Source organism: Tasmannia lanceolata, unplaced genomic scaffold, assembly GCF_043159265.1.
Source record: "Tasmannia lanceolata isolate RefF3 unplaced genomic scaffold, GAP_Taslan_0.1 ptg000013l, whole genome shotgun sequence".
Lineage (NCBI taxonomy): Eukaryota > Viridiplantae > Streptophyta > Magnoliopsida > Canellales > Winteraceae > Tasmannia > Tasmannia lanceolata.
Window position 1 is genome coordinate 25873131 of NW_027518690.1, and position 67725 is coordinate 25940855.

The 67725-nt window shown below is 46.5% G+C and overlaps 2 protein-coding genes, 1 long non-coding RNA gene and 1 pseudogene across 10 annotated transcripts; 3 read left to right on the plus strand and 1 right to left on the minus strand.

Moving 5' to 3' along the window:
- Positions 1–1674: 1674 nt before the first annotated feature.
- On the plus strand, positions 1675–2588 carry LOC143891377 (uncharacterized). Its single transcript, XM_077395955.1, has 2 exons — positions 1675–1836; positions 1934–2588. The coding sequence occupies exon 2, from the start codon at positions 1955–1957 to the stop codon at positions 2414–2416; it is 462 nt and encodes a 153-aa protein (XP_077252070.1). The 5' UTR covers positions 1675–1836; positions 1934–1954; the 3' UTR covers positions 2417–2588.
- Positions 2589–11919: 9331 nt separating this feature from the next.
- Positions 11920–14077, plus strand: LOC143891378 (uncharacterized). The gene is made up of 3 exons (XR_013255300.1): positions 11920–12774; positions 12899–13245; positions 13339–14077. It is a non-coding gene; the product is annotated as an uncharacterized LOC143891378 (long non-coding RNA).
- Positions 14078–22372: 8295 nt separating this feature from the next.
- On the plus strand, positions 22373–33882 carry LOC143889977 (uncharacterized). Of its 7 annotated transcripts, XM_077394419.1 has the most exons (11): positions 22373–22633; positions 25473–25620; positions 25936–26007; positions 27516–27587; positions 29086–29157; positions 29253–29396; positions 29542–29622; positions 30866–30937; positions 31065–31136; positions 33416–33487; positions 33571–33882. In XM_077394419.1, the coding sequence occupies exons 1-11, from the start codon at positions 22549–22551 to the stop codon at positions 33659–33661; spliced, it is 981 nt and encodes a 326-aa protein (XP_077250534.1). In that variant the 5' UTR covers positions 22373–22548; the 3' UTR covers positions 33662–33882. The 7 variants fall into 7 exon arrangements, with proteins under 7 accessions (XP_077250534.1, XP_077250532.1, XP_077250530.1 ...); XM_077394417.1 differs by lacking the exon at positions 33416–33487 and having other exon boundaries at positions 30866–30941; XM_077394415.1 differs by lacking the exon at positions 33416–33487.
- A 2258-nt stretch (positions 33883–36140) lies between these two features.
- On the minus strand, positions 36141–39868 carry LOC143891379 (pentatricopeptide repeat-containing protein ELI1, chloroplastic pseudogene; annotated as a pseudogene). The gene is made up of 3 exons (XR_013255301.1): positions 39113–39868; positions 38895–39031; positions 36141–36881 (listed from the first exon to the last, which is right to left on the minus strand). The product of XR_013255301.1 is annotated as a pentatricopeptide repeat-containing protein ELI1, chloroplastic pseudogene (transcript).
- Positions 39869–67725: the final 27857 nt, after the last annotated feature.

Consider the following 67725-nt stretch of genomic DNA (forward strand, 5'->3'; position numbering starts at 1 on the left):
GCGCCATGTGTGCGTGTTCCATCGGATTAGAAAGGAAGGGAGATCAATCGACGCGTGTCGAAACCCTAGCCCTTTTTAGAGCCTTTTTGGGGATTTCTTTCTATATCTTATTTCTTCGTCTTCCTCGGGTGAAATGGGTTTTCTTCCGCGGCGATTTTCGCGTGTATTGCTCTTCACCAACCTTCTTCCTGTGAGTTCTGCGTCTTTTATTTCATTTGACATTTGATAGTTTTACGATGTCTGTCGCGACTGTTCCTCAGAGTCCCTCTTCTGAGTCGGTGGAAGTGGTGGAGAGGGCTCCGCCAAGGAAAAGGAGGCGGTTGTTTGTGGAGGGAGGGGGTGGCGACTTTGGAGATGTGCAGCAGCCTACGGAGTTGAAGGATAGCTCCGGGGCTTCTGGGTCATCGGTGGAGGCCGCTCCTTTGGAATCTCTCGCTCGTGAGGCGGAGATTGGGGAGATCCGGTCTGGTGTCATTATTCGTCCCGGTCGGGTGACATGTTTCAGGAACACCTTGGGAGAAGGGACGGTGGAGAAGGTTAAGAGGGAGTTCCACATTCCTGATGAATACGGGATTAGGGTTCCTTCTTTTAGGGAAGGGGTGTGCGAGGGTGCCACAGAGGAGGAGGTAGCTTTCTACGTGGAGGCTTTTCGGGCGGGGGTTAGGTTCCCGCTTTTGGGCATTATAGTAGAGGCCCTTGAGTTTTACCTGGTGGCCCCCTCCCAGCTGGCGCCTAATAGTTGGTGCACTCTCTTGGCTTTTGTGGCCAAGGCGGGTCTTTGCAAGGTTCAGCCTACCCTCCCGCTGCTCCGGGCCTGCGTTGCCCTTAGCCCGTTGGTGAAGGGGGAGGACAGCTGGTTATATTTGACCCATCGTCCTCAGGTGAAAATCGCGGCGAACTTGCCTTCTTCCATCAAAAAGTGGAAGGAGGAGTATGTGTTCATCATTCCTCCACCGGACGTTGGCTGGGACTTTCCTCGTTCTTGGAGATGCTCCGTTGAGTGGTGAAGGAAGTCGCTCCCCGACAAGTCTGATTACAGCAAGTTTGACTTGGGGAAGCTCGCCTCTGGGGAGGCTATTGACGTTTCTGAGTTTAGATGGGAGAGGGGCCTGAGGAGGCTTGGTTTGCTGAGAGCTGTGGAGAGGAGGGCCCGCTGTATGGGCGAGGGAACGGGGGAGAGTTCTGCCAGCTATCGCGGTGAGCCCCCCTCCCCTTTGTTGTTGTTTTTTTTGTTGCTGTTCCCCTTTGTTCTGAGCGGTTGTTGTTCTCCCGTCTTTGGCAGGAGGCATGTCTTCTTCTGGTGATGCTGGTAAGGGAAAGGAGGTTGCGGCAGCGACGAAGAGTCTGGTGAGCCGCAAGAAGATCCCTTCTGACTTTATGGCCGCGGCCAGGCTGGGACGGTCGCAAGCGAGGCTTCCGACATCTGTGCCTTCTAGCCCCTTTGGTCGAGTGGTCGGAGAAAAGAGGGCGGCTAGGTCTTCTCCTCCGGAGTCGGAGCCTTCTGCTAAGAGGGCTGTCCCTCGTGGCGCTCGACAGGGGGAAGGTGGTCGGACGGCGCATCCTCCTGCCTTTTTGGAGGACGCGCCAAGCCGGATGGAAGGTGTGGTTATGACCAAGCTTCTTTTGGAGCGGGTGGAGCTTCCGCCGTAGGGCTTCCAGGTGCGAGGGGAGCTGTTTAAGCCTGACTGGAAGATTGGCGTTGATGATAGCGTTCTCGCGAATCCCCGGGTTGGGGTGGAGCTAGGAGTGACCACCGCTCTTCCTGGCGACGAGGCTGAGTTGGAGGGCTTTGATCGTAGGGCCCTGGGGGCCCAGTATTTTCAGTCAACATCTTGCGTAAGTACCGGGTGGCCGATTTTTTTTATTGTACTTTTCTCTCTTTGTTGTTTTTGAGATTGCGCGTCGAAAATTTTCTGATGGCTTGCTTTTGTAGTCCCAAAGCTATGCCAGGAGAATGGTGCAGTGCCTGCTCGAGGATGAGGCTGAGATAGGTGCTTTTGAGGAGCGAGTCCGGCAGCTGAACGAGGACTTGGACAAAGCCCGGGCAGAGAAAGCGACCTTTGATGATACTGTCGCTCGACTTCGGGAAGACCTCCGGAAAACCATGGAAGGGAGGAGCCGTGCGGCGGACAAATTGGCGGTGGCTCGACGAACGCATGTCAGGGAACTGGCGAAGGCGCGGGAGGAATGGCACGATTCTGAGGAGTTTTTCAAGGCCGCGGCCGCATTCAGTGTGGACGTTGAGATAGATGCGTTTGCTGAACGTCGGCGGCCTGTCCGCGAGGTCGATCCTTCCTTCCCCCTTGACAAGCTGATGCATGAGACTGAGGGAGGTGCTCCGGAGGGTCTTTTGACGGTACTGGCGGAAGTGCCGGGGTCGCTGAGGAGAAGGCGGCTGCCTTGGCAGATCCCGTAGTTGCCGAGACTTCTGAGGGGGCTCAGTAATGTTCGGATGCCTCGGGAAGTTTGCTCTCTTTTTTTGGCGTTATTGACGTGTTTGGTCTGTAATAACATTTGAACTATTTTTCTTTCCTTTATACATGTTGTGCCGCGAGCTCTTTGAGCTTTCGGTATTGCTCTTCGGGCTATTTGAGTTGTGATCTTTGCTGGTGAGGGTACTCCTAGTGCACCCCGTAGGGCGTCTTTTTTATGGAAGGACTATCTTCCCCTCGAGTGATTAGTTCGGGGTTAATGGGTCCTGCCTGCCCTTAAAGGGAAGGTCTTTTTTTTCATGGGGAGCGTTTTAGGGTATTCTCAGGGGGATCGGCCCCGATGCTACCTCTGTCTCACTCCCTGTTTTTCATGGGGAGCGTTTTAGGGTATCTTTGGGGGGGGGGGGGGGGCTGGTGATACCTCTGTCTCACTCCCTGTCTTCTCTCGGGTCCCTTATTTACTACGGGCCGGAAAGTGGAGATGTGTATGGCTCAGGTAGAAACGTTATTCCACTGATTTGTTAAGGAGGAAAATACATCTTTGCTTCTAGAAACACAAAAAGGAGACAAACAAAACACTCGTCATACTTTTAAAGGAAAACATGGGACTTACCCTACCTTCTTACTGGTAAAACTCTCGGAGGTTGTCCATGCTCCAACTGCGAGGGACTGGAGTCTCGTCGAGGCGTTCTAGCTGGTAGGCCCCGGGGCGGAGTGCTCGAACGACCCTGTATGGTCCTTCCCATTTGGGTGCGAGCTTCCCGGCATTGCGGGGGTCGGATACCTCCGCCCGTCGTAGTACCAGGTCTCCGGGTTTTACCGAGCGCTTTTTTACTTGGGCGTTGTAGTACCACCCTCTGCTGGTAGGAGGCAGTTCGGAGGAGGGCCTGTTCTCTTTTTTCGAGTACGAGGTCGAGGGTATTCCGTAAGAGCTCAGAGTTTCCCTTTTCGTCATAATTCTCCGTGCGGAAGCTGGAGAGGCCGATTTCTAGCGGAATGACAGCTTCAGTTCCAAAGGTCAAGCTAAAAGGGGATTCTCCAGTCGCGGTCCGCGGCGTCGTTCGATAGGCCCAGAGGACGTTAGGGAACGCCTCTACCCAGTTTTTCCCGGCTTCTCCCAATCGCTTCTTGAGGCTCTGAAGCAAGATTCTGTTAGTTACCTCTACCTGGCCGTTGGCCTGCGGGTGTGCTACGGAGGCGAAACGGTGCTCGATGCTTAGGCTATTGCAGAATCTGCCGAATTCAGCACTTGCGAACTGGGGACCGTTGTCTGTTACGAGTGTCTTTGAGATGCCGAAATGGTAGACTACGTCGTGATAAAAGAAGTTCTCCGTCGCTTTTGAATTGGGCTTTGCTACGGCTTTAACGTCGACCCATTTGGTGAAGTAATCGATGGCGACGTACAGCATTCTATGCCCCCCGGAGGCTTTTGGGAAAGGCCCGAGTAGATCCATGCCCCACATGGCGAAAGGTAGGGGCCCTGCCATCGCGGTGTATGGTGTGGCCGGTTGACGGGGGGTGGTCGCGTACCTTTGGCAAGGGCTGCATTTTTTGACGAACTCCTTGGCGTCCCTGAGGATCGTAGGCCAGAAGTAACCCTGCCTCACGATTTTCTGCGCCAGAGTCCTGCCGCCTCCGTGATCTCCGCAGATCCCTTCATGTACTTCTCGTAGCGCGTACTCCGATTCGGAGGGTACCAGGCATCGGAGGTACGGCCATGTGTATGACCATTTGTAGAGCCTGGGCCCATGGACCACGTAGTGGGCAGCTCTTGCAGTTAGGCGCCGGGCTTCTAGCTTATCCGCGCGCAGTACCCCGTCTTTCAGGTATCGCATGATGGGGTCCATCCAGTTTAGTCCAGGTGGAATCTCCAAGACTTGCACCTCGTCGATGCTGGGGTGGGGCAGTATTTCTGTGAGCATGGTGCCGAAGTCATGGGTCTCTTCGGCGGCCATCTTTGACAATGCATCCGCTCGATTGTTCATGTCTCGCGGTACCTGGAGGATTTCTACCTCTCCCATTCCTTGCAGTTTTTTTTTTACCTTCTGGAGTATCTCTTCATTCTGAAGCCCTTGGCTTCGTATGTTCCGTTCACCTGGTTGACGACGAGCTGGGAGTCGCTGTGGACTTTTAGCTTTTCCGCACCAAGCTCTGCGGCTAGGCTTAGTCCTGCTAGCAAGGCTTTGTATTCAGCCTCGTTGTTGGAGGCTTTGAAATCTAGCCTGAGGGCGTATTCCAGTGTGAATCCTTCGGGGCCGCGGAGGACCACTCCCGCCCCGTGCCCTGTTTTGGCTGCTGAGCCGTCAACGTGCAGGGTCCAGTGGGTCTCGTCGCTTGGTTCTGCTGATCTTGGTGAAACGTCTTTGTGAGCCGTCTGCTTGGTGGAGCCCTCGCCATTTTCCAGTGTTGCTGGCTCCGCGGCCAGGGCTGTGGATTCCACTATGAAGTCAGCGAGGGCTTGGGATTTGATAGCTGGCCTCGGGCGGACTTGTATGTCGAATTCTCCCAACTCGACGGCCCAACTTACCATCCTGCCTGAGGTCTTTGGCTTTTGGAGAATTTTCCTCAGGGGTTGGTCGGTTAGCAGTACAATGGGGTGGGCCTGGAAGTAGGGGCGGAGCTTCCGGGCTGCGCAGACGACTGCGAGGGCGAACTTCTCTATGTTTAGGTACCGGACCTCTGCACCATAGAGAGTCTTGCTCACGTAGTACACCGGATGTTCCCTCTTGTCGCTTTGCTTGGCTAATACCGTACTCACCGCCGTGGGGCTGATGGCCAGGTACAGAAATAGTTCCTTCCCCGGCTCAGGCTTGGCGAGTACGGGTGGTGTCTGAAGGTATTGCTTCAGGGCATCGAATGCTTCTTGGCAGGCCGGGGTCCATTCGAATTCTTGCATATTTTTCAGTTGTTTGAAGAAGGGTTGGCATTTCTCTGCTGACTTTGGCATGAATCGGCCGAGGGCCGTGATTCGACCCGCGAGCCTTTGTACTTCTACCGCTGTTGTTGGGGGCTCCATGTCTAGGATGGCCTGGAACTTTTCAGGGTTGGCCTCGATCCCTCTCTGGCTAACCATGAACCCCAAGAACTTCCAGAAGTTACCCCGAAGGCGCATTTCCAGAGTATCGAAAGTTTCCTGAAGGTCGGAGATGTGCTTGGAGGCTTCCAGGCTTTTTACCAGCATGTCGTCTACATATACTTCTACGTTCCTTCCGATTTGCGCCCGGGATAGCTTATTTACGAGCAGCTGGTAGGTGGCGCTCGCGTTTTTGAGCACGAATGGCATAACGGTGTAACAGTAGACCCCCTGATCGGTAATGAACGCTGTTTTTGGGATGTCTGGCTCATGCATTCTCACCTGATTATAGCCCGAGAATGCATCCAAGAAGGTGAGGAGTTCGTGTCCGGATGTGGCGTCGATGAGTTAGTCTATGCGCGGGAGGGGGTAGGGGTCCTTTGGGCAGGCCCAGTTTAGGTCTGTGATGTCTATGCAGGCCCGCCAGCCTCCACTAGCTTTTTTGACCATGACGACGTTAGACAACCACTCAGGGTACCGGATTTCTCTGATGAACCCGACTTGCAGCAGCTTCTCTACTTCGGCCTTTATATGAGTTTGACGTTCTATCGCGAAGTTCCTCTTTTTTTGCCGGACGGGTTTAAGGGCTGGGTTCACGTTTAACTTGTGAACGGCCAATTCCTTGGGGATTCCGGGCATGTCCTTTGCGGACCATGCGAACATGTCTTTGTTTGCTCTGAGGAAGGCGATCATCTGGTCTCGCAGGGGGCCTTTCAGTAGGGAACTTATCCGGACTTGTCTCTCCGGTTGATCTTTGGCTATTGGGATGGAGTCTAGCTCCTCGGCGGGTTCTCCTCTGATTGTACGGGCCCGCTGCCAGGGGTCTTCACTGCCGATTGTGAAGTTTTCGGTCGGAGCATTGGTTCCTCTTAGGCTCGTTGCGTAGCACTGGCGGGCTATCATCTGCTGTCCCCGGACCTCCCCCACTCCGGTTGGAGTAGGGAATTTCATCTTGAGGTGGGGGGTGGAGACCACTGCCCCCAAATCTCTTAGAGCGGGGCACCCAATGATGGCGCTGTAAGTGAATGGTATATCTACAACCATGAAGGTGGTCAGAATGGTTTTTTGGAGGGGGTACGTCCCAAAAGTTACGCGTAAGTCGATCTTGCCGTCGACCCGTACGGACGCACCGGAGAACCCGTCGATGGAGTACTCTGCGGGTCCCAGCCTCTCTTTACCTAGTTTCATCTCTTCAAAAGTTCCGAGGTGCAATACTTTGACGGAGCTTCCTGTGTCGACCAGAATTTTTCCTATGTCGAAGTTGGCGACGACTAGTCTGACGACCAGTGCGTCGTCGTGCGGGACCTGTAGCCCGTCGAGGTCTTCGTTGGAAAAAGTAATGATTTGGTCTTGTAGGGGCGGATCCGTTCGGGCCTTTTTGGAGGGCATATCCATGGAGAATACCCGCTCTGCATAGGCCCATCGACCGGCTGTTGTCGGTCCTCCCGCTGCCGGTCCTCCCGCGATGATATTGATTTTTCCTATGATGGTAGGCGGTTGTTCGTGGGCCTGTGGTTGTTCGGGGGGCTCGTCTTTCCGGGGGCGCTGATGGCGGTGTGTGCCGTTCCTGCTGCGGGATCAACGTCTGCTTCTGGAGCGATGCCTGCTCTGGGATCGGTGCCTGCTAGTGGATCGGCGGCGGCCGCTGGACCGGCGCCTATCGGGTGACCGACGCCTGCTTCCGGGCTCGTCGGTGGATGCTAGACCTCGCGCGAACTTTCGCCAGGGCTCCTGAGATGTTGGTTTAGGTGGCCCTCCTCAGCCAGCTTTTCCAGTTGGAGGCGGAGGTGGAAGCAATGGTCAGTTTCGTGGCCGTGATCCCCGTGGAATTCGCATAACTTTTTGGCGGACCGCTTCTTTGGGTCCGTGGCCATTCGCTTGGGGAGGGTCAGGAGACCCTGATGGCTAGCAGGACATGGGAGAGGGGAACCTTTAGCGGGGCGCTTCCCAGTCTTTCGAAGACGGGGATGGGGTTCCGGCTCGCCTGTTTCTCATCGGCCCTCGACCTCAGGATCCTCGACCGTCGTTGTTTTTTCTTTCATCGGGGCCGGTCTGGTTCCGCTCTCGGGCGCAGGCTTCCTCTGCCCGCACGAACTTGTCAGCCTTGGATTCAAGTTCCTGTAGGTCTCGGGGCGGCTTGAGGGTGAGATGTAGCTTGAGATTTGGATCGGTGGTGGCATGTTTTAGTGTGGCGACCGCTATTTGGACGTCCATGTTAGAAAGTTGGGCCAATTCGGCGTTGAATTTTAACATGAAGTCTCTTAGGGTCTCGTTTCTTCCCTGCCGGAGGGCTAAGAGGGCCTCCGCTGGATCATGGCGGAGGCAGTTGTTGGCGAATCTTGCGCTGAACTTCCTCCCGAACTCGTGGAAGGATGCGATGGAGTCGGGCTCCAATCTCATGTACCAGTCGTTAGCGGTCTTTCTTAACAGAGAGGCGAAGGCTCTGCACATGAATCCGTCCGACGCGCCTCGGAGCGTCATTACCCTTTTGAAGGTTTGGAGGAACTCGAGGGGGTCAGTGCTTCCGTCGTACAGACCAAAACGGGAGAGGTCTATGCCTACTTCTGCAGGGGGTCTTTAAGACTTCCGCGGTGAATGGGGATGCCGTTTCCCTTTCCCATTCGTCGAGGATTCCATGGGCGTAGGGTTTCTTCATTTCTAGTTTTACCTCTCGAATCTGCCTCTGCAGGTCGGCTATTGGATCCACGCTGGGCGGTTGCGCTAAGGTTGCCACTTCTTTCACCCGAGCCAGGGGCGGTTCCTGGAGACAGGCAGCTTGGATAGGGGGAGCGCGGCTTAGCGTAGCCTGCTTCTCGCTATCTTGCTGGCGTCCCCTAGCTGCGGGGGGCAAAGGGCTATTCACTGACGGGGATGGTGTTCGACGAGTCGGTGCTCGCTTTCACCGGGAATGACGCTCCCCTAGCTGTTCCTCGTTGCCTTCGTCATAGGCTTCTGTCTGGTTCTGCGTTGTCGGAGGCCTCTTCGGGGCCGGATGAGGCAAGCGTTGGAGTAGTTCCCGGCAGAGTTCGTTGAACATCTCCATGGTGGGGACCATCTGTGGTGAGCTAGAGGAGGGCTCGTATCGGCCCGAGAGTGGTGAGTTGGGCTCTCGGGAGCTTGAGCTTGTTGGTTTGCGCGCGCTGAGCCTGACTCCTGGTGATTACCCCTGTTTCCTGCTGTTTGGTGTGTTTTCTCATCACCATGAGGCGTTCAGTACTCGACGAGTCCCACGGATGGCACCAATATGATGGCGTCTGAATTCGGGTCTGCGATCGCGCGGTCGGTAGAGGGCCTCCGCGGGTCTGCAATCACAAACAAAGGGGGTCAGGGGGTCCGGGGTGGGTTCCGGACGACCACTTTGACACCCAAGTCAGATCCTTCGACCAATCAATATAAAGAACAGCGAGAGGGGGAAGGGGTTTCGATCAGGGTTACCAGGGCCAGCGCGCGGATTCTTTTCTAGGTGTGTGAATGAGTGGGTCGGAGGGGACTAGCAGGGAGAATAGGATTGAGTTCCTAGCCTCCTCTGTTGTTGCCTCGCCTCTTTTTCCGGTTGTCCTGGCGGAGCTGAGAATGGGGGAAGTCCTTTTTTTAGAGAAAAATGGGATCCTTCTCTTCTTCCTTTCCCTTCTTTTTAAAGGGACGCGCGCAGCCCCTTTCATCATTATGGAGAGAAAGCCTTCCTTTGCAGGATTGGGCAACCCCCTGCCTTGCTGGCTCGCGTGGCTTCGCCGACCGTCTCCTTCCATAGTTTGTGATGATGAGGCCTGGATGGCGACGCGTGTCATGTTTGCATGGTCTTTATCATTTTCCAACGTCTTTCTTCATGATGGCTGGGTTCTCCTCGTGCATGGGCGACACGTGGCGATATCTGAGAACGACGCTGTATTTGTGCCCTATCAATCCCCAAATTAGGAGGCTTGATCTGCTATTTACAGAGGAAATGTGACTAATTTTTGGGCCCCATGAATTTATGTTACAACCCCCTTATGTATATTTTAAACTTGGTTTTGTTGAAATAAAGGTGGTCCACAAGAAAATTGTTTAACAAAAATTAAGAAAAATTCGTACCCCTTTAAGTTACCCAGGGACAACCCTCTGTCACAATACACACTAACTAAACTACCCCTAAACTGGATAAACCACCCCCCTTCTGCTATACTATATACACTATCTCACGAACTACGCTCATTTATTGGGCAAACTTTGAAGGATTTCGACGAAATTTTAAAGGGACCTACTTGAGGTCCTAACCTACCTTGAGACAAAATTTGGAACACTAAATCACTAGCTTACTAGGGTTCCACTTAAACCAGGTTATTTCAGGTTCGATCAAAATTGAGTGTCTACAGATGTCCATCTTTGGCAGAGCGTGCTTGTCGTGCAAATACTAAAGGCAAACAGACAACACATTTTGATCGACCCGACATCAAAGTAAAGCAAAATTTTGGTTTTTCAGTTCTAAAAATGGTATTCACGTGGGTGAAAAGACAAAGTGACTCTGCAACAAGACTTTAAATCTGCAAGCAATAGGGAGATAGTCTCTCTCCGACTCTTAACATGACAGTTATGATATCTCAAAGAGATAGCATCTCTCTAACGCTCATGACCCTACTATCTAAACTAGTCCACAAGGACTTACAAGCAATCAAAACACAAGACACATTCTTTTATTTCTGAATCAAGTTTTTATAAAAGCAAACACAAGACTAACACTCAAAGAGTACAAACTAATTCACTCACACAAGTACAAATCAATCACATAAACAGGTACCAACTAATCACTCAAAGAGTCCCAAATTAACCACTCAAAGGATCTCTAATCAATCACTCAATGAATCTTTTTTTTATTGATGTATTGAAATTTGTCTAAGACAAACACCAACCAAAACACTCAAAGAGTTTTCTCCTTATCGTTATATGAAAAATGTCACCAAAACAAGTGCAAAACCAAATACTCATAGAGTTTTTTTTAATCGTTGTATAAAAAACTTCACCAAAACAAGTACAAAACCAAACACTCAAAGAGTTTTTTTTATCATTACATTGAAAATTCACCAAAAGAGGTACAAAACCAAACACTTAAAGAGTTTTTTTTTAAACTGATGTATTAAAACTTCACCAAAATAAATACAAAACCAAACACTCAAAGAGCTTTTTTTTTTATCCTTGCACTAAAACCAGACACTGAAAGATTATTTTTTTATCCTTGTACGAAAACCAGACACTCAAAGATTTTTTTTATGAGACGTTAAAATTTTTTTCAAAACAAATATGGTGTCGCATAAACCAGCTCCATGTAAATTCAGATTCGTATGGTTTCGCATAAACCAGTGCAATATGAACCCTTCACAGATATACCAAAACAAGCATAAAACTAAACACGCAAAGAGTTTTTTTTATGAGATATCAAAATTTTTATCAAAACAAATATGGTACTGCATAAACTGGCTACATGTAAATCCAGATTCGTATGGTTCCGCATAAACCAGCGCTATATGAACCCTTAACAGATATACCAAAACAAGCATAAAACCAAACACTCAAAAGAGTTTTTTTATGAGATATCAAATTTTTTTCCAAAACAAATGTAGTGCTGCATAAACCAGCTCCATGTAAATTCAGATTCGTATGGTTCTGCATAAACTAGCTCCATATGAACCCTTCGCAGATATATCAAAACAAACACAAAACCAAACACTCAAAGTGCTTGTTTTTTATATGAGATATCAAAACTTTTTCCAAAACAAATATGGTGGCGCATAAACCAGCTCCATGTAAATCCACCATGTTTGTATGGTTCCGCATAAACCAGCTCCATATGAACCCTTCATAGATATATCAAAACAAGCACAAAACCGAACACCCAAAGTTTTTTTTTCTTTTTTTATCAACCCAGAATTTACTTGGCCAATTATTAGCGTACTTGAATATTTGAGCTAAACTCAAATATCTAATACCAGGGCGATAGCTATACAGACCATTGCTGAAAATCCATCTGGTTAGCTATCAGCGTAACTCTGACTCCTCTCTTTCAAGGTAGCGAATCACCCAAGATTTATATGGTGCCGCATAAACCAACTCCATGTAAATCCAGATTCGTATGGTTCCGCATAAACCAACTCCATATGAAGCACAGAGCTGTAGAAAGGGATCAGCTCATAACGTAGTTCAAACTTTTTTTTCTTCTAAAAAATTACCCCTTGTTTGGGTTTATCAATGAAAAAGTTTTTGTTATGTCCAAAGGGTGTGCTAACGGTTTAAAACATTTGGGATGTTGGCTCAAAGCTCAAATCGTTTAAGGATGGTCTCCTGGTGTATCTAAGCGTAGTACTTCTTGAGTTGATCTAGGCTTGTTGGTTCATTTAGTTTTTCTCAATTTTCATCGAGGAATCTTACGACTTTTCCAGGTAAGACTTCATCAACAATGTAAGGACCAGACCAGTTTGGCCTGAACTTCCCTCTCGGATCAAATACCGGTGACCTAAAGGACTTCAAAGCAAGATTTCCCGGCTTCAAGTCTCGGATTCGAACTTTCTTATTAAAGGCCCTTTCTATCCGCCTCTGATATCCCTGGATGTGGTACAAGGCTCTTAGCCTCTTTTCATCTATCATCTGCAGCTCATCATACCTGGCTTTCGCCCATTCAGACTCTAGTAAATCGGCTTTCATCATTAACCTCAAAGACGGGATTCTCAACTCAACAGGAAGAACAGCTTCCATTCTGTACACTAAAGAATACAGAGTTACACCTGTTGAAGACCTGATCGATGTCCGATAAGCCCATAAGGCATAAGGGAGTTTGTTCGACCAATTCTTATAAGTCTTAGTCATCTTGCTGATAATGATTTTGATGTTCTTATTTGCTGCCTCTATAGCACCATTTGTCTGCGGTCTGTAAGGAGATGACTTGTGATGTTTTATCTTAAACTCTTCACACAGGTGTACTACATCTTTCTTGAAATGAGATCCATTATCAGAAATCAACTCATGAGGTACTCCGTATCTACAAATGATATTTGTACGAATAAACTTCTCAACTGTGTTTGAAGTTATGGAAGCATACGAAGCAGCTTCAATCCACTTCATAAAATAGTCAATAGCTACCAAAATATACTCATGCCCACTCGAGGATCTTGGATAAATCTTTCCAATGATGTCTATTCCCTATACTGAAATGGCCAAGGCGACGTCAAATAATGCAATTCTGAAGAAGGAATATGAATGAGATTCGTATAAACTTGACACTTGTGGCATTTCTTCACAAAGGTAAAGCAGTCTGCTTCTATTGTGGGCAAATAGAATCCAAGTCGCAAAATCTTTCTTGCTAATATTTTTCTATTCATATGAGGCCCACAAATTCCTTTATGGGTATGCTCAATAAACTTTGCAGCTTTGTCCTCATCAACACATAAGAGTTGTATTCCATCAAACGATCGCTTGTACAGCTCTTCACCACAAATGATGAAGTTAGTTGCTAACCTCTGAAGAGTCTTCCCCTCTTTATTTGAAGCTTCAAGAGGATGCCCCTTGCGAGAAATAAGGTTCTTAGTATCTGTATACTACGGCTTTTCATCTGGACACCTAGCTGATATCTCAATTGCATTCACATGAGCTAGAGCCCACTATAATCTCGCAGCTAAGGGTTGGACCTCCATAGTTGCAGAGATGTCTAACATTGAAGCAAGAGTGGCCAGAGCATCGGCAAACTGATTCCTGGTCCTTGAAAAATGAGTAAAAGTAATACTCAACCTTTTGACCTGAGATTCCAAATACGTATTATATGGGAATAACTTGGTTTCTCTTATTTTCCATCGCCCATTTATTTGGCAGATGATCAAGATTGAGTCACCAAACACATCTATGTCTTGTACCCGCAAAGCTAAGGCTGCTTCTAGTCCAGCAATGCAAGCTTCATATTCTGCCACGTTGTTTGTGCACTCAAACTGCAACTTGATGGATATAGGAATGTACTCTTTCTTCGGGGATACAAGTACTGCTCCTACTCCTTGGCCTTGGTTATTGACAGCTTCATCAAAGCACATAAGCCACTTAGTACTGGGAATTTCTTCTTCTATATCCATAATTTCTTCATCAGAAAATTTTTCCTTCAGAAAAACATTCTCTTCAACAGGAGCATCAGCCAACTGCTCAGCTATGACCCGCCCCTTAACTGATTTCTGAGTGACATAAGTGATGTCAAACTCAGACAATAACAATAACCACCTTGCAGTTCTTCTTGTAAAGGTGGGTTTCGCAAACAAGTACTTTAACGAATCCATTCGTGAAAGCAAAAGTACCTTGTTTGAAAGCAAATAATGTCTAAGCCTTTGGGTTGGCAAACTAATGCTAGACATGTCTTTTCCAACATAGTATACTTGATCTCATACTCTAGTATCTTCTTAGTGATGTAGTAGATGGGCTTTTTCCGCTTAGACTCTGGATCTTTCTGAGCAAGTATACAACCCATTGCCATGTCTGTGATTGACAAGTATAACAACAATGGCTGCCTGGAATGACAGGCGATAGACAAGAGTTAAAGATAAACATTGTTTAACCTTTTCAAAGGCTTCTTGACACTCCTCATTCCATTTCTTTGAGAAATTATTCTTTAAAAGCTTGAAAATGAGTTCACATGTCATAGTTAAATGAGATAATGAACCTTTTCAAATACTGAACTTTTCCAAGGAAACCTCTTATCTACTTTTCTGTCTTCGGTGGCTCCATTTCCTGAATAGCCTTGATCTTTTGAGGATCAACCTCAATTCCTCTTTCACTGACCATGAATCCTAGGAGTTTCCCTGATGTAACTCCGAATACACACTTGTTTGGATTAAGCGAACCTTATACTTTTGAATTCTTTCAAAGAATTTTTTCAAAGACACTGTATGCTATGGTTGAGTCTTCGCCTTTACAATCATATCATCTACAAAACAACATCACTCTGTAGCAGTAAGTACCCCACTGACTAATGAATGCTGTCTTAATCATGTCAGGTGCTATCTTAATCTGGTTGTAGCCTTGGAACCCATCCATAAAAGATAAAAGAGCATGTCCAGCTGTGTTATCCACCAGGAGATCAATATTTGGCAAATGGAAGTCATCTTTTGGACTTGCCTTATTCAAGTCTCGAAAATCCACACACATCCGAAATTTTCTGTTCTTCTTGGGCATCGGTATTATGTTAGCCAGCCACTCGGGATATTCAACCACTTGTATGAATTTTACTTCCAGAAGTTTCTTAACTTTCTCATCGACTTTCAACTCCCATTCTGTTTTGAGTTTTTGAAGTTTTTGCTTCTTCGGCTTGGCGCCAGGGATTAATGGTAAATGATGTTGGACAATGTCTTCACTTAATTCCGGCATGTCATCATAAGACCAAGCAAAAACTACCTTGAACTCTTTTAGTAACGTGATTAATTCCTCGCGCTCCTCAGGAGATAATGTTTTACCAATCCTTATTTCCAGAATCAAGGTTTCGTCACCAATGTTCACGGTTTCAATTTCCTCTTCAAGTGGTTTAGCTCGACGACTCTCCTTCTGTTGAATCATGTGTGATTTCATCACAGCCCTATGTGAAATTCCATTTTTAACTTTAAAATCCAGGGGCTTGGGGCCATGGTTTTTGAGCTTAAGTCCTAGGTTTTCAAACACATTTTTGGGTGTGTGTATGGTTTTCAAAGATATAAAAACTTAAGTATGAAAATCATTTGAAGACCTTTTGAAAGTGCTTTTAACATAAAATCAAGAGGACTCCAAATACATTCTAATAGTGTATACCATTGAATCTTCTTGGAATGCCTTTGCTCCTTTGCACTTCCTTGGACTTCTTCAGCTTGAGTGAACATCTTGAACTTTGTCTTGGCTCTTGTGACTTGTCCTCCAATCTTCAATGCATGTTGAGCTACATGAGGTGTCACCATGGCATGTTCAACTTCAAGCTCCTTCTTGACACATGTTGGGAAGTTGTGAAATCTTCATGATGAGCTTCTTTTGAACATCTTCAAATGAGGATGTCTTCACTGAAGGTGCAAGCTCTTGGAACCTTTGCTCTTTGGTCCACAAGCCAGTTGACGACTAAACACTTCGAGCATTTCCAATCCCCAGTCTGCCTTCCTTCTCCTTGCTACCCTTAATAATCTCTCCTCACGCCTACTCCTTTGCACCTTCCAAATCTCCTGGTTTCGCTTACTTCCAAGGACACCGTGATCTCTTAAACCCACCTATCTTCAATGGTTGCTGGTTTCCAAGCCTGATTTGCGTGAGAGTTCATGTTACTTTCTCTTGCCAAACCACTCGAACACATGCTCTTCTCAAACTCCTCCATTCTTCTTCTAGATCCACTGATCCTCACACCTTACCATCAATAATACCAACTCTAGATACTAAGGATCAACTTACATGGTGACAGAGCGTTCAAACGACAAGCAAGTTATCCTCATTCATAAAAAGAAAAAAAAGCAGAAACAGAACAAATCTATACCAAAGCTGAGTGAAATCATCTAATCAAACAAGAAAGACTTATCCAAGAGACTAAAAAGACTAATTCCATCATATGCTATGATACAAGAGCACATCAAACAATATATGCCCGATACAAGCAAACTACAGAAAAGAAAGCCAATTAATTCAATAAAAAGGTAAAAAGAAAACAAACGAATAGACCATATAACTTACATTGGATCATATAATCAACGAAACCCACATACCCCAATATTTCCAAAAGCAGAAAAAGAAAATATTAATAAACCAACTCCAAGTCATGATAAAAGATCTACAAATTACATAAACAGAATAAGAAAAATGAATTCCAGAACAGTAACAAAAGCAAAACAAATGCCAATTCAAAAAACAATAATAAGATATCATCCATCTTACCCTGTAATAATACCTCTCCCCCTTCTTCAAATTCTTCATCACCCCATCATGAACGAACCCCGGATCCCTCCACCCAACACTCTCCCTGGCTGGCGAATCACACATATCCGACCTCTCATACCTGTTAATGAAACAACCCATTACTTCAAATGCTTTTTAATATTAAGGAGTTGTTGGGTTTTGAACCAGCAATAGCTCCGATACCATGTGAAACAACTAATTACTCTAAAAGCTTAAGCTATTAGACCCGTAGTTTTAAATTTCCGCCAAAATATTTCGGTTTCGGTTTAGACCGAAACTGAAAGTACATTGACTCAGATTTTTACAGGATTTCCATGAAGCCGAAATTCTGAAAATTCGACTGAAATTTTATATATTTAGGTGGATTTTTTTTTTAAATGAAATTTTTGTGAAAATTTTACATGATTTCGGCACACATTTAAAACCTTGATTAGAGTTGGTGTTATTTAATCATTTATACTTTAACAATACCTTTTAACCTCAGTCCTCACAATCTGATCAAGCTGCCTTCCTCAACCCCATATTTCACAAAGCTCTTGTTATGCCTAAAACTGGTAACGGATACGACAGTGACGTAAGAGCCGAGCTGGAGGATCCGAGGAGCCGAAGTGGATGAGTTGAATCTTGGGGAACAAAAGTGAAGGAGCTGAGTCCTGCACAAGGAGCGAACGAGGTCAGCAGACCAACCCGGAGTGTTTCTCCGGACAGGCTCTTTGACACTCATGTCAGTATGAGCAGGAGTGCAGAGCTAGTTTAAGAGTGGTGGGTGAGAAGTTATTACCCTTTTTATGAGCTTTGGAAGCCCTTTTATAGAGGGAAACCTGGGGTAGTTGGGGAGTTATTATCCCAGGACAGGTGTCGGCCAGCTATAGGTTCGAGTTCACCTACTCTGCGGTAATTACCAAACTACCCCTGCTGACGCGGAATCTGCAGTGGGCTATCCTCGGGCCACGCGTCGACAGCTAATAGGCTGCTGTTTTTATACCCCATCAGCTCTCAAACCCATCTCTCATAATAAAAATCACTCTCATCTCATCATTTTTCGAAGTAAACGACAAGTGAATTTGCTCCGGACCCATCACCAAAAACCCTAATTCAGCCAATTTTGCTAAGAAATGCTTTGTCCCGGGTAATGGGTTGTGGTCATGATCGACCTGTTTAGGGTCTATCTCATTTTCGGACCATCGAAAGATCCGAAATTCGTAATTGGACTGGAGATTTATGAGGGGGAGAGAGAGGGACCCAGATCCGGATTTCCAATTAGGGCTAGAGGAGAGGAATTTGTAGCTGATGAAATCGGAATCGGAGGAATTGGGGGGAGAGTAGATTCCGAGCCAGTCGAGATTGGAAGGGGAATCGATTCCAGCCCATTGCATTTGAACGGAATCGAGGGATTTGTTTAGGGCTTTGGGGGTGATGTTGAGGGAAACAGGGGAGGAGAATGCTGTGAGGAGGAGTGTGGAGAAGACGGTTAGGAGGGTGAGAAGGGAAAAGGCGGGGTGAGAGAAATCATGGTAGGAAGAGTTTTAGAGAGAGAGAGAGAATTTGATTGGGGTTTTGGTGGGGGTTTTCGAGAGGGGGGTTTTTCATGGGTCTGAATGTAGATATGGACAATGCCATATGATATGAGAATATGGGATATTATTTTTTCTAAGGTTAGATGCTCAAAATGATATTCAAAGTCAAGCAATCTCCGGTTTTGTTGATCGAGAATTTGCCCGACCGTCAAAATAGCAAGGGCTAGGTGGCAAACCAGTTAGGTGGCAAACCACCTAGCTCTTGATTTTTGATCTTGTCAAAACACTCAAAAAGGTTCTTCTGACCGGATAAAAAATCAAGGGCTAGGTGGTTTGCCACCTAGCCGTTGTTACTTTGACGGTCGGGCATCATATAAAAACTCGACGGGAGAATTTATATGATACCCGACAGTCAAAATAGCAAAGGTTAGGTGGCAAACCTAGGCCTTGTTGCTTTGACGATCGGGCATCATATAAACACTCAAAAAAGGTCTTTTGACCAGATCAAAAATCAAGGGCTAGGTGGTACTTTGATGGTCGGGCATCATATAAAAAGTCGATGGAGATGGGTCACTGCCAAATGATAATAAACTTTATTAGCTAATTAGAGAAAGGGAATTGATAACACCACAGCTATATTTTGATATTTACACTAACTGATCTTGCTTTTTAATATTTAAACAGCTAACAAAAGGTTACAAAAAGCTCACAAGCTGAATAAAAATGAGAAGACAAGCTAGGTTTGTGCAAGTATTAAAACATGGTTGTGCTTAGGGGTCTTCGTTCAGTTATAACCGAATAGACCGAAATTTGATAACCGAAATAATTTCGGTTAATCAAATTTTAAAAACTGAAGCCGAACCGATTAAAAATTCGGTTATAACCGGATAACCGAATAGTGGGATAAAAAGAAGCAAAATCTATGTTTGGATCGGAGGGCTAGGATCATCCTATCGAAATGATTTTTTGAGCACAACCTATTTAAGTCGTGATCAATCAAATAGACGGTTTTGATCATCCTATAGAGTGCCAATATAGCATTTTTTTTTTGGAAAAATAATGATTTTTATCCATAATTTCGATTATTCGGTTAACCAGATTTTTTTTTTGAGATAACCGAACCCGAATAATCGAATTTTCAGAAAAAAAAAACCGAAATTGAACCAAAAAGGAAAAAAACTGAACCAAACCGATCAAACCAATTCGGTTCGGTTCATTTGTTCGATTATAACCAAATAATGAACACCCCTAGCTGTGTTGATATCATTTTCCTTACCGAAAATGAAGTAAAATAAGAAAAAGCTACCAGCTTTGTTGAAATTGCCAAGTTGCCAAACTTTTAAAGAAAGGAAGATTTTAAATTGCATTGTATGGGTGGGCTGGTAGTGTATATTGTTAGCACAAAGAGTGGTGCCATACAATTAAAAAGAGAAAAATACCAATGAAAACCCCATCAACGATCATCACTGCAGCTCGGAAGAGGAGGAAGAGAAATAAGAAGAAGAGAAAGGAAAAAGAAAAATTGAAGGAGAAGAAAAATCAAGGTTTGCTTGTCTTAGCATAAACCTAAATGAGGCTCGATGACTTAAGTGCTTAGAATCATCTGATCAAGGTGTTTTTAGCGGCATTTGTCCGAATATTTTTGTTGGGATTAATGGATCCGATCATGTACATGTGGCATAAGCTATGCCCAAAAAGTAGGGGTGTCAACGGATCCACTTCGGATCGGATCCACCTATGTCACAGTCACGATCCATTCAAATTCCTTATCGGTCGGATCAGATTCGGATTGTTCTTCGGATCCTACTTTCCATGTCACGATCGTGATCCATTTTGATTCGGACCGTCTAACGGAGTGTCCTATTATGTCCCACTAAGCTAAGTACGCAATTTTTTTATTTTTTTTAAAGATTTAGAATGCCAGTCCACTCTTAGTGTGTCTATATGTATTTTCTTCAAATAAATTAAAATTTTATTTATGTTTAATCTATGAGTAAAATAATGCTTGTAAACAATAAAATTAATCTAAATTACATACATGAATATAATGTATAACTATTATTAAGGAATATGATGTATAACAATAACATTAAGTAATAACAAAATTATAAACTGATAGTATATTCATGTCAGCATATATATTCAATAGATTAGCATAATGAAAGCATAATGGTAGTGCTACGATTTTGAGGTGATTATGGAGCGGCGGCCGGGACTTAGAAGGGGTGGTGAAAGTGGCATAAGGGGGGAGATGGTGGAGGGGATCGGTGTTCGGAGGAGGAGCTCGAAATTTCGTCTTCTCTCCTCTTTCTTCTTGAAATCTCACAGCAAAAGAAAAAAAACCTAAAACACGAGAGGCGGGAAGTCGCTTTTGAGTCGTGAAATCGCACTCCACTTCATTAATTAGAGGTTTTGACGAAAATACTCTTCAAAGAATTATTAACATTATGAAAATTTAGAGGGTATTGTGGTAAAACAATTCGGATCGTGACTATCCAATGGATATCTGTTGCAAGCCCATATCCAATCCTAAAATTTTCGGATCCCACATTCGATGATCCAAAATAGGCCCATGGATCCTATTGATATGTTTAAATCCTGTTCATTAACGTTCGGATTCGGAGGATCCATCGGACCATCTGGATCCATTGACACCCCTACCAAAAAGTGTTTGTTAGGAAGGGGCCTAGCAGGCCCTGTCTTTGTAGTATTTAATAGGTGTGGGGATCATCTAGCTTGATGGGCCCAAATTTACTTGGTGGGCCCAGATAAGGCCTCTCACAAGTCACAACCTCTGAAGCACGGAGCAAAAACCCTCTCCCTTGTTGTGGTTTTTAACTTTTTATCTTCTTTTTGGGAAGTGATATATTCACCCTCCATTTTTTTTACTTCGGACAGCCTCTTCTAGTCCACTTATGATTACTCATTTAGTCATTTACACTAGACTCGGCTGTCCCAAGTAAAAAAGGGGTCGAATTTATCGTCCTCCTTTCTTTTTAGGAGGAATTTCCAATGGGGGACATAAAAATATGAGAATTGGCAGCGGGGGACACACTTCTGAAAAATTGTTAACGAGGGTTGATAACCCTGTTTTGAGAGTTTGACCCTTTTAGAGGGTTGATAGCCCCCGTTTAGAGACTTGATAACCCCATTTCGTCCCTATCGAGCAATTTTTCAAAAGTGTGTCCCCTGTTGGCAATTCTCATATTTTGATGTCCCCCATTGGCAATTTTTCCTTTTTCTTTCCCTGAAAAGCGGGTAATTTCCGAAACATATTCAAATAGAGAAGCGATAAATTTAGGACGATGATGAATTCGCACCCGTATAGGATAATTCGCACCACTTGAAAGGAGGGTATGCCTTATACTATGTGGCAGACTTTTAGCGTATCAAAGGTGCGAATTATCCTACAGGGTTACGAATTTATGATTGCCCTAAATTAAAAAGAGGAAAAGAAAGATAAAAAACCGGGAAATGTTATCAGCACTACTGTATTTTGATGAGGGCACTCCTCACTTTATTAAAAGTTCGGTATGGCTAGACCTGGCAAACGGGCGGGCCGGGCCGGATTTGACCCGGCCCGTACGGGTCCGGGTCAAACGGGCCGGGTCAAAGTGACCCGGAAAATTCTACGGGTCATTGACATTGGACCCGCACCCGGCCCGTACGGGCCGGGTCGACCCGCGGGTCACCCGGATTTTTGACGTATTTTTTAAGAGTTTTTTTATTATTTAGGGATTTGCTAGCCACCTTCTCCTGGGCTATTTTTCGGCTTGTAGCCCCTCCTTTGCTGCAAAGATTGGGTGAAGTACGGGTCTTGCTAGCAACAAAAGAATAAAGAGAAGTAATCATTACGGATTTTTGAAATATTCTCAGAATTTCTAAGTTTGAAATGAAAAATTACCGTAAAAAGGTCAAAAGTAAAAAAATTACATATAAAATATGACAATTACCGAGAAAATTACGGAAAAAAGTAAAAAAACCGTCTTTTGCACTTTTTTACGCACTTTTTTACGGGCACCCGCGGGCACCCGCGGGTCCACCCGACCCGGCCCACTTTTGACGGGCCGGGTGGACCAGCGGGTCAATTTCTAACGGGTCACCAACAGGTGACCCGGACCCGTAAATTTACGTGCGGGCCGGGTGGACCCGCGGGTCCGGGTCACTTTTTGCCAGGTCTAGGTATGGCCCGTACCATACAATGATCCAAACCGTCCATTAGATGGGCCACAACTTAAATAGATTGTGCCCAAGAAATCATTTCCATAGGTTGATCCTAACCCTATGATCTGAATGTTAGAGTGTTGATCCTAACCCTCCTATGGAAATAATTTTGGGGGCCCAACCTATTTAGGCATTGGCCCATTTAATGGACGGTTTGGATCATCCTATGGTGATACCGTACTTTTAATAAAGTGAGGAGTGCCCTCATCAAAATACAGTAGTGCTGATAACATTTCCCAGGAAACAACTGGGAAAAAGATCTGAGAGTACTAAAGGAAGAAGTTTAAACAGAGATTTTGCAGATACGAGAGAGATAATTAGGGTTTTCGGACCTTCAGATCGAGAAATGAAATCTCAGATCTGTTCTTCCATCAATCTCTGTACGTAAAGATCTAGGATCTCCATGGTGTCTCAATCGGCATTTGCTTTTATCTGCTGCCTCAGTCTCTTACTCACTTTTGCTCATTGCAAAACCCTAAAGAGAGACGGTACTCTCTCGATCGCTTCTAATTGTAGAGTTTTTTACTGTTGGAATCGAAACTTGATGTTTGAAATCTTAGGTTTTCATAGTGTGGCAAGTGAATTCACTTCGTTTTGACTTTGGATTGAAAGATTAGGTGTTTTTCAGTCTGAGAAAATTGAGTTTGTTGCTTGGTTTATTGCTTCTGAATTGAGTTGAATTCTGACATTTTTCTCTCGATTGATCTCGTCTGTGCTTGGGAATAGGGATTTTGCGTTATTTCAACTGATTAGGTTGCGATTAGACAGTTTTTTTTTATTATTATTTTGGGTAATGCAGAGAGAAAATGTAGTTTCTGTTTTGGTTTCCTGTTAATTGACTTGAAATTGCTCATTTTATTCTAGTCATGTCTCTTACGTGCTTAAAATTCTTGCTTTTATGGTATCGTGATTTATTAGATTGACGTTAAAGTTAAACAGTCAGTTTTCTAGGTTAGGGTTTTGTGATTTAGTTCAATGGACTTGAATTCTGCCATGTTATTGTCCGTGGATTGATCACATGCTTCAATTGTAGCATTTTATGCTATATCAATTGGTATGGTTGAAACTTGAAGTTAGTAAATTTTTTTCTTGTTTGTTTTCTAACCAGTGAATCAACTTGAACTCAGCCATCCTTTTGTGGTTTGATCTTTGATATGCTTAAAATCAGTGTCCTTTTGAAGTATACGAATTGATTGGACTAATGGTTGAAGACAGTTCTTGAAATTAGGGCCTCGTAGGGCTTCGTTCTGTGGCAAGAAATTTTAATTTGTGTTTTGGTTTCTTATCAATTGACTTAAATTCTTCTGTTTATGCTGCCAAATTATCTCTCATAGTCCTTAAGGTAGGTTTTTTTATGTCATTTCAACTGAGTTTAGGAAGTTTGTTGGCAGATGATTAGAATCTGAAAATTAATATTTTGTTAAACGTTTGGGTTAGTTATTGAATTGTGAGGCTATGTTTTTTAGTATCTATAGATCGTTATATGCTTAAAGATTAGGTCGATTGTATAGAAGCTTGGAGTTTGACAATCAGATAGTTGAATACTATTCTTTTATTTTGCAGAACCCAAACCATTTTGCATAGCGCTACAGTGTTCCGTTTTTTTCTTAGTTACTATGTGGTTTGATTTTGGGTCTAATTATACGTGAATTCAGGCATTGTATTAAACAAATAAGGGAGGTGAAACACCGACTAGCTTTGCATTTTGGGTTCTTATATTTGGTATGTAAGTAAAATCCTCTTGTGAATAAAAGAAAGCCAAATATGATTTGACATCAATAATGATGGAATTGTGATAGAAAAGGGTTTTGTATAGCTAGTAAACCATGAACTATCTTATGTTTTAGATCTTTGTTGGTAGAAGAATTTTGTGAGCAAAGGACTAGAAAGGAAAAGTATTGCACAAGAGGCAGAGATTACCCCACATAGACAAAATCTCTGGTCTCCACCTTTAACCGGGGAATCCACAATCTCATTTGAAAGAAACATTATTTCCTATATAGATCTGTCTAATCCCATCAATAATGCCCACTTATCTCCTAGGATCCATAGAATAACTCTTAATTCGTGAAATAACATTCTGCGAATGCTCCTCCACACGGAGACTTCCACCAACATTGATGATGCAGAGCTTAAGACAGGTCAAAAGGAGCAAGTACTTCCACTTCTTTAGAATTCTTTAATCTAATCAATCAGGAAAAGGACAACACAACATTCCCCAAATGATTCCAAACTACTTCTGAATCACCCATGACCCATCAGACTCGAGTTCTCCGACGAGGAGATATCAAAGTTAAGCCTAAGGGAATTAGGAGGTGGAGGACTCCACTTAGCTTTCTTCTTCTTTCCCTTTCTATCCATGATTATCACATCGCATTTCATACATATATATCTTGAGTATTATGGCCTCTAAATTTATCTCTCACAATAGCGTATGTGAACACGAGACTCTTAAGTGGCTTGATCCGAGCAACCAACCTTTCTTTGTCTTCAATAATGCTCAGGTTTGTTCATTTTAGAAGACCCAAGCAACCACATATGGGATCACAAGCTTTAAAACACAACCTTTCTCCCATGAGTGTCGACACTTCCACTCGTCTCCTCCAACAAGCCTGAGAACAAAAATGGGAAAAACCCAACAAATGCCAATTCACTCAAGATCAACCTCCATACCTTCCTCTCCAACCAGCAATGAAGAAAAATATGTTTGCACGATTCTTTAGCTACCTTGTACAACACACAACGATTCACCATATGACACATTTTTTCTCTTTAAAACATCGACGGTGTTTATCTTTTGATGTGCTACTGTCAAACAAAAAACTTTACATCTTAGGCAGGACATGAGATTTCCACAAGTGCATCCAATGGAACGAAGTGTTGTGCACCCGTTGGATCTGGCTATCATAGGTTATAGAATTTAATATACTGTGTACTGATTTCGTCATGATAATTACTTTTGAATTCAATGCTTTGTTTTCATTATTTTTCACTTATCCGCTGCATTAATGTCGATGGGGCATTTTCTATGGCAACTGTGGCAACTGCATAATTGTGTTGCATTTTGTATTAATTGTTGCATGTCGTGATGAAAGTGAACAGATCTGGATTTGATGTCATTTTCTTGGTATAATGTGGAAATTGTCAATTGTCTTTTCAACTAATCAATTTTATGTGATGTGCAATGCTTTCTTTTTTGTGTTTTTCTTTTCTTTTCTTTACTCAATATGGAATTAAAGAGGCATAAATGGATTTGATGTTGGTAAAGAAAATGAAATGAAATTTTAGAGCTTTGTCATGAGTTCAAGAATGTTATTCGGGTTGCAGTTAAAGCCTTGAATGAAATAAAAGCATCTCTAGGATGGAGGGTCGTATTTGCATGGGTTGGAGATGATCCTTGTGGAGACGGTGACCTACCACCATGGTCTGGTGTGACATGCTCCAGTCAAGGAGATTATAGGGTGGTAACAGAACTGTAAGTTAAAATCTTTCTTTTGGTGGATAAGTAAATAGCATCTCATGTTACCTTCATCTGTCTTTTTATCAATCTTTTGAAATGTGATTTTAAAGATTCATTCCAATCAGTATGTGCTATGGTCGGGAGGACTGATCTTTCTTGTAAAGTTTTATTTTGCGTATTAAATACTTCTTTGCAATTTAATCAGCATCTTCACCAAAGGTGTCACGTGCGTTTTCTAAACATTGAAGATGCATATAATGAGATTCAAATCTGTGATGATTGCCAGGGGAGAGTTGTAGGGTGCTTATTACAATCATTCTTTACTTGCAGGGAACTTTATGCAGTATCAATTGTTGGGCCTTTTCCCACTGCAGTGACCAATCTTCTGGATCTGACAAGGCTGTAAGAACCCTCAGTCTTCCAATTCTATCTATAGTATCTATGAATTAAGCCCATTACTATGGTATAACATATGTACTCATGTTTTTAGTAACCTACTATGGAAGATTTGAAAATATAGGACTTAAACTCCGATAATTTTTTTGGGACAGTTCAAAAACTGATTAAAAAGATGAATACGGACAGTGCACCCTTCTTTTTTATTAACCTAATCAATTACCAATCTATCAATACTTTGCATGAATGCTATGCATGTTTGCTGGCTATCATGGTAATTGGAGGCTTTCATTAATTTTATGTGCAATCCCTATGCTATTTATTAATTGCATTTTGGCTTTCATTACAATTTATCAGCCAAATATCTTACTTTTTGCTTTATGCAAGTGTACATAATTGTACAAAGCAATATATGTTGAGGCAATCCTATTTCCTCGATGTACTGGGTAGGAAATAGATGTTTATTTTATAAATAACGATAGTTGCCTGGTGGGTTGTAATATTGAGATATATAACTAGTTGCCTTGGTGTAGAGAATAGGGACTTTATGTGTAGTATTTAGATCAGTCCATACAAGAGGGATTGGGCTCCAAATACTTTTTTCCCTAGCAGCTTGTAATAGTCGTGTACTTAGAAGCAGGAATCTTCCCTCGGGGTGCCGCTCCCACCTCAGAACCTCGATTCGACGCTCCTTAGGAAGGAGCTTCCAGGGAGCGTGACCCCAAAGGGACAGGAACCTCTCCCATGACACTCCAAGCCGGCTTCTATTACTCCATAAGTCCCACCATCACCTACTTTCTTGCATCAAACTCCTCCAACTCTTTAAAGCACTTCATTGGAGCAAGCACAAATGTTTGTGCATCTTCAAAAGGCACGAGGAATGAGTGCACGGAAATGAAGATGGTTAAAAATTACTGCTTTTTTATGTACTTAAAATTTGAAAAATACATATGAAAATGGTTAGAAACTATTATTTTTTGATGTACTTGAATTTTGAAAGATACATAAAGAAAATATTACATAGACGCTCCCATGGCGCTCCCAAACTTGGACTCTTCTAGACCCCCACGCTTCCTCGCCCCCGCTCCCGCCTCCGCCTCCGCACCCGCTTTGTGCTTCTAAGGTTGTGTTTTTATGTGTATTTATGTAATTAGGATGACTCATTTTCAACAACGTAAGAAGCTGCTTTCTATTAAGCATTCATTCAGCTCTTGGCAATGCTGGTCCTCTTAGAAATTTTTTTGCCTGCAAAATAAAACAATTGGTCTGCATTTCTTTGTGACAAACCTCCATGTTTACATGTACAACAAAGAAATCATCTTACTAGTTTATATCTAACTATATGAGTGCAATTTAAATTTTAATGTTGTTTTAGTCCATCAAATTGTTCTTTTCTTCAAACAGATGCCTAATATATTTTCTTGCGCCTAAATGACAGGGATCTTCACAATAACAAGTTAACTGGCCCAATCCCAACTGAAATCCTAATATATTTTCTTGCGCCTAAATGACAGGGATCTTCACAATAACAAGTTAACTTGCCCAATCCCAACTGAAATCGGCCGGCTGAAGCGTCTTAGAACATTGTACTTTCTACCCTTTTCCATAGGCTTTTATTCACTTGTGAAGTGTTCTTTTTTAATTTGTTCTTAGGGCATAACATGCATCTTTTCTTTTTTTGAATGGCTGAGAATTACATGCAGTTCTTTTTTATGTTTCTGGTTATCCTTTATTGTGCGAGCCAAACAGATATTTTCTCGCATTGACTTGGTGGTCTCTACTCTCAAAGGCCAACCCACCATGCACGTGAAATGTGCTCATTGATCTGACTCCACCAATTGAAAAGGATCATCATTTGTGTACATTTAAAAGTAAAAGTGGATAGAGATCCACATTAAATGGGCAAAAATCCATTGATTGGATGATTAGAATAATTGACTAGTGCAATGCTTGGGGTGGGCCCACAACTTTGGGCAATACTAATCATCGCGCTACATGTAAAGTATGCAAGATTGAAACCACTATAAGTGTAGTAGTCTTGGGATGATTACATTAAGCTCTCATTTGATATCAATTTGTAACATTGACTCTTTCTGAAATAGGAAAAAAATTGTACTCATCCCTGTTAGAGGCATCATTATATTTTAGTCGACCATAGTTGCAACAGTGGGAAGCGAGTGCGAGAAGCAACGCGGAAGAAGCACGAAGTGAGGGGTTTAGAAAAGAGAAAATACAAGAACCGAAAAGCTCTAAAGAAAGTAAAGAAGAAATGTGTAGAAAGCGTCATTGAAAGTGAACATGAAGGATGTAATAAGCCTCATTGGAATCAAACAAGAAATGTATAGAGCGAGTATTGTTATAGTAGGTTTGGATTAACTTAGGTAAGGATTACAAGTGGTAAAGAAGGCTTCGCGACTGATTATAATTACAAGTTTTAGGTAACATAGCAAGTGTGACGCATGCACGATGATCTTCCTCGAATATCGAATTTGTCTTATCTTAATCATAGTTTATGGGTTGTTCTCAAACTTTGTTTGCATTGGACAGTTAAGAGCCACTGGCATCTGGCCAGAGAAGCCATGTTACCCCAAACAATCTAAAATAGATGTCAGAACAATGATGGACTACTCAATTTGAAGTGTAAATCCATGCCCATATGTACCTATGTCGTACGCATATACTTTAACATAGCAAGTGAGTCCTTTGAAGCAAGAAAATGCTAAAAACCTGGGGAACGTCATAACTCTTGACTGTATCTTTCTCATATTTGACAATTTTGGTCCCTTCTGTACTTACACTCCTGTTAAATCTTGATTTGTTTTTTTAAAAGATATCGATTAATGGAAGGCCAAAAAGAAGACAATGGGGGCATGGGCTGCCTTCATGCAAGATCTTCTTATTGGCTAAATCATTGGTACACTAGGGATCGATATCCTGGTTTGCATCCTTGAGCAAATAATTCTTCATGTTTTGATTTAATTTCCCGTTGTGCAGAAATTGTTTCATGTTACCAATAGAAGATCGATGCAAAAGAAATTTGTTTCCTAACCAGTTATAATTCTGTTGTTATCCTGTGCTTTAGAGAAATTTGAGGTGGAATAAGCTACAAGATGTCATTCCTCCTGAAATTGGAGAACTGAAGAGGCTGACTAATCTGTGAGTATTTCAGACCTTTTTCACATAAATTACCTAATTGATGTAATCCTTTAACTTAAGTATCTTCAAGGGATATTAACTGGAACATTTTCCAGGTACCTGAGCTTCAATAATTTTAAATGGGAAATTCCTAAGGAGCTTGCAAATCTCCCAGAGCTTCGTTATCTCTATCTTCACGAGAACCGCTTTACTGGCAAAATTCCTGCTGAATTGGGTAATCTCCCAAACCTGCGGCACTTGTACTTTGTCTTCTCTGAGCTGGATTCCATATATCAGCATGATTTTTGTATCTTATAATTGATCTTTTTCTCACTATTGTAAACTTGTATATCTTAGGCCTTTTATAGATTTGCAATTTGCTAATCTGCAGCCTTCTATTCTCAGGGATGTTAGTAACAACCATTTAGTGGGAACTATAAGGGAGCTCATCCGTGTTGAGGGCAGCTTTCCTTCACTGCGCAACCTGTAAGTTCATGTCAATATTGGCATGTGAGTGGAAGTGTTCTATTTGTTACACATAGATATATGTTAACAAGGACACTCATTCCAAACATTTTTCATTTCAATTGCTTGTGCCCAATACATGGCATACTTATTTGTATGCCAGTTGTATAGTTCTAGGGCGATGATATTTTCACCCCCCGCCCTGCAGTACGCATTCACCCCCCTTTTAACGTGATTTGACGTCAAAAAGCATTAAAGTTGCCCACTGTTCACGTTATAAGGGAGCAAATGCGTACTGCAGGGGGGGGGGGGGGGGGTGAAAATATCATCACCCTAGTTCTATTATGTTTGTAGTTTTCTATGTACTGCAGTGGGGGGTGAAAATATCATCACCCTAGTTCTATTATGTTTGTAGTTTTCTAAATACATTTTGCTATACCTATATTATGCCTTTATGGACCAAAATCTGAAGATATCACCTGGTTATCACTATGTACTTTCACATACGTGCCAGCATGTTGGGTTTTCTAGATCCCCTTGTTTCCCACTCGTCACATCATGTCCATGTGTAAGTTTAGTTTTTTGTTACTATTTATCCATAACTAGTTTAATACAATGTACATATATTTATCCAAATGCATTTTATATGTTATGAACTGATTATGTCTGAATAATATATCCTTCATATTTACAAATTAACTGTCTATATTCGTGTCATATCGAGATTGATTAGGTTGTGTTTGAGTTCGACACCTTACATTCTCTGACACCGAGATACAGATAAATGTGTTCATGTCCAAGTTATTCAGGTACATCCACATCTCTTAATGTCCAATTGTATGATTTTTTTGTCTTCATTTTTTTCTCTAGATTTTGATATCATTCAAAACAGTGTGTCATCTAATTAAGTTTGTGAGACATGTTTTCCATTTAAACACCAAAGGCACATCCACATCTCTTAATTCCAATTGTATGATTTTTGGTCGTCATTTTTCTGTCTTGATTTTGATATCATTCAAAACAGTTATTTGATGTCATCTAATTAAGTTTGTTTTGACATTTTTTCCATTTAAACACCAAACACCTGGAAGTACTCTTCTATTTATTTTACCTGTTGACCTCCTGCAAAGATTTCCTTAGTTTCCTTCTTTGAAGAAGCAAATACTTGTAATTGTAATATTTGCAAATGTTTAATATTGCAAAGCAACCCCCTTACATACTTTAAGAACTTCCAGATGATTCATCCTTCATTTTTGATATCTAGGTACCTAAATAACAACTACTTAACTGGAGGGATACCAGCACAGCTTGCAAACTTGACAAATCTAGAAATCTTGCAAGTATTTTGATGTCAAATGAATAATTGCTTAAGCGTTTTCCTCTACTGCTTTCTGCCTGAAATCCTTCTCTTGGGCTTCTTGCAATAGTGGATTCTCTTAAGTTTCTTGATGTTTCGGTTGTAGGTACCTGTCCTACAACAAGTTGTCTGGGACGATACCTTCAGGGCTTGTCCATATTTCTAAATTGACTTACCTGTGAGTTTTATTATCTACTCTTGAATTTAATTTCTGAAGTAGGATCTTCGCTTTCTTATTTTGGTTTTGCCCCTGATGTTGAATGGAACAACCATGGATTTTTATCCATGTGCTTCTCATGATTACTTGTTAGTTGTCAACTGTGTTCATTCACAGGTCAGAAACTTAACCAAAAAATGGGTGTTGTCGAGTCAACTTGACCGACTAACTCCTGAATGGCTGAATCGATGTTGACTCAATAGAAATTGGAGGGGTTCTTATATTAAAATAAGAATCAACTTGACCAAGTAACTCTTGGCTTAGATATAAATTGGAGATGTTTTTATATTAAAATACATATTTTGCATGTATATGTGTGTGTGTTGTATGCATATATGTGTATATATTATATTGTTAAGAATATGACAAGTGTTTTGACTTTAAAGACGAGGTTATGGGCTTTATTCTCGCATCTAGATTTTTATCACGCACCGAATCATTGTCAAGTTGACCATTGACGTTGAAGATTCAAATGAAGTTGAGATGAAAGCATTGTTAACTGAGTTGAAGAATTTTTAAAAAAGAATTGTGAGGTTCTATGGTTATGGCGAAGAGGCTTTCTGGTACGTGGGGAGATTGGTGAAGGATTGATTGTGAGTTCTAAATTTCTGCTAGAGGTGCTTGAGAATGGATAGGTGGTTGGTCTATGACCCTGGATGTTGAAGGTGTCCTTGGGGTGACTTCATTTTCAAGAAAAGATAAACAAAAGAGAACATGAGAAATGATATGGTGTCGGACTGTAGATGGCATAATGGATGCTCCCCTTGATATTTGATCCAGCGACAGTTGTTAGATCAAATATCAAGAGAGCACCTTGATTAAATGCAGCTACACCCGAACACCATACAAAAACTCAGAATATAAATTTAGAAATGTCATTCTTTTTTTAGGAAGAGACCAACAGAGAAAATATTTGTTTAAGTTCTCTCAGCCTGTGTTTCTGTGTTGATGGTTGGGGGTGGTGGGTTGTGTCTATCCATGTGTACTTATGCATGCAATTCTGTAGGTTGGCTTGTATGTGCTAATGTGCATATGTATTTCTTCCAAATTTTGAGCTCTACTCAAATCTCCAATACGTGTGCATGAAGATTGCTTCTGGTCCTTAGAGATTAGCAGGGATCATTTATGAAATAGTAGAGATTTTCAACTTTAGTGCCTTTTCATTTTGTCATACACTTCTTAGTGCTAATGAGGCTCTGGACTCTCTCAAGAGTCACGGATTTTTTGTTTGTAGGGCAATCTTTGTGGTTGCAGACTCTCACCCTAAAGGAGTCACGGATTCTTTGTTTGTGGGGCATTCTCTGCCCCTATTGTAATTCATATTCTTTTGCGTTTCCTTCTTTTTTATAGAGTTTTATGCAACTTAAGCTGGGAACTATAAAGGACATGCCAATGTTTGAAGATGTGGCATGTATTTGTATGCAAATGCATTTTTGTATATATGCATGGCTTGCATTTTTTTATATATGCATGGCTTGCAATTTCTGAATTCAACTTGGTCCAGCCATTGCAAAACTTGCCAATTATATAGAAAATCATTCAGCTGATTTATTTATAAAATTAAAGCCAGACAACTCCATACTCGAAGCCTGGGCGAAACCGAGTTGATTTGACGAGTTCTGAACACTTTAGTGACTTTTGATAATTTTTTGTTAGGTACCTAACCAATACGTCAAAAGCACTTGGACTGATGGAACGTGCGAGGCTAAGCCTTTTTAAACATTTCCCATACCAGGCTGAGTACCACCTAGTCCCATACCTAGGGAGGCCACTACTTAGGACTAACCATTCTGCCACGCTTCCTCATCTAACATCTTCGCGGCCCAATATGTGGCGATTTTCACTCTGGCGTTTTTTTACTAGGTAGCCCTTTCTAGGTAGTCCTCTCCACAGGTCGCCCTTTCCGTGACTCGAACCCATGAGGTGGTGGCTGCTATGATACCAAGTGTTAGGTACCGAACCAATACACCAAAAAGGCCATTCAAAAAAAAAAAAAAAAAAAAACCAATACACCAGAAAGCCCTAGGACTGATGGAACTTGTTCGGCCAAATCCTTTAAACCTGTCCCACACAAGGTTGGGTCTCACCTAGTCCCATACCTAGGCAGGCCCTCACCTAGGACCGTAACATTTTCCATGTAAAATATGTATGGTTTTGTATATCTATATACTCATGACACATTAGTGAGTGGCCAATCATTGTTATTCCATGCACTTACGTCTTCATCATGCAATTTCAACTTATTTGGATCACAACCTATTTACACGAAGGATTCCAGATGCCTTCTATAAACATCCTTTCTTGAAAAAAATGTGAGTTCCTTAAATCATTTGAAAGACTTAAACACGATTGAAATTCTCGAAGAAAACTTACAGAACTCTTCACGCTGATGCAGGTATATTGAAGGCAACCAATTCAAGCAAGGTGTAAACCCTAAGGGTGTCCACAACGTGCTTGAACTCTCTGACTCTGAGTTCTTATTTTAGTGCACATTGTTTTATTCTTTATCAGTTTAGGTATTATATTTATACTGTACCACTTATGAAATGACACTTCCAAATGAAATGGTTCTTTCTACGCATTCTTTTGGGTTGCAAAAACTAAGAGGATTTGGGAATTAACAGTGTTTTAAACTCATGATTGGACAAGAACTAGTCCAAGGTAGCATTGTAACTTTTCAATTTAAATGAAGATATGTTACCGGTGAGTAATGTTTTTCCCAGCCTCAAGCATGAAGTATATAAAATTGCTTCACATGCCCTTGTTTTGATATTGGCAACCTTCATCATTTTAGGCTTCATTCACTATTGCGAAAAATTTGCCTAAACGGATGCTTGCTAGTATCAGCCTAAACTCTAAAGAGTTGAGGTTATGTCAAGAGCAAAAAAATGTCAAAATTCTCTATCCAACTGGATATAATTAGTAGGGGTGTAAACGGATTGAATTCGGAGCGGATATGACTATATCCGAATTCGATTACAATATACACCATCCGAATTCGGATTCGGATTCGGATTCGACGGATATATAATATCTATTACCGAATTCGTATCTGTCGGATATTGTTCGAATTCGGATATTATCCGTATCCGTTTATCAGGTAAATTCAAACATTTTACTGCAGCACTTTATCTTTTTTCTCCTACTTACTCGAATGAATTTTCCAAACCCTAAAACTAGACCTCTACATTCTCTTCACAAAATTAACTCTCAAACCCTAAAATATATGAGATCCTCTTCTTCCTTTTAAAATAGAGAGAGAGAGAGAGAGAGAGAGAGAGAGAGAGGCGATGGGGATGTATGATAGTGTTGGTAGTGGTCTTTGGGTTTTTCTTTTTTTTTTTGTATATGATGGAATGGGTTTGGGTTATTTTGATGGAATGGGTTTGGGCTATTTTATTATTATTTTTTTTTCTAAAAAGAATATTCACTTTTCTTATAGAAACAAAAGATAGTGTGTCATTACTAAAAATAAATATTAATGATATTATTAATAATAAATAAAAAGAATTTACTTCTCGGATTCGGATGTTAAACGGATCGGATATACCATTTACTAGATTCGAATCTGCTAAGAGCCGGATATCTCATAAACGAATTCGGATAATATCCGCTTGAAACGGATTCGGATAATATTCGCTTTAAACGGATTCGGATGCGGACGGTAATCGAATTTCCGAATATCCATTTACACCCCTAATAATTAGTACAATCTTGAAATGGAGGCAGATGGGCATTGCTTTCTCTAGTTATTAATTAACTTATAATTGTAAATTTACTTATATGCTAGTTAGATTAATTTTGAAAGTATTATTCTATTGTAGAGGGAGCACTTATTTTTAGAAGATTATATTATTTGATGATCCAAACCATTCATTTGTTGGGCCCCAACATAAATAGGCCAAGCCCTCGAGAAAATCATCTGCATAGGATGATCTTAACCCTACGATCTGTAGAGGGGACGGCACATTATAGAAACCTGTACAGATGACAGGGTTAGGATTATCCTATTGAGATGATTTTTTGGGCACGGCTTATCTATGTTGGGCCCCAACAAAAGAAGGCAAGTGATATATTAGCCCCATTTTCTTCCCCAATCCACCCTGCTTTAGTGTATTTATGATTACTATTTTTATACTACAGAAGGATGGCCCTGGGAAGAAAATGGGGGCAAATATATCATTTCCCTTGGGATCAGTGAATGGGATTTGCTTAGGCAATTTCACGGAAAGCGATTTTGCAGCTGACTTCTGCAGGAGAACAACAGGCTCACTTTTTAGCATATTTTCATATGAGATTCATATGAGGTGGCCGGGCCACTTATGGGTCGCACACATTTTTCGGAACCAACCGGGTTGAATTTGAGACACCCAACTGAACAAAATATAACATTAATCACTAGACAAGGGCGTCATAAACTTGATTACCACCATGTAGAACGGTGATTACCTCCTTGTAGAACGTCAGAAACTTGATTACCTTCCTGTAGAACTTGTTGATACCTTCCATTTGTCGATCCAACACAACATCTCCTAACAGTTCTGCAACAGTAGTCCCACTGTACTTCAGCACTCTATAGACTCCTTGTTCAATGTATTGGAGGGTTAGAGACTGATCCCTCTCAACATATAACTTTCAACTTCCTGTTTTAGGTTAGTTCAGTTAGTTCTTTGAAATGATCAAATACAAGCTACAATTAACTCAATATAGAAAGAATAGCATTTCCGTTTGTATACATATCTGCACAGCGAGTAAAATAAAACTATAAAGAGATTTCTTGGTAAACATCAAACTCCAAAGGCATCGATAATAATTGATCAAAATGATCCTATTCTTTGGATGTTAGTAAATTATCCATCTTACTGTCACAGAAATGAACTCTAATCCCCCCGCATAATCACTTTAAAATGGGTCAAATGATAAACAACCCCCCTCAAATGATAAACAATCCCCAAGCATAATCGCTTTTTCTTTTCTGAGCTGATAAATAAAAATATTATAAACAAATGAAGAAAAGGAAGATTGCAAAGTGGGTAAAGATTTCCCCACATACAAGAATTCCCTACTAAACTCCTAGTGGGCGAGTCCGCAAACCCATTCAGACTACAAAGGACATGTGAAAAAAAGAAGAAAAATACTACAATTACAGAACTGCTTATAGGCATAGCAGGTATAAGTTTATCGAGTCATTTCTTGTGTAGCTGAACTTTTTCCTTTGTTCATGCTCTTCACTTAGTAGATATTTCTCATTTATCAAAAGTATCCATTTGACTGATGTGAGTCAGACGCCCATCTTCCCACCTAGTGATAAACGTATTTTGCCTTTATCCACAGAAACTCTGACCTCAATGCATGCCCATGGCAAAAAGAAACTCCACAATATGCCTACCAAGAGCATCTGCCCTCCTTGAGTGTGAAACATCACCAATCCAAGAATGGCGAATACAAAAGGTTGCATTGAAGCAATTGACTGATTAGCAATTACTATATATAAATAATTTAATGATCAGTTTGTCCATGCACTCTTAAGCTGCAATTTAAGACTCCACCATGCTCCAATGATAAAAGAATCTGCTTATATTATACAGCATATGAAGCTTGATGCGATTCCTTGGCACTTAGTGGAATACCAACAGAGCTTTAGATACCAAGGACATCCAAATATTTTATTACCATTTGCCTGAGTCAAATGTTGGCTAAGTCCATCTGATACACAAAAATAAAACCCAGATTTAGATGCACAGATAGAGAATGTCCATGGACTCACTGAGCAGTAATTACTAGCACCAGAAGTAGAATTCATAATAGCAAAAAAAAGTAAAAAAAAAAAAAATGCTAAATTTTAAGACTTGAGATGTGTGCATTTGTAAGATTTAAAGTAGGAGCTGCGCCTTAAGTCGAAGATTTGTGCTAATTGGAGAAATAGTTTGTTCTGAATCTCCTGATGGCAGAGTGCACTTATATTAACGTCTCACGAGCATACAAGTCTACTTGGACTTCTCATTATTATACAGTACCCATGCTCTGCACCACACATGGGAAAGACAAACTTGATACTTCTGCTCAATCTACTCCACAAGAGCCGAGGAAAAAAATACTAAGCATACCAAAAAAACAAATGCATGCACCCATTTCAAAAATTCATTTGACTCACATCAGCTGCATAGGACACTTTCAACATTAATAGCAATGCAATTTCTAGTGCTTTTCAAAATTTCACCCAATTCTAGGAAAAGACATCTCAATAATTAGAACAAATACTGAAAAAAAGGGGAAAGAAGGGGGTGATTGGTATAGACAGAGAAGAGTTGCCCTGCTCTAAAGAAGGGGCAAATTGGGCAAAAGAGCATAGGGAGGTGACGATTAAGCTGTAGATCAAAATTAATAGTAATCTTTACATCAGATACTTGTCATATGATATTTCAATTTTAATGGCAATGTATATCATTTTCTACCCTGAATTCTAGGGAAATGACAATATCTCAAAAATTAGAAGAAATATTGAAAAGTCGGGAAAGAAGGGAGCAAGTGGCCACAAAAGCGCTTTCGTCGAGCTTTGAATTACAATTTTCAGATGTGCAGGGATACGAACCAGATTTGAAAAAAACTGATTAATTATCTTCATTTTCTTGATATTTTGGATGAAAATGGTAGATCTTGATCTTGCTACGTGTGCAGGGACGCAAGAACTCGATCAAGTAAGGAAATCGATGGTGGATTCTTGCATTCAAGAAGACAAAATCAAAATATGAAAGACAAGGGTGAAAAATTAGAACACTAATCTCCAATTTCCTAATCTCAAGAGAAAACAAGGGATAGAAGATAAGAGAAAACTCTCTCAAATCCCTCTCAAGAAGGAAGCTCTACAATCACAAATCCAAATCAAACAAAAACTGTTACAACTGGACGGGAAAATCCCTTCGATTGACCACTTATAAGAAAAATGACTTAACCACCCTTAAGTGAAAGAAAATGACCAAAAAGTACATGTGTAGCCACAAAATAACCAAACTATCCCTAGTAAATTGAAATGACATAAAAGAATTCATAAAACTAGTCTCATGACTAAACCACCCTACTATATAGGAAAGCAACACAAAAACAAACAATGGAAAACTACACTAGGGGATGCTCCAGTATCAAAGGGGGTGAAAGCTCTAGACTGAGAAGAGTTGCCCCCGCAGAGTAGGACAGGCAAAACGAGCTAAAGAGCAGGGTGGGGTGGGACGATTAGGATATAGATCAAAAATCATTTTCTACCCCAAATTCTAGGGAAATGACAATATCTCAAAATTTAGAATAAATCCTGAAAAGTTGGGAAAGAAGGGGGTGAAAGCTCTAGACTGAGAAGAGTAGCCCACAGAGTACGAGAGGCAAAATGAGCTAAAGAGCAGAGGGGGGTAACAATTAGGCTATAGATCAATAATAATAATAATAATGTTTAAAACTGATTCAGCACAACTGCACCAATATGTTTTATGAAACGCCTTAAAATCCAAATCATACTTCTTAAGCATGACATGAAGGTACATGACATGAAGGTACAAAAGCACAAGAATAATCTCATGTTGAAATTGTTCAATATGGCCAAATCTAGTAAACTGTAAATTTATCTCACAACTCTACTAATATCATGATTTCATGAATATTTAACAAATGCACAAATCAGAATTTCCTACAAGAGAATACAAATTTTTTATAAAGAAGTAATCAACATACCAGACCAGGCACATGGCTAGCAATTGGAAGAAAGTAAATCCCACCACCATATTTGGCCATAAAACCATAGTATCCTTTGAGGCACTGATATTTATAAATTTTATAGTTGAGCAAAGCCTCGTTCCCCAAGTATATATCTGTCAAGGAAGAAACAATGAAATGAAAATCCTCAATGAAAGTATAACACTCAAAATCCATCCCTGTATGCTCGAACATACCTTCAAAACACTCAAGGTGTTGCAAATTCCAAAACCATGGTTCAGCGTCTTAGTTCTAACAACCCGTACTTCAAATTTTATGCTCTGAAAGCTTCTCAAATGGGCAGTGATCACGAAATTCAACATTTCATGCTTAATCGTACTGCTCCCCTCTAACATAGGATGAAGCTGGTTGGTGCCCTGCAGACTCGAACTGCTCATTCATGTTCTCCAATAACATGCGTATCTCTTCCAACTGAGAGTGTGTTTTCTCGCCTGCAACAAACTCATGAACAGATCCTCTAATCTCAATCGAGCAGCAACCCGGTGTTTTTGGCACCCCGCTGTCCTTCATCAATTTTCGCATCTTTCTGGCAGCATCATAGTTTCCATCAGCCGCACAGATATTGGAGAGTAAAACATAGACTCCACTGTGACGTCCTAACTGGAAGAGGCGCTCGGATGCAATCTTTACCAATTGAGTTTCTCCGTGATTCCAGCAAGCGCTTAGTAACGCCCTCCACAAAATAGCTTCCTCCGATGGGCTGATTGAACTGGGTATCTTTTGGATGATTTCTTTTGCCTCTTTAAAGAGCCCAGCTCGACCAAGGAGGTCAACCACGCACCCATAATGCTCTCCCTTGGGTTCAATGCCATACAGTCTTCATTCCGTTAAATTCCTGCAACCCTTTGTCCACCATGCCCGAATGACTACAAGCAGTAAAACTGGCAATGAAGGTGACGTCATCGGGGTTAATTCCAACCTCCCTCATTTCCGAGAACGGTCCGATCGAGTCGGACTGCGCTCCCCTGGTGCCCCGACCTCTATCTGCGAGGCCAGTCGCTCGCTTCTCCCTTCGCGGGGGGCTGTAGCCCGGGTCGTCCGCGAGGTTGGCTTATGCTTTCCGTGTTTTCCTACCATTGCTTAAGTGAGGTTCCGAACAGCTTTTTGTTTCGGGTCCCACGGATGGCGCCAAATCTGTTAGGTCTAAAATTGGTAACAGGTTATGGTAGGGCTGGATGGGCTGATCTAACAAGTCACGGCTGAAGGGCTGGTGGAGTCCTGCGCTGCACAAGGGCACAGAAAAGAAAGAAAAGGGTCAGAGGACCAACCCGGAGTGGTACTCCGGACGGGCGCTTCGACACTCAAGTCAGTATGAGCAGGAGTGCAGAGCAATGTCAGAGCAAAAGCTTAGAGTTTTGATTTTCAGATCCCTCACCTTGGCACAAGTGAAGGCTATTTATAGTGATTCTGAGCCACCTGTCTAGGACAGGTGGTGGCCTCTGTATGGGCCAGGTCTCATACCTAAGGAGGGCAGGTGGAAATCCCTGATTGGTACAGGTGTCACACCTAGTAGGGACAGGTGTTGGCCTTCCAACGGTCCTTGTGAGGGCCACGTGCCAGCAGCCAATTGGATGCTGAGTTCGGACCCATCAGTGCTGAGTCCGGATCCCATCAGTGCTGAGTCCTGACCCCATCAGTTGCCCCCTGGTTCTACGAGTCGCGACAGCGGCCAGGGGAAGCAAAAAGAGGGTTAAAACAGCATCTGGCCGGCCTTGAGGCCTCTGGGCATCTGAGGCCGGCCTCATCTGGCGGCCAGAAGAACTGTAGTGGCCAGGGGCCTCTGGGCGGCCTGGTCCGGTCTTGTGTTTTGACCTGAAGGAGCACGGCCGGGCAGGAGCCCCTGTGCAATCTGGTCTGATCAAAATTCGAACCAGAAGTCTGCCCGGTGAAACTCTCTGGGCGTCGTTACCGGGCAGATCTCCTGGACGGGGGGCTGGGCCGGACAGCCTCCTTGCCGCCTAGCGGACGCATCATAGCCGGTCCGGCTAAGCCTTCTGGGTGGCAAAGTCGGGCTGTTGTTTTGTCGTGTCGTGATTGCGCCATATCCTGCACGGCTCCGGTTTCGGCGTTGGACGGCCAGGTCGGACAGATATGTTGTCTTCCAGCGAACGCGTCATATCCTGTCCGGCTAAGCCTTCTGGGCGGCAAAGCCGGGCAGGTATTTTGTCGCGTTGTGATTGCGCCATATCCTGTACGGCTCCGGTTTCGGCGTTGGACGGCCAAGCCGGACAGATATGTTGTCTTCCAGCGAACGCGTCATATCCTGTCCGGCTAAGCCTTCTGGGCGGCAAAGTCGGGCAGGTATTTTGTCGCGTTGTGATTGCGCCATATCCTGTACGGCTCCGGCTAAGGCGTTTCTGGGCGTCATCACTTAGCGCTTTGGAACTTGTACCTTGCATTTAATGCGGAGCGGCGCATTTAATGCGAGCGGCGCATTTAATGCGGTAGGTGACGTGGCGCACTCCGGCTGGTGGGAAAAGGGCGGGATTTTTCCCGCTCTTGCAAGCCTATATATACCAGAGTTTTTACTCTTCATTTTTCACTTTTTACATTCTCCTCTCCTTCTCTGCTGCTCGGCTAGTCGATTTTCTGCCCGCCTCGGATCAGTGAGCCCGGAGATCTTCAGTCAGCACCTCAGTTCGATAATTTCTTTTAGCTTTTCTTTTGTTCCTTTTTTATGTCTAGCACTAGTTCCGAGTCGGACTCCGGCTCAAAGGAGTCCGGTTCGACCAGTAGTAGTAGTGGGTCCGGGGCGTCGGAGAGGACGGGGCCGGCCTCTCCTGTAGAGGCTGGTGTTGAGGACGAGGAGGTGACAATTGTAGTAGACGAGGAGAGCGGAGAGGAAGAGATTGTGGACTTAGACACAATCCCGGTCCGTGGGGACGGACCGCACCGGGTAGAAACCAGCGACGACGAAGAACATATTGAAGTTCCTCGTTTGCCGTGCGCACCCGTAGAGGTAATAGCAGAGGCACGGATGGAGGCCAACCCGCAGTACAACGTTGGGGCTCTGTACGAGGTGAATCATCTAGGCCCGAGCAAACTGCAGGTCATCCGGGGGAAATACTGTATTCCTGACCAGTACCTTTTGAAGGCGGCCGTTGAAGGGGACCGGGCCAGCAACGATAGTGCAGATCTATGCCTTTACGAAGAAGCCTTACGGGCCGGGCTCAGACTTCCCCTGCATCCATTTTTTGTTGAGGTGCTGAATTATTACGGGCTGGCGGTCACACAGGTCGTGCCGAACTCTTGGAGGACGCTGGTCGGTTTCCTGCACCTGTTGGTAGTTCGGGTCCGTAGGAATCCTACCCTGCCCGTCTTCAGAATGTGTGCACATCTGAAGAGGCATAAAGACGGCGGTTGGATCTACATCAGCCAACGGCCCGAGGTGAAAATGATCACCGGCATACCTACTTCCATTCACACATGGAAGAACAGGTTTTTCTATGCTTGGGACACCGAGCAGAGCTCCCACTGGCCGTTCTTGTTGGAATGGAGAACGCCGGACACCAAGAGTCTTAGTCGAAAGCCGGTCCTCAAAGGCTACGACTACATGACCTTTGTTCTGATCAAAGAAGAGCTGAAGCGCGGTCAAACAAACTGCTCGGAATTCTCCGAGGAGGCCGCCCTGGTGGAGCTCGGTGTCAGCCGTGCGACGCCGGCACGTACGTAAATGTTCTTAGGCCAGCTATTATGTTTTGAACCGTTCCTTTCTTTTCCTTTCTTTTTTTATAATTCTAACTCTGTTCTGTTTTCACGTTCAGAAATGGTGAAGCAGATGTCCATGATGGACAGAATAAGGCAGAGCTCCCAATCGTCCCCAACGCATGAGCAGCCCCAACCTAAGGGCAAGAAAAGGAAGGTGCCGGAGTCAACCCCGGCGATGGTCGCACTGGCTAATCCCCTCAAAAGTAGCCGGACGACTCACAAGCTCGCAGTAAAGCCGAGCCGGCCAAGCCTGACCGGGCAGAGCTCAGGGTCTGCACGGGCGGTAGAGCCTCGGCACGGCGGGCCAGTTCTGGGTATACCCGCCGCCACGGCGGCGAGAGCGGATAATGTTTTTCGTCCGAACTGGGCCGTGCAGAAAACGGACACCGGCCTGGGTGATAGCCGGGTGTCCACAGAACTGATGTTCCAGGGCGTCCTCCCGAATGACCGACGAGAAGTCGAGAAAGAGGCACCGGAGACCTGCGCAGAGGCGATCGCCTCCGCCCTCTATCAGCTCCAAGTATATTCCAGAGATATGGCAAAGAAGAGTTATCTCTTCTCTGAGACGCTCACACAGATACAGTCTGAGAAGGGCGAGCTCCAGAGGGACAAGGACGGGCTTAGTGAAATCGTCCAGGTCAAAGAGGCCGAGTGCAACAGCCTCAAGGACGAGGTGCAAAGGGTCAAGAACCAAGCCGTCCAGGATCTCCTAACTGCGAGGGAGAGAGCCGACCAGAGGGAAAAGACGGCTATCGAGGCGGCCGTAAAAGTGGCAGTACGGGAGGCCGAAGAGAGGAAGGACACACAGTTCTTCAACCTGGGCCTCCAAGCCTATAAGGCGGGGTTCCTCCTCTGCTCTGAGCAGGTTAAGAAGGCTTACCCCGACATCTCTCTGGACGGACTGGAAGTCCCGTACGCACCTCCAGAGGATGAAGAGGACGAGGAGGAAGAAGGTGAAGTGGGCTCCTCCCAACCCAACGAGGCAGAACAGGAAGTCGCTCTGGCTTCCGAGGTCACCCCTCCAACCGCCGAGGCCGGCCAGGATGCAGCCCTTACTGCAGAGGTGGTCGCTGACGAGGCAGCCGACGGGGAGGCCTGAGTGACCGGGCACGCCTCCAGTTCTTATTTTTGTAGATTTTTTGTAATGGCCCGAGAGGCTCAATCTTTGTAAGCCAGCTCGGCGAAAAAGAGCACTTTTGTAATACGAATACAAATTCAATTTTGTCTAACTGTCTGTACGGCTGTCTTGTTTTTGTGCGTAAGTTGTCTGTGCTTCTTCCTCATTTCTCTGCCGAGCCGGAGTGGTTAACCGGATGTCATTAGCCGGACTGATCCTCTTCTGTTTCCGAGTTTGCAAACACTTAGAATAAGAGCTAAGTCTGCAAACACTTAGAGTCTTTTTGGCGCCTGGCGTTTGCGCCGCATCCTGTCCGGCTAAGGCTGTAGACGGCTAGGCCGGACAGGTGTTTTGGCGTTTAGCGGTTGCGCCATATCCTGGCCGGCTTCGGATGTAGACGCCTAGGCCGGGCAGGTCTTTTGAGGTGGTCTTCACTAGGGCGGGTCCATGTGGTCGGAACTGGTCTCCACACCAAATTGGATGCGCCGGAGTGCTCCACTGCTGTTCTCTAAGTCCGCAAACACTTAGAATAAGAGCTAAGTCTGCAAACACTTAGAGTCTTTTTGGCGCCTGGCGTTTGCGCCGCATCCTGTCCGGCTAAGGCTGTAGACGGCTAGGCCGGACAGGTGTTTTGGCGTTTAGCGGTTGCGCCATATCCTGGCCGGCTTCGGATGTAGACGCCTAGGCCGGGCAGGTCTTTTGAGGTGGTCTTCACTAGGGCGGGTCCATGTGGTCGGAACTGGTCTCCACACCAAATTGGACGCGCCGGAGTGCTCCACTGCTGTTCTCTAAGTCCGCAAACACTTAGAATAAGAGCTAAGTCTGCAAACACTTAGAGTCTTTTTGGCGCCTGGCGTTTGCGCCGCATCCTGTCCGGCTAAGGCTGTAGACGGCTAGGCCGGACAGGTGTTTTGGCGTTTAGCGGTTGCGCCATATCCTGGCCGGCTTCGGATGTAGACGCCTAGGCTGGGCAGGTCTTTTGAGGTGGTCTTCACTAGGGCGGGTCCATGTGGTCGGAACTGGTCTCCACACCAAATCGGACGCGCCGGAGTGCTCCACTGCTGTTCTCTAAGTCCGCAAACACTTAGGATAAGAGCTAAGTCTGCAAACACTTAGAGTCTTTTTGGCGCCTAGCGTTTGCGCCGCATCCTGTCCGGCTAAGGCTGTAGACGGCTAGGCCGGACAGGTGTTTTGGCGTTTAGCGGTTGCGCCATATCCTGGCCGGCTTCGGATGTAGACGCCTAGGCCGGGCAGGTCTTTTGAGGTGGTCTTCACTAGGGCGGGTCCATGTGGTCGGAACTGGTCTCCACACCAAATTGGACGCGCCGGAGTGCTCCACTGCTGTTCTCTAAGTCCGCAAACACTTAGAATAAGAGCTAAGTCTGCAAACACTTAGAGTCTTTTTGGCGCCTGGCGTTTGCGCCGCATCCTGTCCGGCTAAGGCTGTAGACGGCTAGGCCGGACAGGTGTTTTGGCGTTTAGCGGTTGCGCCATATCCTGGCCGGCTTCGGATGTAGACGCCTAGGCCGGGCAGGTCTTTTGAGGTGGTCTTCACTAGGGCGGGTCCATGTGGTCGGAACTGGTCTCCACACCAAATTGGACGCGCCGGAGTGCTCCACTGCTGTTCTCTAAGTCCGCAAACACTTAGAATAAGAGCTAAGTCTGCAAACACTTAGAGTCTTTTTGGCGGAGTTGGCATATATTAGTGACTCAAAAGTGAGGGACACAGTTTAGTGACAACTCCACTTTATTTCTTTTTGAACTGTCATTACAGAGACTCTTTACAGGCCTTCAAAGGCAAAGGCAAAAGAAAAAGACTATTGATAATATATTCGAAGATTTCTGGAATTCCAGGCGTGCGGCAGCAGCTGCTCGTCAAGTGTATCTAGGCGGTAGCTTCCTGGGCGGATGACCTCTTTGACTCGGTACGGCCCTTCCCAAGTCGGGGAGAGTTTGCCCGCCCTTCTTGGCTGGGAGACGGCCGCTTTCCTCAAAACCAGGTCGCCTGTGCGGAACTCCCTTGGTCGGATCTTCGTGTCATGGTATCTAGACACCTTTTGCTTATACGCTGCGGCCCTGATCTGTGACTCCTCACGGACCTCTTCAAGCAAGTCGAGGTTGGCACGGAGCCCATCCCCGTTAAGCTGTTCGTTGAAGTGGACAATTCTTGGTGAAGGAACGCCGATGTCAACCGGGATCACAGCCTCTGTTCCGAAGGAGAGATTGAAAGGCGACTCACCCGTTGCAGTGCGTGGGGTAGTCCGATATGCCCAGAGCACATGGTACAGCTCGTCCGCCCAGCGTCCGGCCTTATCATCCAGTCTCTTCTTTATCCCCTGCAGCAGGTCCTGTTCGTCACTTCAGTCTGCCCATTGGTCTGAGGGTGTGCCACTGAAGTGAACCTTTGCTCAATCTTCAGATCCGCACAAAACTTTCTGAAATTTCTCGAGTCGAACTGTTTGCCATTGTCCGTTATGAGGACCCGGGGTATCCCAAATCTGCACACCACTGATTTCCAGAAAAAGTTCTGGACGTTCTGCTCGGTGATCTTGGCCAGGGGTTCAGCTTCTACCCACTTCGTAAAGTAGTCGATGGCGACAACGACGAACTCGCGGCCTCCGGAGGCCGGCGGAAAAGGACCTAAGATGTCCATTCCCCAGATAGCAAAAGGGAGAGGGCTGATGATCGGAGCCATTGGCACGGCAGGCTGGTGAAAGGCGGGAGAAAATTTCTGACATTTCTCGCACTTCTTCACAAGGCTCAGTGCATCTTGTCTCAATGTAGGCCAGTACAGGCCTCTTAGAAGGACTTTGATGGCCAGGGCCTTGCCCCCAAGGTGCTCTCCGCAAATCCCCTCATGGGTCTCTCGCAGGGCATACAGGGCGTCGGTTGGCCGGAGACACTTCAAGTACGGGAGGGTGTAAGATCTCTTGTACAGAGTCTCGCCGTCAAATGAAAACCTTGCTGCTCGCTGTACGACTTTTCTGGCCTCTTTTTTCTCCCCGGGGAGGTCTCCGCTGCGCAGATATCTGATGATCTCATCCATCCAGCACGGCTCGTCGTCGATCTGCATTACTACGACGGGCTGGTCATCAATACTGGAGGTCTTTAGGAACTCCATACGGATTTCTTTGAGAGTGGTGTAGCCTGAAGCCGCCAGCTTTGAGAGCACATCAGCCTTTGTATTTTCAGCCCGGGGGACTCTGATGATCTCAAAACTTTCGAAATTGCCGGCCAGGACACGGACCCTTCGCAGATATTTGATCATTCGCTCTTCACGGGCCTCATATACTCCTTGAATCTGACATACGACTAGCTGCGAATCACAGTACGCTTTCAGTTTCTGAGCGCGGGCCTGAGCGGCGAGGTTCATTCCGGCGATGAGGGCTTCGTACTCTGCCTCATTGTTTGACGCACGGAATCCAAACCTCAGGGCATAATTCAGGACGAAATCATGTGGTCCTGTGAGAACTAGCCCGGCACCGCTGCCACTTTTATTTGAAGATCCGTCGACATGCACCTCCCAGAGCGGCTCTTCAGAACACGGAAGCGGACTGGTCGGGGGAGGTGCATCCTCGGAACCTGTAAGCGGGACCGCTTCGGCTTCGACTTGATGCTCGGGTATAGCCGGTTCTGCTGCTGTAGGAAGTGTTGCTTCTGCCCCGGGGTTCGAATCTGGCATGGTACATTCAGCTATGAAATCCGCAAGCACCTGGGCTTTGATTGCCGGCCTGGGCAGATATTTGATGTCAAATTCGCTTAGCTCTACGGCCCACTTCACAAGACGACCTGAAGTGTCTGGGCGGTGGAGGATCTGCCTCAGGGGCTGTCCTGTCAGGACTTTGATCGTATGCGCCTGGAAATACGGCCTTAATTTTCTGGCCGCCATAACGAGGGCATATACGAGCTTCTCGACCCGCTGATATCTTGTCTCTGCATCATGGAGGACCTTACTGACATAGTAGATCGGCTTTTGCTGGTGGTACTCCTCTCTGATCAGTACTGCTGCGACCGCCAAAGGTCCCGCTGAGAGATACAGAATCAGCTCTTCTCCTGGCTCTGGCTTTGACAGCAACGGGGGAGAGGACAAGTACTGTTTCAGCTCCTCAAACGCCGCTTGTCACTCCGGGGTCCAGGGCGCGGTTTTTATACCCTTGACTGCGTTGAAGAACGGAAGACATCTTTCTGCGGACTTAGAGATGAACCGCCCCAGGGCAGCCACTAGTCCGGTCAGGCGCTGTACCTCTCTGATAGTTCTGGGTGGAGTCAGCTCCATCACCGCCTTGATTTTTTCAGGATTCGCTTCTATCCCTCTCTGGCTTACCATGAAGCCCAGAAACTTGCCCGCTCCGACGCCGAACGTACACTTGGTCGGATTGAGCTTCATGTTGTGGTCCCTCAAGACTTGAAATGCTTCTTCGAGGTCGGCAACATGATTACAAGCAGCTCTGCTCTTGACCAGCATATCGTCCACGTAGACTTCCATATTGCGGCCGATTTGCTCTTTGAACAACCTGTTGACGAGCCGCTGGTAGGTGGCCCCTGCGTTCTTCAGTCCGAAAGGCATAACTCGATAGCAATAAGTCCCCTGATCGGTTACAAAGGATGTCTTCAGAATGTCGGGCTCATGCATTCTGATCTGATTATATCCTGAGAAGGCGTCCATGAAGCTTAACAGCTCGTGACCTGCGGTAGCGTCGATGAGCTGATCAATCTTTGGGAGCGGGTAGCTGTCCTTAGGGCAGGCCTTGTTCAGGTCTGTAAAATCTATGCACGTCCTCCACTTCCCATTAGACTTCTTCACCATCACAACATTCGCGAACCAGTCCGGATACTGGATCTCGCGAATGAAGTCGGCCTTCAGAAGCCTTTCCACCTCTTCTCTGATGGCCCTTCGCCTCTCTGGTGCAAAGTGCCTCCTCTTCTGCTTCACGGGCTTGCAGGTCTGATCAACCCCGAGCTCATGGGTGCTAATTGCAGGGTTGATGCCGGGCATGTCTGAAGGAGCCCAGGCAAAGACATCTGCATTGGCTCTGAGGAACTGAACGAGATCCTGCTGCGCGGCCTCTGGCAGGGCAGAGCCGATCTGAACAACCCTCTGGTCGTCGCCGCTATATAACGGGACAGATATGACGTCCTCGGCCGGCTCGTTTACTGTGATCTGGGTTTCATCCCTTAGATCAAACAGCTCGATCGGCAGAGATTTGGACGCATTCTTTCCTTTCAGCGCCGCTGCATAGCACTGCCTTGACTGGGGCTGGTCCCCTCTGACTTCCCCTATACCCCCTGGTGTACTGAACTTCATCTTCTGATGATAGGCGGAAGGAACGGCTCGGAGGAGATTCTGGCCGGGGCGGCCCAAGATAGCATTGTAGGCTGACTTGGCCCTTACCACCAAGAAGTTTACCATGGCGACGGATTGGCAGGGCGGCTCCCCGATAAGGACTGGAAGCTCGATCTGCCCTTCGACTTTGACAACCTCTCCGGAGAACCCGAACAGATCCGAGTTGGCCGGCTTCAGGCGGTCGGTTCCGATCAGCATCCGCTCGAAAGCGTGATAATAGAGAATGTCTGCGGAACTCCCGTTGTCGACCAAGATCTTCTTCATTTCCCAGTTGGCCACCAGCATGGTGATGACTAGGGCATCATCATGCGGGAGGATCAGGCCATCGAGATCTGCATCTGAAAAAGATATCTCATTCTCTAGCCTGGCCTTCTTGCTGCAGGTATGGACGGCGTTCACCTGCCGGGCATATGTCCTGCGGGCTGATGAAGAGGTTCCTCCCGCGGTCGGCCCTCCTGAAATGGTACCAATAACACCATGAGGTTGAGGTTGAGGTACCTGAGGAGGGGGGCTGGCCGGGGCCGGAGCTTGAATGCGGTCGCCTAGAGGTTGAGCGCCGCGAGGGCTTCTGCCTCTGGGCTTCGGCTTTTCCTTGCGTTCACTATTGTTGTCATCATTCTTCAAGTACCTTCCGAGGTACCCACGGCTGATTAACTGCTCGATCTCCTCCTTCAGATGAAGGCACGCGTTGGTGTCGTGGCCGTGGTCCTTGTGGAACCTGCAGTACTGAGACATGTTTTTCTTCGTCGATGAGTTCTGCCTCTCCGGCCAACGGATGAAGTCCTCCTTCCGAATGGCTGCCAGGATTTGTGCTTTGGACGCGGTCAGCCGCGTGTAATGCTCTCTCGCTTGGGGACTTCTCCCCTTTCGAGAAGGGCTTCTCTCCCTGCGGGGAGGGCTTCTTTCCTTCTTCTGAGACTTATCATCCCTACGCTGCTTGGTAGGGTTCTTCTCTTCGGGCCTTCTCCTGCCAGCGGAGTCCAGAGCGGCGAGAGTTTCCTCCACCGAAATGTACTCCTCCGCCCCGGCCATCAGGTCTGCGAGAGACTGCAGGTTGCGCCGAGCCACTGCCCGTCTGAAATCAGTTGATCGGGCGCCGGCCAGAAGGGCGTTCGTGGCCGCAGAGGGATCCAGGTTAGGGACCTGGAGAGCTTCCCTGTTAAAGCGACCAACGAACACTTTCAAGGCCTCATCTTCTCCCTGCCTGAGGGCCATCAGCGAAGCCGTCGTCATCCTGGGTCTCCTGCTGCTCATGAAATGGCGGGCCAGGTTATCCCCAAAATCATCAAAATTGTCCACGGACCTGGGCTTAAGCCGCGAGTACCAGTCCCGCGCTGCTCCGGTTAACGTGGTGGGGAATGCCCGGCAAAGGAATCCATCCGACGCCCCGTGGAGAAGCATTGTGGTCCTGAAAGTCTCTAGGTGGTCCACGGGGTCGGTGGTCCCGTCATACTGCGGAACCTGGGGCATCTTCCAGCCCGCGGGGGCCTCCGCGCTGAGCACTCTATCTGAAAATGGTTGAGCGCTTGTGAAGATGCGGGAAGCAGGTCGGCCCTGCTCTCTGGCGAGCTCTTCGATCCGGTGGTCGATCTGCTGGATCCTTCGCAATACCGGGTCCTCTCGCTCCTCAGCCCGGTAGGCGGGCCTCCCTCTCCTTGCCGGCGGGCTCATAGCCGATCCGGACTGACTAGCCGGACTCCTTCGCCGGTGCTGCGATCCCTCTCCGTGCGTGGTGTCTCTCTTGCTACCATGCCTTTGTACGGAGGGCGATCGTGACCGGTGATGTAAGCGAGGCTCGGGACGCACATGCTTGTCCCGGGAGAGGCGATCTCGTCTTGTAGAGTGGCGAGTCTGCTCCCGGGGCGGAGGCGTGCGCTCTTGGTGGGAGCTTCCCCTCCCCTGGGCGGGCTGAGAGGTTTCGGCTGGGTGCTGCTGGAGCGCGGTGGCCGGATTTCTAAACTGCACAATTACAGCGGTCATCTCTTGAAAAAGGGCCCGCATCTCCCTTGGGGTCGGGGTAGGGTCCGAACGGTCCGATCGAGTCGGACTGCGCTCCCCTGGTGCCCCGACCTCTATCTGCGAGGCCAGTCGCTCGCTTCTCCCTTCGCGGGGGGCTGTAGCCCGGGTCGTCCGCGAGGTTGGCTTATGCTTTCCGTGTTTTCCTACCATTGCTTAAGTGAGGTCCCGAACAGCTTTTTGTTTCGGGTCCCACGGATGGCGCCAAATCTGTTAGGTCTAAAATTGGTAACAGGTTATGGTAGGGCTGGATGGGCTGAGCTAACAAGTCACGGCTGAAGGGCTGGTGGAGTCCTGCGCTGCACAAGGGCACAGACAAGAAAGAAAAGGGTCAGAGGACCAACCCGGAGTGGTACTCCGGACGGGCGCTTCGACACTCAAGTCAGTATGAGCAGGAGTGCAGAGCAATGTCAGAGCAAAAGCTTAGAGTTTTGATTTTCAGATCCCTCACCTTGGCACAAGTGAAGGCTATTTATAGTGATTCTGAGCCACCTGTCTAGGACAGGTGGTGGCCTCTGTATGGGCCAGGTCTCATACCTAAGGAGGGCAGGTGGAAATCCCTGATTGGTACAGGTGTCACACCTAGTAGGGACAGGTGTTGGCCTTCCAACGGTCCTTGTGAGGGCCACGTGCCAGCAGCCAATTGGATGCTGAGTTCGGACCCATCAGTGCTGAGTCCGGATCCCATCAGTGCTGAGTCCGGACCCCATCAATCATGGTGTTACAAATACAAATTGTGGGGTTTTTTATTCGTTCAAAGAGCAGTCTTGCATAGCCTAGGCTTCCATGATTTGGGTCTGAGCAAAAGGCCATTAGCCTGCTGAGGGCAAAGCTGTCTTTTTCAAGCCCTCCAATGATAATCTGTAAATGGGTGTGCTTCAGTTGCTTCATATTCTTACATTTCTCCAATAGTTTAAGGCTTTTTCTACTACTGGACATAGGATTTCACTGCTTTTCATGAAAGATCTTTGCTCAATTAACATGTATTTGTGGTGCTTTTCAATCACCACAAAGGGGTGCCTGGGAAGAAAAGGGGGCAAATATATCATTCCCCATAATTGGCCACACATATTTTTCCTACTTTCTCAACAAGGCCTAAACTGCCCTTGGTATTTTTAAAAAAATATAAGAAATTCCCCTATAAATATAGTTTTGATGCAGGGGCATTTTGGGAAATTTAAGAAAAACCCTCCAAACTATATGTTTTTTATGAAATGGCTTTCCCAGGGGCATGCTTGGATGTGCAGAAAGTGTATTTTTTTCGTGGAAAGCCATTTCGACGTTGACTTGGGCATGAGAGATCGGCCACAAGGCTCGGCTTTTTAGCAGATTTTGTCTTATTCATTTAATTCATTTGAGGTGGCTGTTCTCTCGTGCAAAAGTAAGCCGCAGAATGGCTTTCCGCAAAATTGCCTAGCAAATCTCTTATAACTTACACCCTCTGCACTTGATCCTTGACACCAAAATAATATGACACTTTCAATACAATTTGATGCGGACAATTTATTCACTGGCACAAACTTTTTTTTTGCTAACAAAGGGTGTCTCCACCTCCTTCGGGGGTAGGACTATTTCCCTACGGATGCGCGGATGTGCACGTGGATGCGCGCAATCACGCGGAAACCACACGCACGGTTGTCATTGGGGAGCAAACCCATGACTTTACGCCAAAGAGCCACACCCTTCCGGGTTAACTGGCACAAACTTGAGCAATAGCTATACATACAACATGATGTTGTGTGGGATTCTAGATGATATTCACCTCAGGCCTAGCTTGACAATGGACATGGATACCTTGCCAATCCTCTTTGAATACTTCCACAATCAGTTCTTATTTTGCAGATGAAATTATTTTAATTTAATCTTACTTGCAATTAGGACATTAAGGTCTCTTTGGAAGCTATTAATTATGTCATTTCAAAGACTATTTTAATCATTATTTGCAAATAATCATATTTAACTTCAAAACCATTTGCATATTAGTTTTTAGAGGTATCTAGGCATCTCTCCTTTCATTCTCAAATACTCGCAGCATTCTCCCCAGCTAAAGGATATTCCCCCAATTCACCTTCACTTTCCTCCCCTTTTCACCAAAGTTAGCAGCCCTCTAAATGTGATCCCTGTTAGGCCAAAAATCGGTAACAGATACGGCAGTGACGTAAGAGCTGAGCTGGAGGACCCGAGGAGCCGAAGTGAAGGAGCTGAGTTCTGCGGGATCGAAATGAAGGAGCTGAGTCATGCACAAGAGCAAACGAGGTCAGAAGACCAACCCGGAGTCGTTACTCCGGACAGGCCCTTCGACACTCAAGTCAGTATGAGCAGGAGTGCAGAGCTAGTTTTAAGGGTTTGGTTGAAAAGTTATTCTCTCCTGGTTTGAGCTTTGAAAGCCCTTTTATAGAGGGTGGTTGGATTACCTACCCCAGGACAGGTGTCGGCCTGTTATAGGCTTGAGTTTACCTACTCTGAGGTAATTACCATAATACCCCTAGACAGGTGTCGGTTATAGGTTGTTATTTTTATACCCTATCAGTTGTCCCCCAGTTCTCCAAGTCATTGTAGTGACTTGGGGAAGTGTGGTGAGTCACATTTCTGATCGGGAGGAGTCTGTCCGGCGAAGCCGTTTGTCCGGCCTGCGGGATCAGTCCGGAAATTCTGTCTGTCCGGCCTGGAAATCAGTCCGGAAATTTCGTCAGTCCGGCCTGGGAATCAGTCCGGAAAATTCGTCTGTCCGACCTGGGAATCAGTCTGGAAAATCTGTCTGTTCGGCCTGGAAATCAGTCCGGAAAAATCTGTCTTCCAGCCTGGAAATCAGTCCGGAAAAATCTGTCTGTCCGGCCTGGAAATCAGTCCGGAAATTTTGTCAGTCTGGCCTGGGAATCAGTCCGGAAAATTCGTCTGTCCGACCTGGGAATCAGTATGGAAAATCTGTCTATCCGGCCTGGAAATCAGTCCGGAAATTTTGTCTGTCCGGCTTGGGCCGGACAGATTTTTGTCGCGTATCATATTCTGTCCGGCTTTGGCCGGACTGATTTTTGTCGTTTAGCGAATGCGCCATATTCTGTCCGGCTTGGGCCGGACAGATTTTTGTCACGTAACGGATGCGCCATATCCTGTCCGGCTTGGGCCGGACAGATTTTTGTCGTTTAGCGAATGCGCTATATTCTGTCCGGCTTGGGCTGGACATATTTTTGTCGTTTAGCGAAAGCGTCATATTCTGTCCGGCTTGGGCCGGACAGATTTTTGTTGTTTAGCGAACGCGTCATATTCTGTCCGGCTTGGACCAGACAGATTTTTGTCGTTTAGCGAACGCGCCATATTCTGTCCGGCTTGGGCCGGACTGATTTTTGTGACGGACTTAATCACTCCAAAAGTTATCCCGTGCACGAGCGCCTCATGGATGTACCTTAGCCCATTGGAGATACGCGCGTATTCGCTTACGCCTCACCTCGAAGTGTGTGTCCGTCATTAATGAAAGACACGTGGCACCATACAAGGGCCATCGAAGTACGTGACCTTCATTAAATGCGAACCGCCTTAGCCAAGGCTTTATAAAAGGAGGTATTCACCCTTCATTTCTCACTTTTCACTTTTCACTTTCGCTCTTCTCCTTTCTGCTTCTTTGCTCTGCCTGCTCGGCTCGGGTAGCCTGCGGTTGTGAACGTCCGTGGATTAGGAGCTTTCTGTTCTGACCGGTAATCTTCTTGAGCGCGTCTCTTATTCGTTTCTTTTTCTGCGTTCATGTCCTGTAGTAACTCTAGCTCTGAGTCCGGTTCGGAGTCCGGTTCAGGGGAGTCCTCCTCCAGTAGCTCAGGGTCTAGTTCGTCAGGGAGGACCCAAAATAATCCGACCACGACTTCAGGGCCAAAAATGGCAAGTTCCGATGTTAGAGTAGAAATCATAGATAGTGACGACGAGGTGATTGAGGACGAAGTGATTTTGGATCTGAACACCACTCCGCTCCCAACGGATAGTTATCTTCGAGCAGAGCCGAGTGTTGGTAGTGATGCCGCCGAGGCGTCCACAACATTCCTCCCGGGTCGGGCCGTTGAGGTCGTAGCTAGGGCCCGGATGGACGCCAATCCTCAATACAACGTACAGGCTCTTTACGAGGAGAATTTCCTTGACGAGTTCATGATGAGGTACATTAGGGATATGTACTGTGTTCCCCCAAGGTTTGGGCTGAGGTAGGCGATAGAGGGAGATAGGGCTTGCAACGAAAGTTCCGACGTCTGTATATACGATGAGTCGTTGAGGGCCGGGCTCAGGTTCCCTCTGCACCCGTTCTTCATCGCGGTCCTTCAATATTACGGGCTGGCTCTGGTTCAGGTTGCGCCGAACTCGTGGAGGACGCTGACCGGGTTCGTATACCTAGTTCAGGGCCGGCTTCAGAGAAACTTGTCTGTGTCGTTGTTCCGCCCGTGTGCGCACTTGAAGAGGCATAAGGACGGGGGTTGGATTTACATTAGCCAACGCCCGGAGGTGAAAATGATCACTGGCATTCCTTCTTCCATACACTTATGGAAGAACCGGTTCTTCTATGTCGGGGACAGGGAGTCCACTGAGCCCTGGCCGGTGCCTCTGAAATGGGACGCCCCGGATACAAATGCAATGAGTCGTAAGCCGTTCCTTGAGGGAGAGGATGCGAGGACGTTTGCCCTAGTCCGCAAAGAGTTGGACCGTGAGTGACTCCTTCATTGTTCGGAATTCCATGGGGAAGAGGTTCTGGTCGGGCTTGGCCTTAGTATTGCGACCCCGGCACGTATGTGGCTAGTCATGCTTTAAACTCTTTTTTTTCTTTTTGTTTCTGACCGGTTTGTTCATTCATGTTGACTTTCAGAGATGCAGAAACAATCAAAGATTGAGAGAGTGAGGCAAGGAGCATTTGGAAGGGCCCAGCAGGGCCAGAAAAGGAAAGCCGCCGAGATTTCGAGTCCGGCTCCAACCCAAGACACGACGCCTCCCAAAGGCAAGACTACGGTGAAACTGGTCGGTGCTTATGGCCGGGGAGCGGGGTCCTCGAAGTCGGGGGGAACATCCGCTGGAGCCCGTCCTCCCCCTTCGAGGATTGGAGAAAATGTTTTTCGGCCCAACTGGGCAGTTTAGAAAAACGACTCCGGCCTCGGTGAGAGCCGGGTAGCTGCGGAGCTCCTCACCAAAGTTCTCCTCAGCAAGGACAAGCTCCAGGTTCTCAACGAACCTCCAGCTGCGGCCAACGAGGCCATATTCTCTTCACTTTACCAGGTAAGATGGCCCGGGTGTATGCTTATTTTTTTTTATCTTTTGCCTTGCTTTCTTGTGCTAACACTTGCTTGCCTGCAGATCGGATTGTACTACCACGATCTTCGGGAGAAGAGCGAGAAGTTCTCCGAGGCAATAACCAAGTCCGAGGAGGAGAGCGGGCAGCTGATGAAGGAAGCCGAGGAGCTCTAGAGGTCCATTGGAGAGAAGGACGCGGAGAACAAGCGGCTCAAAGAAGAGTTGGCCGCCCGGGAGAGACTCGAGGCGGCCGTTCAGAAGAAGGAGGACGAACTCATTAGTTTGTCCGGCGAGTCCTACAATGTGGGATTCTTTGACTGCCTTGAGCAGGTTAAGGGATCCAACCCTACTGTGACTCTGACGGGCATGGTTCTCCCTGACCCACCAGCGCCTGACGATGACGAGCCGGAAACCACCGCTGCCGCAGAGGTCTCGGAGGCAAACCCATCACGGGGTGGTAGCCACGGGGCGTCTTGAGCTCCCCTTCTTTCTTTTCTGGGCCTTGTCTTCTGATTCTTTTTGTATTGGCCCTTGGAGGCCATATTTTTGTAATGGCCCTTAGAGGCCCAACTTTTTTGTAATGGTCCTTCGAGGCCCCACTTTTCCATGAATAGAAATTGCATTTTGTTGTCCATTTTCTACTTGTCTGCCCCTGGCTAATACCGTTTGATTCTAACACTGTGGTCCAAGAATACTCTGGGCAGACGTTTGAGGTGAACTATCCATCGAGTACTCAAGTTTTACCAAACTGGGTTTCTAAGACGGTATGTTTTTCTGTCCGAGCCCGTTCCTGACCAGGAGTGCGCTCTCTTTCTGGTTTCCCAGTTTTAGTGAACTAGGTTTCCAAGTAGCTTTGGTTTTTGCTGTCCGGGTTGGTTCCGGACCAGGAGTGAGCTCCCGGTCTTTGCGGAGACGAGCCATGGCGAACCAAGCAGCGAGTACCCTAGTTTTAGTGAATTGGGTTTCCGAGCGGCTTTGGTTTCTGCTATCCGGGCTCGTTCCGGACCAGGAGTGAGCACCCGGTCTTTGCAGAGACGAGCCGTGGCGAACCAAGCAGCGAGTACCCTAGTTTTAGTGAACTGGGTTTCCGAGTAGCTTTGGTTTCTGCTGTCCGGCCTGGTTCCGGACCAGGAGTGAGCTCCCGGTCTTTGCGGAGACGAGCCGTGGCGAACCAAGCAGCGAGTACCCTAGTTTTAGTGAACTGGGTTTCCGAGTAGCGAGTACCCTAGTTTTAGCGAACTGGGTTTCCAAGCGGCTTTGGTTTCTGTTGTCCGGGCTGGTTCCGGACCAGGAGTGAGCTCCCGGTCTTTGCGGAGACGAGCCATGGCGAACCAAACAGCGAGTACCCTAGTTTTAGTGAACTGGGTTTCCGAGTAGCTTTGGTTTCTGCTGTCCGGGCTGGTTCCGGACCAGGAGTGAGCTCCCGGTCTTTGCGGAGACGAGCCGTGGCGAACCAAGCAGCAAGTACCCTAGCTTTAATGAACTGGGTTTCCGAGTAGCGAGTACCCTAGTTTTAGCGAACAGGGTTTCCAAGCGGCTTTGGTTTTTGCTGGCCGGGCTGGTTCCGGACCAGGAGTGAGCTCCCGGTCTTTGCGGAGACGAGCCGTGGCGAACCAAGCAGCGAGTACCCTAGTTTTAGTGAAGTGGGTTTCCGAGTAGCTTTGGTTTCTGCTGTCCGGGCTGGTTCCGGACCAGGAGTGAGCTCCCGGTCTTTGCGGAGACGAGCCGTGGTGAACCAAGCAGCAAGTACCCTAGTTTTAGTGAACTGGGTTTCCAAGCGGCTTTGGTTTCTGCTGTCCGGGCTGGTTCCGGACCAGGAGTGAGCTCCCGGTCTTTGCGGAGATGAGCCGTGGCGAACCAAGCAGCGAGTACCCTAATTTTAGTGAACTGGGTTTCCGAGTGGTGCCAGGAGATTTGCAAAAGAGTTTCTCTATCATTCACATTCAACATATATTTACAAAGTCACTTTCACGCCGGGTGGTCTACTACTGATAGTATTGGCGGAGGTTCTTTGAGTTCCAAGCATGGGGTAAACGATGCTCCTCCAGTGTCTCCAGCTTATAACTTCCCGGGCGAATCACCTCTTTTACTCGGTACGGCTCATCCCAGGTCGGGGAGGGTTTTCCGACCTTCTTTGGTTGGGAGATAGCAGCTTTCCTTAGGACTAGATCTCCTGCTCGAAATTCTCTGGGGCATATCTTCAGATCATGATAGTTAGACACTTTCTGCTTGTAGGCGGCGACCCTGATTCGGGACTCTTCCCGTGCTTCTTCCAGGAAGTCAAGATTTGCCCGGAGCCCATCCCCATTAAGTTGCTCATCGAAGTTGGTGACTTTGGGAGATGGGGCGTCCACATCGACGGGTATTACGGCCTCGGTCCCGAAGGACAAGTTGAATGGTGATTCCCCCGTTGATGTGCGCGGGGTGGTACGATACGCCCAGAGGACATGATAAAGTTCATCCGCCCATCGGCCAGCCTTCTCGTCCAGCCTCTTTTTAATTTCCTGAAGTAGGATTCTGTTCGTTACTTCTGTCTGCCCATTTGTCTGGGGGTGCACCACCAAAGTGAATCTCTGTTCGATCTTCAAGTCAGAGCAGAATTTCTGAAAGTTCCGGCAGTCGAATTGTCTCCCGTTATCCGTTATCAAGACGCGAGGGATCCCAAACCTGCAAACCACCGACTTCCAAAAGAAGTTCTGCACGTTTTGCTCTGTGATCTGGCCTAGGGGTTCAGCCTCCACCCACTTGGTGAAATAGTCAATGGCCACGACTACGAACTCGCGTCTTCCGGACGCCGGTGGAAAAGGGCCCAAGATGTCCATCCTCCATACTGCGAAGGGGAGTGGGCTGATGATTGGGGCCATGGATACAGCAGGCTGGTGGATGGTGGGAGAGAATTTCTGGTATCTCTCACACTTTCTGACCAGACTCAGTGCGTCTTGCCTTAAGGTTGGCCAGTACAGACCTCTCAGCAGCACTTTGATTGCCAGGGCCTTGCCCCTAGGTGTTCTCCACAAATCCCTTTGTGTGTCTCTTGCAGGGCGTATGCGGCGTTGCTTGGCCGGAGGCACTTAAGGTATGGGAGGGTGTACGACCTTTTGTACAGGCACTCACCATCGAGGGAAAACCGAGCTGCTCTCTATGTCACTTTGCGGGCTTCTTTCTTGGCTTCGGGAAGTTTTCCACTACGCAGGTACTCAATAATCTCGTCCATCCAGCAGGACTCGTGCTCCACCTGCATTACTTCAGCGGCCTCCTTTTCGATACTGGATTTCTGTAGAAACTCCATACATATACTTCTGATGGTGGTGTATCCGGACGCGACCAGTTTAGACAGCACATCTGCTTTTGCATTTTCTGTTCTGGGGATTCTGATGACCTCAAAACTTTTGAATTTACTAGCTAACTGGTGGACATTGGAGAGGTATTTGATCATACATTCATCGCGGGCCTCATAGACCTCTTGAATCTGGTTTGCAACCAGCTGGGAGTCACAGTATGCTTTGAGCCTTTGGACGCTGGTCTGGACTGCGAGATTCATTCCGGCGAGGAGGGCTTCATACTCTGCCTCATTGTTGGACGCGCGGAATCTGAACCTCAGGGCGTAATCTACAGTGAAGTTGTCAGGTCCGGTGAGAATCAAACCGGCTCCACAACCACCTTTGTTCGAAGATCCGTCGACGTACACTTCCCAGATCGGTTCGGCGGTTGATGGATCCTGCTCTGCTGGTGTGGGGACTATTTTTGTTTCAGTCCCACCTTCTGTTCGCTGATTAGTTGTGATTACCTTTTCCACAGCTGGGGTTTGGACAATTTCGGATTCAATGATCTGCTGAGGGATGGTGCATTCAGCCACGAAGTCTGCCAGCAGTTGAGCCTTGATCGCTGGTCTTGGCATGTACTGGATATCGAATTCGCTCAGCTCCACGGCCCATTTCACGAGTCGTCCTGAGGTGTCCGGCTTATGGAGAACTTGCCTGAGCGGCTGATCGGTCAGGACCTTTATTGTGTGGGCTTGAAAATACGGCCGCAATTTCCTGGCTGCCATGATCAGGGCGTAGGCCAATTTCTCGATCTGCTGGTACCTGATTTCAGCATCATGCAAGACTTTGCTAACATAGTAGACCGGTTTTTGTTGACTGTGCTCTTCACGAACTAGGACGGCTGCCAGAGCCATGGGGCTCACGGATAGGTATAGGAGCAGCTCCTCACCCGGTTCCGGCTTGGTCAGCAGTGGTGGAGAGGACAAGGACTGTTTCAACTCCTCAAATGCGGTCTGGCACTCCTTTGTCCAGGGCGCAGTCTTGAGTCCTTTGACGGTGTTGAAGAAAGGCAGGCATCTCTCTGCGGATTTTGAGATGAAGTGCCCTAGTGCGGCCACCATACCCGTTAGCCGCTGTACTTCTCTGATGGTTTTCGGTGGAGTGAGCTCCACCACGGCCTTGATCTTTTCTGGATTGGCCTCTATCCCTCTCTGGCTTACCATAAACCCTAAGAACTTCCCCGAGCTGACGCCGAAAGTGCACTTGGTGGGCTTGAGCTTCATGCTGTGCTCTCTTAGGACTTGAAATGTTTCCTTTAGGTCGGACACATGATCTTGTGCGCTCCGGCTTTTGACCAGCATATCGTCCACATAGACTTCCATATTACGGCCGATCTGATTTTGGAAGAGTTTGTTCACGAGCCTCTGATACGTGGCCCCGGCATTTTTTAGGCCAAGGGCATGACACGGTAGCAGTACGTCCCCTGATCAGTTACAAAGGAAGTCTTTGGTATATCTGACTCATACATTCTGATCTGGTTGTATCCGGAGAAGGCGTCCATGAAGCTCAGCAATTCGTGACCTGCAGTTGCATCAATGAGCTGATTGATTTTCGAGAGCGGGTAGCTGTCTTTGGGACAGGCCTTGTTCAGATCAGTGAAATCAACTCAGGTCCTCCACTTTCCATTTGTTTTATTCACCAGGATTACGTTTGCCAACTAGTCCGGGTATTGGATTTCCCGAATGAAGTCAGCCTTTAAAAGCCTCTCCACTTCTTCTTTTATCGCCTGCCGCCTTTCGAGGGCGAAATGCCTTCTTTTCTATTTCACCGGCCTGTAGGTTGGGTCAACACCAAGTCTGTGTGTGCTGACCTCCGAGTCTATGCCGGGCATGTCAACGGGAGCCCACGCAAAGATGTCTGCATTGTCTTGAAGAAACTGGGTGAGGCGGTGCTGGATGCTGCTGCTTAGAGAGGAGCCGATCTGAACGACTTTCTCATTATCGTCTTTGCACAGAGGGATGGAGATGAGGTCTTCGGCGGGCTGAGTCCCTTGGGCTTTGTCCCTCAGATCAAGTAGCTCAATCGGCAGCGATTCCACCACATTTTTGCCCTTGAGTGCCATTGCATAGCACTCCCTGGACTGGGGTTGGTCTCCCCGGACTTCTCCCACGCCGTTTGGCGTTATGAATTTCATCTTCTGGTGATATGCTGAAGCGACTGCGCGGATCAGGTTCTGGCCGGGTCGTCCTAAGATAGCGTTATAGACCGAAGTGGCCCTCACTACTAGGAAGTTGACCATTGCGAAGGCTTGACAGGGCGGCTCTCCGACGAGGACTGGAAGTTCAATCTGTCCCTCCACTCTCACGACCTCTCCTGAGAAACCGAACAGATCTGAGTTCGCCGGCCTCAAACGGTCGTCGCCTATCATCATTTTCTGGAAAGCATGATAGTACAAGATGTCTGCCGAACTCCCGTTGTCGACAAGGATTTTCTTTACTTCCCAGTTCGCGACGAGCATGGTTAAGACGAGGGCGTCTTTGTGTGGCAGTATCAGGTTGTCGAGGTCCACATCTGAAAAGGAGATCTCATTCTCCGTCTTCATCTTTTTGCTGTATGTGTGCACGACATTGACTCGGTGTGCGTATGCTTTTCGAGCAGCAGACGATGTGCCCCCAGTGGCCAGTCCTCCCATAATTGTGCCGATGACCCCCCTTGGTTGGGATCGCTGTGCCTCTGGTTGTGAACTGGATGGCAGAGGAGATTGGTTCCTCACAAGGGGCGGCTGTGACCGTCGAGGGCCTTGGCCCTGGGGACTCTTTTCTTTGCGCTCTCTTCTGGGGCCGTCACTTCGGACATACTTTTTCAAGTAGCCCCGACCAATCAGCAACTCAATTTCTTCCTTGAGTTGCCAGCATTCGTCTGTGTCGTGACCGTGGTCCCTGTGGAACCGATAGTACTTTGATTGGTCTCTCTTGTTTCCCTTGGAGATCATTTTGGTCGGCCATCTTACGAACTCCTCTCCTCTGATTGCTGCCAGTATGTGTCTCCGGGAGGTGTTGAGAGGGGTAAAGTTCTCTTCTCTCCTCTGGGGGGACTTTTCTCTTCTGGGGGCCTTATCGTCCCTACGCTGCTTGGTAGGGTTCTTGTCTTCAGAGGTTCTCCTCCGATTTGAGTCTAGGGCCGCCAGTGTCTCTTCAACCGCTATATATTGCTCCGCTCCGGCCATCAGATCCGCCAGTGAGTGCGGATTTTGACGAGCCACTGAGCGGCGGAAATCGTTGGATCTAGCACCTGCGAGGAGCGCATTCATGGCGGCTGAGGGATCCAAATTCGGCACTTGGAGTGCCTCCCTGTTGAAACGGCTGACGAACACCTTCAGAGGTTTGCTATCCTCTTGCCGCAAGGCCATCAAGGATGCTGTTGTTTTCCTTGGCCTGCGGCTGCTCATGAAGTGGCAGACCAGATCGTCCCCAAAATCTTCAAAGTTGCTGATGGAGTTTGGTTTGATCCTTGAGTACCAGTCTCGGGCCGCACCAGTAAGTGTGGTCGGGAATGCTCTGCAGAGGAAGCCATCGGACGCGCCGTGGAGGAGCATCATCGTTCTGAACGTCTCCAAATGATCCACATAGTCAGTGGTTCCGTCATATTGCGGGACGGTTGGCATTTTAAACCCAGTGGGCGCCGGAGCGTTCATAACGTCGTCGGTCAACGTCGTTCTGCTTGAGAACACCCGCGTAGCAGGCCGGCTTTGATCTTTTGCCAGCTCTTCTATGCGGTGGTCTATTTCTTCTATCCTTCGAAGCATCGAACCGGCTCTACGGTCTGGTTGGTCCAACGATCTGTTCCTCTCCACTGAGGGGCTCGCCGCAGAGCCGGACTGACTTTCCGGACTCGTTCGACGAGGCCGGGATTTTTCTTGCTGTGTGCGGTCTTCATGAGCTCGGTGCCTTCGCGGAGAGTGGGAGCGCGACCTCCGACGGTGGTGAGGCTCTGTATGGGCATGCCTGGCTCTGGAGTGATGGACTTGCCTTGAGTGGTGAGTCTGGTCTTCACCGTGGCGCGCTGATTCTCCCTTGTGGGCGTTCGACCTTTCCTGTACAGGTCGTGGAGCTTCTGGCGGATGTTGGGGAGGTGCTTGGAGTAATTGTTGGTATTGACCGACGAGAGCCGTCATCTGTTGAAAAAGAGCTTGAACTTGATTCGGAGTGGGCGTAGGATTGAGATGTTCCGAGCGGGCTGGGCTCTGTTCTGCTGTAGTAGAAGTAGCCACCACCTGCCAGGCGATTCGCTCACTCCGGGTCCTGCGAGGTAGCACGCCGCGGGTAGTCCGTGGAGTTGGTACTCGAGCATTCCTCCGTCCTGCCATTTTTGTAAGGGGATTTGAACAGCTTTTAGTTCGGGTCCCACGGATGGCGCCAATCTGTTAGGCCAAAAATCGGTAACAGATACGGCAGTGACGTAAGAGCTGAGCTGGAGGACCCGAGGAGCCGAAGTGAAGGAGCTGAGTTCTGCGGGATCGAAATGAAGGAGCTGAGTCCTGCACAAGAGCAAACGAGGTCAGAAGACCAACCCGGAGTCGTTACTCCGGACAGGCCCTTCGACACTCAAGTCAGTATGAGCAGGAGTGCAGAGCTAGTTTTAAGGGTTTGGTTGAAAAGTTATTCTCTCCTGGTTTGAGCTTTGAAAGCCCTTTTATAGAGGGTGGTTGGATTACCTACCCCAGGGCAGGTGTCGGCCTGTTATAGGCTTGAGTTTACCTACTCTGAGGTAATTACCATAATACCCCTGGACAGGTGTCAGCCTGTTATAGGTTGCTATTTTTATACCCTATCAATCCCAATCCATCCTCTATCTTCATTTTCATCCTCATAGCCTCCATGTAAGTGCCACCTTAATGTCATTCAACTCAATGAATAAACCCTAATTCAAACCAATCCAATACTACATCCACATGTCTCTTTCAAAACCTATCCTAATACTCAAATGTAGGGAAATATTAAACTTAGCCTTGCTGTCATCCCATTCTCTCAAAACCTATCCTAATACTCAAACGTAGGGAAATATTAAACTTAGCCTTGGTGTCATCCCTTTCTCTCCTATCACTAAGCCAATTGTTAGGCCTAAAATTGGTAACAGATACGGCAGTGACGTAAGAGCTGATCTAGCGGGCCCAAGGAGCTGAACTGAGATAACTGAATCCTGCACAAGAGCGCACGAGGTCAGAAGACCAACCTGGAGTCGTTGTTCCGGACGGGCCCTTCGACACTCAAGTCAGTCTGAGCAGAGGTGTAGAGCCAAACTTTTAAGAGTGGTGGTTCAGGAGTTATTACCGCTTGCTTTGAGCCTTGAAAGGCCTTTTATAGAGGGAGACCTGGGGTGGTTGGATTACCTACCCCAGGACAAGTGTCGGCCCTTTTGTGGGTTTAGGTTTACCTACTCTTAGGTAATTACCGGATTGCCCCTGAGCCGATGCTGGATTTGTGGTGGGCCCTTCGGGGGCCACGTGTCGACAGCTAATTAGTTGTTGTTTTTCATACCCCATCAGTTGCCCCCAGTTCTCCAAGTCATTGTAGTGATTTGGGGAAGTGCGATGAGTTATATTCTGAAATGGTAGAACGAGCCGGTGTTCGGGATGACTCAATGGAAAATTTGTCCGGCTAAGTTGTCTGTCCGGCTTGGGACGGCCAGGAGTGGAGCGGGAAATCTGTCCGTCTAAGCCGTCTGTCCGGCCTGGGACGGCTAGGAGTGGAACGGGACATCTGTCCTGCTAAGCCGTCTGTCCGGCTTGGGACGGCTAGGAATGGAGCGGGAAATCTGTCCGGCTAAGCCGTCTGTCCGGCCTGGGACGGCAAGGAGTGGAGCGGGAAATCTATCCGGCCTGGGACGGCCAGGAGTGGAGCGGGAAATATGTCCGGCTAGACCGTCTGTCCGGCCTGGGACGGCCAGAAGTGGAAGTACAAAATCTGTCTGGCCAAGTCCTGTCTGGCATGGGCCGGACTGATTTTTGTCATCTAGCAGACGCGTCATATCCTGTCCGGCTTGGATCGGGCTGATTTTTGTCTTCTTTTGAAACGCGTCATATCTTGTCCGTCTCGGGCCGGACTGGTTTTTATCGTATAGCAGACGCGTCATATCCTGTCCGGCTTGAGCCGGACTGATTTTTGTCGTTTAGCGGACGCATCATATCCTGTCCAGCTTGGGCCGGACTGATTTTTTTCGTCTAGCGGACACGTCATATCCTGTCCGGCTTGGGCCGGACTGATTTTTGTCTTCTTATGAGACGCGTCATATCCTGTTCGGCTTGGGCCGGACTGATTTTTGTCGTATAGCAGACGCGTCATATCCTATCCGGCTTGGGCCGAACTTATTTTTGTCGTTTTATGGAACGCGTCATATCCTGTCCGGCTTGGGCCGGACTGATTTTTGTCGTATAGCGGACGCATCATATCCTATCCGACTTGGGCCGGACTGATTTTTGTCATATAGCGGACGCGTCATATCCTATGCGGCTTGGGCCGGACTGATTTTTTAGACGGGCAGTCACTTAGATAACCTTCAACTACTTGGAGATTCTTCCGCACCCACATTTATTATCGTCGCTGCTTCGAAGTGTGTGCCATTTCGCATCCGCATTTATTAGCGTCGTTGCTTCGAAGGGTGTGCCCTTCATTAATGAGGGACACGTGGCATCACCCGATTCATGAATGAGAACCGCCTTCAGTCTCAAGGCTATAAAATGAGGTTTTCACCTTTCATTTTTTCACTTTTACTTTCACTTTTCACTTTGCCGTCTCTGCCTGTTCGGCTCTGCTAGCCCATGGTTGTGGTCGTCCGCAAGCTTAAGAGCTATCCTCCTCAGGCCGGCAATCTTCTTTTCAGGTCGTACATATTTGATTTCTCTTTCAGTGTCACCTATGTCCAGTAGTGCTTCGAGTTCTGAGTTCGGTTCTAGGTGCTCTTCAGGGGAGTCCGCATCTTCTAGTAGTTCAGAGTCTAGTTCGTCGGAGAGGACCCAAACTAATCCGACCAGGAATCCCGGCCCCTATATGGCGAGTCCTGATGTTAGTGTAGAGGTCGTAGATAGTGGGGACGAGGTAATTTTGGATCTGAATAACACCCCGCCCCTAACGGATAGTTACTTCCAGGCAGAGATGAGTGCGGGTAGTAACGCCGTCGAGGCGTCCACCACATTCCTTCCTGGCCGGGCCGTCGAGGTTACTGCTAGGGCTCGGATGGACGCCAATCCCAAATATAACACCCAGACTCTTTACGAGGAGAGTATCCGTGATGAGTCCAGACTAGGGGACATTAGAGATAGATATTGCATCCCCCAAAGGTTCAGGCTGAGGGTTGCGATAGAGGGAGATAGGGCTTGCAACGACAGCACCGACGTCTGTATGTACGACGAGTCGGTAAGAGCCGGACTCAGGTTCCCTTTCCACCCATTCTTCATCGCAGTCCTTCGATACTACGGCCTGGCCCCGGCCCACGTTGCGTCGAACTCATGGAGGATGCTTATTGGTTTCATATACCTCGTCCAGGGCCGGCTCCAAAGGAGCTTGTCCGTACCGCTGTTTTGGATGTATGCGCACCTGAAGAGGCATAAGGACGGAGGCTGGATTTACATTAGCTAGCGCCCTGAGGTAAAAATGATTACCGGCATTCCCTCATCCATACATCTATGGAAGAACCGGTTCTTCTATGTCGAGGACGGCGAGCCTACTGAGCCCTGGCCGGTTCCTTTGAAGTGGAACACCCCAGATACACTTGCGCTGAGTCGTAAGCCGCTCTTGGAGGGCGAGGATGTGAGAACGTTCGCCCTAGTCTGTGAGGAGTTACACCGGGAGGGCCACATTCGCTGTGCGGACTTCTCTAGGGAAGAGGTTCTGGTTGGACTCGGCATCAGTACGGCGACCCTGGCACGTATGTGGCTAGTCTTGCTTTTGAGTCATCTTTTTTCTTCCTTTTTCCTGACCGGCTTTTGTTCGTGCTGTTTGAATTTCAGAAATGCAGTCGCAGTCCCAGCTGGAGAAGGTGAGGCAAGGAGCCTTTGTCAGGGGCTAAGGCCAGCAGGGGCAAAAAAGG

What these genes read in the sequence shown, in the direction of transcription:
- LOC143889977 (XM_077394413.1), top strand. Translation starts at nt 22,549, where the DNA reads ATGGTGTCTCAATCGGCATTTGCTTTTATCTGCTGCCTCAGTCTCTTA. An exon ending in TATAGGGTGGTAACAGAACT is followed by an intron (nt 25,621 to 25,935) that starts GTAAGTTAAAAT and finishes CTTTACTTGCAG; the next exon opens with GGAACTTTATGCAGTATCAA. An exon ending in TTGACAAATCTAGAAATCTT is followed by an intron (nt 30,938 to 31,064) that starts GCAAGTATTTTG and finishes TTTCGGTTGTAG; the next exon opens with GTACCTGTCCTACAACAAGT.
- LOC143891377 (XM_077395955.1), top strand. Translation starts at nt 1,955, where the DNA reads ATGGTGCAGTGCCTGCTCGAGGATGAGGCTGAGATAGGTGCTTTTGAG.